This window comes from Triticum urartu, chromosome 4A (assembly GCF_056163025.1).
Source record: "Triticum urartu cultivar PI428250 chromosome 4A, HENAU_Tu73, whole genome shotgun sequence".
Taxonomy (NCBI): domain Eukaryota; kingdom Viridiplantae; phylum Streptophyta; class Magnoliopsida; order Poales; family Poaceae; genus Triticum; species Triticum urartu.
This window is the reverse complement of record NC_141876.1, coordinates 130,572,250-130,644,338: the sequence shown is the minus strand read 5'-3', so window position 1 is coordinate 130,644,338 and position 72,089 is coordinate 130,572,250. Positions and strand designations below refer to the sequence as shown.

Below are 72,089 nucleotides of genomic sequence, written 5' to 3'. Positions count from 1 at the left end.
GGTTTTGTCGAGAAGTTCGTCAAGAACGGACCTGTATCCCAAAAAGGGTTTGTTTTTCTTGCCGACGGGCTTATGATCGGATGCCTCGTAAGGGTGTACCCGTTTTGCCCGGGCAGTGTACCGCTTAAAGGCAGCAGGTTCCAATTGGATTTTTGGGCCTTCCATGTGCTTTCCATCACGCAGTACTTCCATATGGCATGCGATAGTTCCGTGAAACTCTGTATGCGACGGCGGTCGGGGGCATTCCGAATTCCCTCATCGGTACAATTGTGATGAAAGACCGAGATTGCATCATCATCGCAACAATCTTTAATCTTGTTTTTGACAAGTAGGAACTTGGCCCCAAAGTGATGGACCATTTCCTGAGGTTGTTGCCATACATACATCAGGTCATATATGTCTGGAGGGCCTGAATTACTTGGAGAGTATTAGTTGTGGTGGGTGAGTGTGCTAAAACTTGAATCCCGACCCAAAATTGTGTCTGGAGCTTGTAAAATCTCCGAGGTCACTCGTTCGGGTCCGGGGGGATCCAAACGTACCTCGAAACCTAAGCCCGACCCTGAGTTCGAGGGAGGCAGAGTCTCATTCAAAGGAAGAGTATCCGGTTCAATGGGTTTGGAGATCCGAACGTAGCAGGTTTTTAACTAAGGGGAAGAAGAGTTTTCGGCTCGTTCCTCGATGACCGCCACCAGGTGAGTGATCGGCGGGGAATTGATTTCCCTCTGGTCAGGTTTAAGCCCGATCTGATCATAGTCCGTTGAAAGCCCAAGTGCGGCGATGCGATCTAGCAGCTCGTTTAAGGATGAGATGTCCGTCGGATCCATCTTTTAGGAGTGTTCGAGACCAATGCGAAGGTGATGTTTGGCGATCGCGGGGGGCGCCGTCGGCTTGATGGTAGTGCGGGCACCCATGGTGAAACCGCGGAGCTGGAGGACCTGTCCTGAAGTTAGGCTCCTTCCAGAGGTGATATTGTTGTTGATGACAAGGCGGGCCATAGATCACTTTTTATGACGACATGACAGAGCTCTCAATGAAAGCACCAATTTTGGTGTCAAAACCGTTAGATCTCGGGTAGGGGGGCCCAAGCCGTGAGTCTAAGGATCAATGGTAACAGGGAACAATAGAGACACGATGTTTACCCAGGTTCGGGCCCTCTTAAAGGAGTTAAAACCCTACATCCTGCTTGATTGTATTCGATGAGTATAGGGGTTACAAGAGATGATCTACCTCGAGACCGTAATGGCTAAACCCAAGCTGTCTAGCCTATGATTATTCTAATAGTCTCTACAGACTAAACCCCACGATTTATATACACACCGGAGGGGCCTATGGTTGTACAGAGTTGGTTTGTAGAAGAAGTAAATAATACATCCGGACACCAAACTTGCCGTCCACGCATACAGGAGTCACACCCGTACACGGGTGATAGTCTTCTATTTATCTTCATGGTCCATGAGTCCGGCCCATATCGAATAGGCCGGACACCTGAGGACCCCCAGATCTAGGACTCCCGCAGCCCCTACCTTGTGGGCCCCTCGTGACCCCCCTGACCTAGTTCTTCCTTCTATATATTCACATATATTCCCGAACCTCCAGAAGCACCCACAAAAACACTTTTCCACTGCCGCAACCTTCTGTTCCCGCGAGATCCCATCTTGGGGCCTTTTCTGGCATCTTGTCGGAGGGGGATTCGATCATGGAGGGCATCTACATCAACTCTATTGCCCTTCTGATGAAGCGTGAGTAGTTTACCTCAGACCTACAGGTCCATAGCTAGTAGCTAGATGACTTCTTCTCTCTCTTTGATTCTCAATACCATGTTCTCCTTGATGTTCTTGGAGATCTATCCGATGTAATCTTCTTTTGCGATGTGTTTGTCGAGATTCGATTAATTATGGATTTATGATTAGATTATCTATGAATATTATTTGAATATTCTCTGAATTATTATATGCATGATTTGATATCTTTGTAATTCTCTTTGAACTATCGATTTAGTTTGTCCAACTAGATTGGTTTTTCTTGCAACGGGATAAGTGCTTAGCTTTGGGTTCAATTTTGCGGTGTCCTCACCGAGTGACAAAGTAGGGGTAGCGAGGCATGTATTGTGTTGCTGCCATCGAGGATAAAAAGATGGGGTTTACATCATATTGCTTGAGTTTATTCATCTACATCATGTCATCTTACTTAAAGCGTTACTCTGTTCTTCATGAACTTAATACTCTAGATGTAGGGAGGAGTCGATCGAGGTGTGGAGTAATAGTAGTAGATGCAGGCAGGAGTCGGTCTACTTGACACGGACGTGATGCCTATATTACATAATCATTGCCTTGGATATAATCATAACTTTGCGCTTTTCTATCAATTGCTCGACAGTAATTTGTTCACCCATGATACGTCTCCAACGTATCTATAATTTTTGATTGTTCCATGCTATTATATTATCAACCTTGGACGTTTTATATGCATTTATATGCTATTTTATATGATTTTTGGGACTAACCTATTAACCCAGAGCCCAGTGCCAGTTTCTGTTTTTTCCTTGTTTTAGAATATCGCAAAAAAGGAAAATCAAACAGAGTCCAATTGACCTGAAACTTCACGGAACTTCTTTTTGGATCAGAAGAAGCCCAGAAGACTTGGAGTGCACGTCAGGGGATCAACGAGGAAGCCATGAGGCAGGGGCGCGCCCACCCCCCTGAGCGTGCCCTCCACCCTCGTGGGCCCCTCGTGGCCCCCCTGACACACTTCTTCCGCCTATATATCTCCATATACCCTAAAACGATCAGGGAGCACAATAGATCGGGAGTTCCGCCGCCAGAAGCCTCCGTAGCCACCGAAAGCCAATCTAAACCCGTTCTGGCACCCTGCCGGAGGGGGCAATCCCTCTCTGGTGGCCATCTTCATCATCCCGGTGCTCTCCATGACGAGGAGGGAGTAGTTCTCCCTCGGGGCTGAGGGTATGTACCCGTAGCTATGTGTTTGATCTCTCTCTCTCTCTCTCGTGTTCTTGATTTGGCACGATCTTGATGTATCGCGAGCTTTGCTATTATAGTTGGATCTTATGTTTCTCCTCCCCCTCTACTCTCTTTTAATGGATTGAGTTTCCCCTTTGAAGTTATCTTATCAGATTGAGTCTTTAAAGATTTGAGAACACTTAATGTATGTCTTGCCGTGCATATCTGTGGTGACAATGGGATATCACGTGATTCACTTGATGTATGTTTTGGTGACCAACTTGCGGGTTCCGCTCATTAACCTATGCATAGGGTTTGGCACACGTTTTCGTCATGATTCTCCGGTAGAAACTTTGCGGCACTCTTTGAGGTTCTATTTGTTGGTTGAATAGATGAATCTGAGATTGTGTGATGCATATCGTATAATCATACCCACAGATACTTGAGGTGACATTGGAGTATCTAGGTGACATTAGGGTTTTGGTTGATTTGTGTCTTAAGGTGTTATTCTAGTATGAACTCTAGGGCTGTTTGTGAAACTTATAGGAATAGCCCAACGGATTGATTGGAAAGAATAACTTTGAGGTGGTTTCGTACCCTACCATAATCTCTTCGTTTGTTCTCCGCTATTAGTGACTTTGGAGTGACTCTTTGTTGCATGTTGAGGGATAGTTATGTGATCCAATTATGTTAGTATTGTTGAGAGGACTTGCACTAGTGAAAGTATGAACCCTAGGCCTTGTTTCAATGCATTGCAATACCGTTTACGCTCACTTTTATCATTACTTACCTTGCTGTTTTTATATTTTCAGATTACAAAAACCTTTATCTACTATCCATATACCACTTGTATCACCATCTCTTCGCCGAACTAGTGCACCTATACAATTTACCATTGTATTGGGTGTGTTGGGGACACAAGAGACTCTTTGTTATTTGGTTGCAGGGTTTCTTGAGAGAGACCATCTTCATCCTACGCCTCCTACGGATTTATAAACCTTAGGTCATCCACTTGAGGGAAATTTGCTACTGTCCTACAAACCTCTGCACTTGGAGGCCCAACAACGTCTACAAGAAGTAGGTTGTGTAGTAGACATCAAGCTCTTTTGTGGCATCGTTGCCGGGGAGGTTAGCGCTTGAAGGTATATCTTTAGATCTTGCAATCGAGTCTTTTAGTTTCTTGTTTTATCACTAGTTTAGTTTATAAAAGAAAATTAAAAAATGGAATTAACTTTGCCTCATACGCTTTATCTTTTTAATATCTATCATGAGAATATGGATTCCGATAATTGTGATCAAGTGCTAGAAGAAGAATGCATTAGAATGTTTGGCACTAAATATTTGAATGATGAGCATGATTGCAATGTTGTTAGTATGAATTCCTTGAATATCCATGATGCTAATGATATGCAAAGCCACAAGCTTGGGGAAGCTATGTTTGATGAAGATGATATTTTTGTCCCCCAAGTCCTGATGAGAAAATTTATTATGAAGAAAGCATGCCTCCTATTTATGATGATTATATTGATGAAAGTGGATTTGGAGAGGTCATGCCTTTATTTTGTGATGAATCCACTATTTCGGAAGAGGTTCCAATTGATTATGAGAACAAAATTGCTATCTATGATGATTATTGTGATGAATTGTATGCTATAAAGAATAATGATAACCATGAAACTTGTCCTCATGATTTTAGTTTTCAATTGGATTATGCCTCACATGATAATTATTTTGTTGAGTTTGCTCCCACTATTATTCATGAGAAGATTTTTGCTTGTGTGGAGAGTAATAAAATTTATATGCTTGTAGATCATGAAAATAATGCTTTAGGTGCTGGTTATATTGTTGAATTAATTCATGATGCTACTGAAAATTATTATGAGGGAGGAATATATGCTTGTAGGGATTGCAATAATATCAAGCTTCCTCTCTATGTGCTTAAAGTTTTGAAGTTCTCCTTGTTTTACCTTCCTATGCAAGTTGATTCTTGTTCCCACAAGTTGTTTGCTCACAAAATCCCTATGAATAGGAAGTGGGTTAGACTTAAATGTATTAGTCATATTCTTCATGATGCTCTCTTTATGTTCCAATTCTTATCCTTTATGTGAGCATCATTGAAATCATCGTGCCTAGCTAGGGGCGTTAAACGATAGCGCTTGTTGGGAGGCAACCCAATTTTATTTTTGTTCCTTGATTTTTGTTCCTGTTTAGTAATAAATAATTCATCTAGCCTCTGTTTAGATGTGGTTTTATGTTTTAATTTGTAACATCCCAAATTTTCAATTTGGAATGTTATACACTAGATCATCATGCATATCATATTTTCATGCATTTTGGTTGATCCTAGAAATTTCACGCAACTCAAGGACCCACGGAGAGAGTTGGAGATTTCGTTATTTTCATATTTGAGTTCTCTCAAATTTTGGAAAAGAGGATCATTTGATTTATTTATTTCATCTTCAATTATTTTTCCAATATATCAAAATATGAGAGAGGGGAATAATATGACTTTCCCAAAATTGAGGAAAAATGAAGATTTAATAAATAGATCAAATTTTGTTTTCCGGTGTTTATTTGCATTTTATTTGGATAGGGAAAAATGCGTGTTTTCAAAAATTGCATTTTAGGCCCGGAGAAAAGTTCATTTTGTTCGACTCATTTTTAGGAGTCGGGGAAAATTTACTTTAGGAATTTTGGAGTTCGTTTAGATTTTCTTTCTTTTGTTTTTCTGCGCGCGTAACCGTTTAAAAAAAAATCTTGCAGCGCCCTGGGCCAAGGCCCAGCCAGCAGCCGGCCGGCCAGGCCATCGCCCGCGCCGCGCGCGCCAGGCGCCAGGAGGCCGCCGCCGCCGCCCCTTTTGGAGTCCTAGTAGGACTTTAGTCCTACTCCGTTTCCTCTTTTTCTTTCCTATTCCTACTCTTTTTCTTGCCCCCTCCCCCAAGAAAACCCCTCCCCCTCCCTACTATAAATACCCAAGCACCCCCCCCCTCTCCTCACATCAAAACCCCAAGCCTCTCTCCTCCTAAGCCGCAGCAAGCAGCAGCGCGCAGCCCCAAGCCGCCGCCTTAGCCGCCGCCGCCGCTGCATAGCCACCGCCACCGCCCTTAGCCGCCACCCGGAGCCCGCCTCCCGAGGTAGCCGCGCCTCTCTTTTTCTTCCCCGGTCCGGTTTTTCCTAAAAGAACCGTTCCGTGTTCTCTCCGATTCTTTTCTTTTTCTTCCGTTTTTTTCGGTTTCTTTTCCGAAAACCCTAGATCGGTTTTCATTCTTCTTTCGGACCGTTCGTCTCAACGAACGTGATCACCGATTTTTCCCGGTTAACGAACATCCGTTCGTTTAACCGTTCTTTGTTTTCTTTCTCGTCGGATTTATTCCGCGTCTTTTCCGCGATCGCGATCTCAGATCCGATCTTCGTTCTAGTCTTTCTTCCCGCTCGTTTATCGGAATTAGGTGATTCAAGCGCCTGGAGTTTCGTTTTGAAACCGCCGTTCCGTCTAATCAACTTAAACAAGTTTTTGCCCCGGTAAAATTTGACCTAGATTCAACTTGCTAGAACCGAGTTGTTTTCTTCCGCCGTTTGTTTTCCGTTTCTTTGTTCGGTTCGTTCTTTCTTTGCAACCGGAGTTCTTAAGTTGAACTATCTGGTTCGTTCTTTTGTTCGAGTTTTACCTGTGCATTAGATGAGTACTTATTGTATGCTTGTTGTTTGTCTATGATAGATCACCCGGATTGCGCCGCTTGTTACTTCGATTCCCTAGGTCTCGCGGATCATCAGCAAGGCAAGTAACACTTTGATCATACCTTTTCTACAACCCATGTTTTATTGCATTAGATCAATCCTCTCACATTGCATGATTAGGATCTAATTAAATTGTGGGATGGGGAGTAGATGAGGTAGTACCTATTACCTGTATTATTATGAAACCTTTGGGAGTTACTTCTACGTTTGCTTATTATGCCATGCTATGCTAGTAGACGTGGATTGGGTGAGAGTTATCCATGACAGATGTGAGTATTGTTAATTAATGGTTTATCTAAGGTGGCAACTTAAACACACATCTGGGTGGATTGAGGCACCTGATGTCTATCAGGACTTGCCTGTTTTATTTTGGACCGCCACCCAGGCTCAAAGGGATCATAAGATCTTTCATGCTAGAAACTTCCGTGTGCAGCCACAAGCCATTATGGGCTCTGGCATAGTTGATTAAGTTGTGCGAACTCTTACAGTGGTGGACTAGCAGATGTAGGGGATGTAGGTGTACCGGTCTACCCGATCGTAAGGTGCTAGCGCCTCTGAAAGACTATGTCTCGGTCATCCGTCTTCTCAAACACCCTGTAGTGCGAGAAACCAAACGGAGGCGATCGAGTCTTGTGGGGAAAAGTGCGCAAACCTCTGCAGAGTGTACAAACTAATCATGATTAGCCGTGTCCCCGGTTATGGACAACTTGAGTATCTAGTACTTGAATATCATGTGAATCTCATCATGTTACTTCTAATTAATATTGTTGGGTTTTAATTGTTCACTTAATTGGGATCGGAATGCTGTCAACCATTCTCGATGTTTCACAACCACCATGATAGTTAAATAAAATTTATTCCTTTGCAGTAGGGAAAATTTGGCTTTACGCAAAACTGTAACCATAGAGCTTTCCACTAGCCATATATGCATATAGTATAGCTGTTTCATTCCATTACTCTCTATGTGTTACATTGCCAGCATATTCCATGTGCTGACCCGTTTTCGGGCTGCAACTTCTCATGTTGCAGACTTTTCAGACGACGAGTAAGGTGTTTTTAGGTCGTGGTTCTATACTCAGTGATGCCGCTGGAGTTGATGGACCCATTTATCTTCCGAGTCTTCCGCTGTTATCATTATTAGATGGCCTTAAGCCATTTTTATTGTAATAAGTTCTCTTTGAGACAACGATGTAATAAGTGTGTGATTGCCACTCTGCTATAAATCCTTCGATGTACTGTGTGGTGTCAGCATTACTGATCCAGGGATGACACCCGAGCACAATAGACTTGATCCATTCGGGTCGGGTCGCCACAGAGATGGTATTAGAGCACACGCTGACTGTAGGACACGACCACTAAGTTAAAGCCATAGGTTACCATTCTCTTCTCATTTTCTAACTCCTCATCTTTTCTACTCTTTTAGGATGACGCACGCGAAGATTAAGTACGCTCAACCGGATGAAGGCACACCATTTGGATTTCACCTGAAGGAAGTCACCAAGTACCTGAACATTGGATTACCAAGCTTCACGGGAACCTTCAACGCCACTCTGCCTGAAGAGGAGCACTGGAAGATTCATGCTCATGTTCCGGGAAGGACATTCGCGCCAATCACGAAGCCTATAGATAGTGTTTTCAATGCACCAACCTGGAGTCTGGGAAGGAGCATGGCAGCTCATATCACCATAGGACGCATTGGAGAAGTTTATCAAGAAAGACCTCAAGGACACTATCTACCAGATTTGCGGACGCCGAGATGAACAATGGGAGTTAGTCAGCACCAAGAAGGATAGATCCATTGCATCATTCATCTAGGAGTTAAACCAGCACATTCGACGCCACGAGAACCAGATGTGCAATGATATGATAGAGTTGAAGAATGCGAAGGCAAGGATCATCGAGCTAGAAGGAGAACTGAAGTCTACACGCAAGGACTACATGGACGAGATCGTAGCTCTAGCAAGGCACAATGGCGATCTTAAGCAGGAGATTGAAGAACTCAAGAGGAAGTTAGCATCCAAAGAGGAAGACGAGTACGTCGCATGTCCGGACAACTACATCATCATCGACGACACCGATTCGGATCCAAGTGAACCCGACTTTGAAGACGAAGCTGGAGCAGATATCATGGAGTCTTCCACCGGTTCAAATTTCTAGATGACCACCAAATAGTAGTAGTAATCCACCATGTAAAAATTATAGTTCGAGCACTTTTGCGATAGTTTTAGATCGTTTGTAAGCCCTTGTTTGATTGAATGAAGTGATTTTTGTGTGCATTTGCTCATGTGCATTGGGGTAGTGTTTTCCCTTTAGACCTCACTCTATTCTCAATTCTCGTCTTTTCTAAACCCTCAGATGCCTCCGAGACGTGACAATGGATTCCCACCGGAGCTCACTCAGTTGATCCAGCAGCAGAATCAATTGATGCAGATGTTAGTCTAGAACCAGCAGAACAACAACAACAACAACCCACCATCACCACCACCTGTTGACCACTTAGCCCGTTTCCTTAGGCTGAATCCGCCGGTATTGTCCAGTAGCACCGAGCCAATAGTAGCAGATGATTGGCTCCGCAAGATAGGAAGGGAGTTGACCACTGCAGGATGCACGGATGGTGAGAAAGTGAAGTTTTCCGCTCACCAGCTTGACGGACCCGCGGCAGCATGGTGGGAGAATTTCACAGCCACTTACCCAGTTGACACTGTCACATGGGATCAGTTTCAGCAAGCTTTCCGCACTGCCCATGTTTCAGCAGGAGCTATGGCCATAAAGAAGCGTGAGTTTCGCAACTTACGCCAAGGAGGAAGGACAGTTGGCCAGTACGTTGACGACTTCAGCAAGTTAGCACGTTATGCCCCAGATGACGTTGCTACGGATGTAGCTAAGCAGGAGAAGTTTCTGGAAGGATTGAATGATGAGCTAAGCATGTAGTTGATGGTAGCAAGTTTCAACAACTACCAGGAGTTGGTAGATCGTGCCATCATGATTGAAGGGAAGCAACAGCAGATTGAGAACCGTAAGAGGAAGTATGGACAGGGGAAGTATAACTCTGGAGCCCAGCAGAAGCCCCGTTTTACCCCTAAACCGGGATTTCAGTTTCAGCACACCCATGGAGGAGGTAGCTCGCACCACCATAATGGCCACAAGAATGGTAACGGGAATGGAGGAAGCAACGGCCAGAACCGGACCACCCCATCCACCCCAGCTAAGAAGGACCTGAGCCACGTCACTTGCTATAAGTGTTCGAAGCCAGGGCATTATGCAAATGAATGTCCTGAAGGCCAGAATGGAAATGGCAATGGAAGCTCTGGGAAGAAGCCGAACCCTTTCAACAGGGGACAGGTGAACCACGTTAATGTGAAGGAGATTGAAGATCAGCCCGATGCAGTAATCGGTAAGTTTTTGGTTAAGTCATTTACTGCACTCGTTCTTTTTGATACTGGTGCATCGCATTCATACATATCAAGGGGATTTGTGGAAAAGTATAGCCTGCCCACTAGGATTCTTAAAACACCTATGCTAGTAAGCTCACCAGGAGCAGAGTACATGGCCAGGCAAGGATGTTTTCAAGTGCCATTAAGTATAGGAAGGCATGTTTTCCCAATGGATTTAATTATTCTGGAATCCCAAGGTTTGGATGTGATTCTTGGTATGGATTGGCTGTCGATGTATGGAGGAAACATCGATTGCGCCAGTAAGACAATTTTGCTTACCACACCAGAAGGAAGAAGGATCAAGTATGTATCCCAGCATGTGCCAAACAGGACACAAGTGAACTGCCTAACAGGAGTTGTGCAGGAGGAAGTACCAGTGGTAAAGGATTTTCCTGATGTATTTCCTGAGGAATTACCAGGCATGCCACCGGATAGAGACATTGAGTTTTTGATTGAGTTATTGCCAGGCACTGGGCCAATATCAAAGAGACCATATAGGATGCCAGCAAAGGATTTGGTGGAGATTAAGAATCAGATTAAGGAGTTATTGGATAAAGGTTACATTCGCCCAAGTTCTTCGCCTTGGGGATCACCCGTACTTCTAGTGGAAAAGAAGGATGGATCATTAAGGATGGTTGTAGATTATCGGGGATTGAATGAAGTAACCATCAAGAACAAGTACCCACTGCCAATGATCAACGATCTGTTTGATCGGTTGCAAGGAGCTAAAGTGTTTTCCAAGATCGATTTGCGATCAGGGTACCATCAATTGAAGATTCGGGAGCAGGACATACCTAAGACAGCATTCACCACAAGATATGGACTGTATGAGTATACCGTTATGTCATTTGGATTGACTAACGCACCTGCCTATTTTATGAACCTGATGAACAAAGTGTTTATGGAGTTTTTGGATAAGTTCGTCGTAGTGTTCATTGATGACATTCTGGTTTATTCAAAGAATGAAGAGGAGCATAAGGAACATTTGCGTTTGGTTTTGGAGAAACTAAGGGAACATCAGTTATACGCCAAATTCAGCAAATGTGAGTTTTGGTTGAAGGAAGTTGGATTTCTCGGACACGTTATATCCGGAGAAGGTATAGCAGTTGACCCCACTAAGGTTGAGACCGTAACCGAATGGGAATCACCAACGACAGTTGGAGAGATCCGAAGTTTTCTTGGACTCGCAGGATACTACCGGAGATTCATTGAGAATTTCTCAAAGATTGCGAAGCCTATGACGGAGTTGTTGAAGAAGGATACTAAGTTCAAATGGACCGAGGAGTGTGAGGCTAGTTTCCAGGAGTTGAAGAAACGTTTGGTTACCTCACCAGTATTGATTTTGCCAGATCAGACCAAGGATTATGAGGTGTATTGCGACGCTTCACGTCGAGGACTTGGAGCAGTGCTTATGCAGGAAGGGAGAGTTGTTTCGTATGCTTCATGGCAACTGAAGCCTCATGAGTTGAATTATGCCACGCGTGATTTGGAGTTAGCAGCCGTAGTGCATGCGTTGAAAACGTGGAGACATTTCCTCATTGGAAATCATTGTGAGGTGTACACGGATCACAAGAGTTTGAAGTATATTTTCACTCAGAAGGAGTTGAACCTCTGACAAAGGAGATGGTTGGAGCTCATCAAGGATTATGACATGAGATTGCATTACCATCCCGGAAAAGCTAATGTAGTAGCTGACACATTGAGCCGTAAGAGCCATGTCAATACCCTAGTGACGGGGAAAATACCCAAGGAGTTAGCAGAAAACCTTCGTGAGCTATGTTTGGAAATAGTTCCGAGAGGCTATGTAGCCGCATTGGAGATTCAGTCAACATTGATGGATAAAATCAGAGAAGCTCAGAAATCTGACAAGGAGATTGCTGCTATCAAAGAGAAATTGAGCGAAGGAAAAGCAAAGGTATTTCGTGAGGATGAGCACGATACCTTATGGTTTGAGGACCGTGTTTATGTGCCAAATGACCCGGAGATCAGGAAGTTGATTTTGCAAGAGGCACATGATTCACCGTATTCGATTCACCCAGGGAATACCAAGATGTATTGGGATTTGAAGGAAACATTCTGGTGGACCGGAATGAAGAAGGATATTGCAGCATATGTAGCAGTTTGTGACGTATGTCAGAGAGTAAAGGCGGAGCATCAGAAGCCAGCAGGATTGTTACAACCATTGCCGATACCCGAATGGAAGTGGGATAAGATAGGCATGGATTTTATCACAGGACTACCCAGGACGAAAGCAGGCTATGACTCGATATGGGTAGTAGTTGATCGTTTGACGAAGGTAGCACATTTTATTCCAGTTAAGACCACTTACACCAGTGCTAAGTTGGCAAAGATATACATGACTAGGATCATTTGTTTGCATGGATTTCCGAGGAGTATCGTATCAGATAGAGGAACCCAGTTTACCTCAAAGTTTTGGAATCAGTTGCATGAAACGTTAGGAACCAGGCTGGAGTTCAGCACAGCTTTCCACCCACAGACGGATGGACAGACCGAGAGAGTCAATCAGATTTTGGAAGATATGCTGAGAGCTTGTGCACTAGATTATGGATCTAGTTGGGATGATAACTTGCCGTATGCGGAGTTTCTTATAACAACAGTTACCAAACTAGTTTGAAGATGGCACCTTTTGAAGCTTTATACGGAAGGAGGTGCAGGACACCGTTGTCATGGGACGAAGTTGGAGACCGTCAATTCTTTGGACCAGATTTGATTAAGGAGTCTGAACGGAAAGTTAAGTTGATTTGCGATAGGCTCAAGGTAGCCCAGTCCAGGCAGAAGAGTTACGTAGACTCAAAACGCAAGGAGACAGTTTACGAAACCGGAGACAGAGTATCTTCTAGTATCCCCACTTCGAGGAGTTAAGCGCTTTGGAGTTAAGGGAAAGTTAGCACCGCGTTTCGTTGGACCGTTTAAGATCTTGAAACATATGGGAGAAGTCGCTTATAAGTTGGAATTACCAGAGGGACTGTCAGGAGTTCATGATGTATTCCATGTTTCTCAGCTGAAGAAATGTCACGCCGAAATGGCGGAGGTACTGCTAAGAGATACAGTACCGCTTGAAGCGATTCAGTTAAAGGATGACCTAACGTATGAGGAGAAGCCAGTCAAGATTCTCGATTATGCCAGCAGGGTTACTCGCAGCAAGGTTATCAAGTTTTGCAAAGTTCAGTGGAACCACCACTCAGAGGATGAAGCCACCTGGGAGAGAGAAGAAGATTTGCTCAAGGACCACCCTCACCTATTTTCTAGCCAACCCGAATCTCGAGGGCGAGATTCATCTTAAGGGGGGTAGGTTTGTAACATCCCAAATTTTCAATTTGGAATGTTATACACTAGATCATCATGCATATCATATTTTCATGCATTTTGGTTGATCCTAGAAATTTCACGCAACTCAAGGACCCACGGAGAGAGTTGGAGATTTCGTTATTTTCATATTTGAGTTCTCTCAAATTTTGGAAAAGAGGATCATTTGATTTATTTATTTCATCTTCAATTATTTTTCCAATATATCAAAATATGAGAGAGGGGAATAATATGACTTTCCCAAAATTGAGGAAAAATGAAGATTTAATAAATAGATCAAATTTTGTTTTTCGGTGTTTATTTGCATTTTATTTGGATAGGGAAAAATGCGTGTTTTCAAAAATTGCATTTTAGGCCCGGAGAAAAGTTCATTTTGTTCGACTCATTTTTAGGAGTCGGGGAAAATTTACTTTAGGAATTTTGGAGTTCGTTTAGATTTTCTTTCTTTTGTTTTTCTGCGCGCGTAACCGTTTAAAAAAAAATCTTGCAGCGCCCTGGGCCAAGGCCCAGCCAGCAGCCGGCCGGCCAGGCCATCGCCCGCGCCGCGCGCGCCAGGCGCCAGGAGGCCGCCGCCGCCGCCCCTTTTGGAGTCCTAGTAGGACTTTAGTCCTACTCCGTTTCCTCTTTTTCTTTCCTATTCCTAATCTTTTTCTTGCCCCCTCCCCCTCCCTAGTATAAATACCCAAGCACCCCCCCCCCCTCTCCTCACATCAAAACCCCAAGCCTCTCTCCTCCTAAGCCGCAGCAAGCAGCAGCGCGCAGCCCCAAGCCGCCGCCTTAGCCGCCGCCGCCCGGAGCCCGCCTCCCGAGGTAGCCGCGCCTCTCTTTTTCTTTCCCGGTCCGGTTTTCCCTAAAAGAGCCGTTCTGTTTTCTCTCCGATTCTTTTCTTTTTCTTCCATTTTTTTCGGTTTCTTTTCCGAAAACCCTAGATCGGTTTTCGTTCTTCTTTCGGACTGTTCGTCTCAACGAACGTGATCACCGATTTTTCCCGGTTAACGAACGTCCGTTTGTTTAACCGTTCTTCGTTTTCTTTCTCGTCGGATTTATTCCGCGTCTTTTCCGCGATCGCGATCTCAGATCCGATCTTCGTTCTAGTCTTTCTTCCCGCTCGTTTATCGGAATCAGGTGATTCAAGCGCCTGGAGTTTCGTTTTGAAACCGCCGTTCCGTCTAATCAACTTAAACAAGTTTTTGCCCCGGTAAAATTTGACCTAGATTCAACTTGCTAGAACCGAGTTGTTTTCTTCCGCCGTTTGTTTTCCGTTTCTTTGTTCGGTTCGTTCTTTCTTTGCAACCGGAGTTCTTAAGTTGAACTATCTGGTTCGTTCTTTTGTTCGAGTTTTACCTGTGCATTAGATTAGTACTTATTGTATGCTTGTTGTTTGTCTATGATAGATCACCCGGATTGCGCCGCTTGTTACTTCGATTCCCTAGGTCTTGCGGATCATCAGCAAGGCAAGTAACACTTTGATCATACCTTTTCTACAACCCATGTTTTATTGCATTAGATCAATCCTCTCACATTGCATGATTAGGATCTAATTAAATTGTGGGATGGGGAGTAGATGAGGTAGTACCTATTACCTGTATTATTATGAAACCTTTGGGAGTTACTTCTACGTTTGCTTATTATGCCATGCTATGCTAGTAGACGTGGATTGGGTGAGAGTTATCCATGACAGATGTGAGTATTGTTAATTAATGGATTATCTAAGGTGGCAACTTAAACACACATCTGGGTGGATTGAGGCACCTGATGTCTATCAGGACTTGCCTGTTTTATTTTGGACCGCCACCCAGGCTCAAAGGGATCATAAGATCTTTCATGCTAGAAACTTCCGTGTGCAGCCACAAGCCATTATGGGCTCTGGCATAGTTGATTAAGTTGTGCGAACTCTTACAGTGGTGGACTAGCAGATGTAGGGGATGTAGGTGTACCGGTCTACCCGATCGTAAGGTGCTAGCGCCTCTGAAAGACTATGTCTCGGTCATCCGTCTTCTCAAACACCCTGTAGTGCGAGAAACCAAACGGAGGCGATCGAGTCTTGTGGGGAAAAGTGCGCAAACCTCTGCAGAGTGTACAAACTAATCATGATTAGCCGTGTCCCCGGTTATGGACAACTTGAGTATCTAGTACTTGAATATCATGTGAATCTCATCATGTTACTTCTAATTAATATTGTTGGGTTTTAATTGTTCACTTAATTGGGATCGGAATGCTGTCAACCATTCTCGATGTTTCACGACCACCATGATAGTTAAATAAAATTTATTCCTTTGCAGTAGGGAAAATTTGGCTTTACGTAAAACTGTAACCATAGAGCTTTCCACCAGCCATATATGCATATAGTATAGCTGTTTCATTCCATTACTCTCTATGTGTTACATTGCCAGCATATTCCATGTGCTGACCCGTTTTCGGGCTGCAACTTCTCATGTTGCAGACTTTTCAGACGACGAGTAAGGTGTTTTTAGGTCGTGGTTCTATACTCAGTGATGCCGCTGGAGTTGATGGACCCATTTATCTTCCGAGTCTTCCGCTGTTATCGTTATTAGATGGCCTTAAGCCATTTTTATTGTAATAAGTTCTCTTTGAGACAACGATGTAATAAGTGTGTGATTGCCACTCTGCTATAAATCCTTCGATGTACTGTGTGGTGTCAGCATTACTGATCCAGGGATGACACCCGAGCACAGTAGACTTGATCCATTCGGGTCGGGTCACCACATAATTAGTGTTTGTGGCAAGTAGAACCTTTGGGAAGACTTGGGTGAAGTCTTTGCGATCATGCTGTAAAAAACAGAAACTTTAGCGCTCACGAGAATTGCTGCCATTTTTATTTGGAGAGTGCTATTTAGTTAATTCTTTTTGCAGATGATTAATAGATAAATTCCTCACGTACAGAAATTTATTTTAGAATTTTTTGGGTTCAAGAAGTTTGCGTTAGTTACAGATTACTACAGACTGTTCTGTTTTTGACAGATTCTGTTTTTCGTGTGTTGTTTGCTTATTTTAATGAATCTATGGCTAGTAAAAGAGTTTATAAACCATAGAGAAGTTGGAATACAGTAGGTTTAACACCAATATAAATAAGGAATGATTTCATTACAGTACCTTGAATTGGTGTTCTGTTTTCTTTCGCTAACGGAACTTTTGAGTTTTCTGTTAAGTTTTGTGTTGTGAAGTTTTCATGTTTTGGGTAAAGATTCGATGGATTATGGAATAAGGAGTGGCAAGAGCCTAAGATTGGGGATTCCCATGGCACCCCAAGGAAATACTCAAGGAGAACCAAGAGCCTAAGCTTGGGGATGCCCCGGAAGGCATCCCCTCTTTCGTCTTCGTTCATCGGTAACTTTACTTGGAGCTATATTTTTATTTACCACATGATATGTGTTTTGCTTGGAGTGTCATTTTATTTTATTTAGTTTTGCTTGCTGTTTGAATAAAATACCAAGATCTGAAATTATTAAATGTTATAGAGTCTTCATATAGTTGCACAATTATTCGACTACTCATTGATCTTCACTTATATCTTTCGGAGTAGTTTGTCATTGCTCTAGTGCTTCACTTATATCTTTTTAGAGCACGGTGGTGGTTTTATTTTGCAGAAATAGATGAACTCTCATGCTTCACTTATATTATTTTGAGAGTCTTTAGAACAGCATGGTAATTTGCTTTGGTTATGAAATTAGTCCTAATATGATGGGCATCCAAGAGGGATATAATAAAAACTTTCATATAGAGTGCATTGAATACTATGAGAAGTTTGATACTTGATGATTGTTTTGAGATATGAGGATGGTAATATTAGAGTCATGCTAGTTGAGTAGTTGTGAATTTGAGAAATACTTGTGTTGAAGTTTGTGATTCCCGTAGCATGCACGTATGGTGAACCGTTATGTGATGAAGTCAGAGCATAGTTTATTTATTGATTGTCTTCCTTATGAGTGGCGGTCGGGGACGAGCGATGGTCTTTTCCTACCAATATATCCCCCTAGGAGCATGCGCGTAGTACTTTGTTTCGATAACTAATAGATTTTTGAAATAAGTATGTGAGTTCTTTATGACTAATGTTGAGTCCATGGATTATACGCACTCTCACCCTTCCACCATTGCCAGCCTCTCTAGTACCGCGCAACTTTCGTCGGTACCTTAAACCCACCATATACCTTCCTCAAAACAGCCACCATACCTACCTATTATGGCATTTCCATAGCCATTCCGAGATATATTGCCATGCAACTTTCCACCGTTCCGTTATTATGACACGCTTCATCATTGTCATATTGCTTTCCATGATCATGTAGTTGACATCGTATTTGTGCCAAAGCCACCATTCATAATTCTTTCATACATGTCACTCATGAGTCATTGCATATCCCGGTACACCGCCGGAGGCATTCATATAGAGTCATATCTTGTTCTAAGTATCGAGTTGTAATTCTTGAGTTGTAAGTAAATAAAAGTGTGATGATCATCATTATTAGAGCATTGTCCCAGTGAGGAAAGGATGATGGAGACTATGATTCCCCCACAAGTCGGGATGAGACTTCGGACGAAAATAAATAAATAAAAGAGGCCAAAGAAGCCCGGATAAAAAAAGAGAAAAGGCCCAAATAAAAAAATAAAAAATGAGAGAAAAAGGAGAAGGGGCAATGCTACCATCCTTTTACCACACTTGTGCTTCAAAGTAGCACCATGATCTTCATGATAGAGAGTCTCCTATGTTGTCACTTTCATATACTAGTGGGAATCTTTCATTATAGAACTTGTCTTGTATATTCCAATGATGGGCTTCCTCATGCCCTAGGTCTTCGTGAGCAAGCGAGTTGGATGCACACCCACTAGTTTCTTTTATTGAGCTTTCATACATTTATAGCTCTAGTGCATCCATTGCATGGCAATCCCTACTCACTCACATTGATATCTATTAATGGGCATCTCCATAGCCCGTAGATACGCCTAGTTGATGTGAGACTATCTTCTCCTTTTTGTCTTCTCCACAACCACCATTCTATTCCACCTATAGTGCTACGTCCATGGCTCACGCTCATGTATTGCGTGAAGATTGAAAAATTTTGAGAACACCAAAAGTATGAAACAATTGCTTGGCTTGTCATCGGGGTTGTGCATGATTTAAATATTTTGTGTGGTGAAGATGGAGCATAGCCAGACTATATGATTTTGTAGGGATAGCTTTCTTTGGCCATGTTATTTTGGGAAGACACGATTGCTTAGTTAGTATGCTTGAAGTATTATTATTTTTATGTCAATATTAAACTTTTGTCTTGAATCTTATGGATCTGAATAATCTTGCCACAATAAAGAGAACTACATGGATAAATATGTTAGGTAGCATTCCACATCAAAAATTCTGTTTTTATCATTTACCTACTCGAGGACGAGCAGGAACTAAGCTTGGGGATGCTGATACATCTCCAACGTATCTATAATTTTTGATTGTTCCATGCTATTATATTATCAACCTTGGACGTTTTATATGCATTTATATGCTATTTTATATGATTTTTGGGACTAACCTATTAACCCAGAGCCCAGTGCCAGTTTCTGTTTTTTCCTTGTTTTTGAATATCGCAGAAAAGGAAAATCAAACAGAGTCCAATTGACCTGAAACTTCACGGAACTTATTTTTGGATCAGAAGAAGCCCAGAAGACTTGGAGTGCACGTCAGGGGATCAACGAGGAAGCCACGAGGCAGGGGGCGCGCCCTCCACCCTCGTGGGCCCCTCGTGCCCCCCCCTGATGCACTTCTTCCGCCTATATATCTCCATATACCCTAAAACGATCGGGGAGCACAATAGATCGGAAGTTCCGTCGCCAGAAGCCTCCGTAGCCACTGAAAGCCAATCTAAACCATTCCGCCACCCTGCCGGAGGGGGCAATCCCTCTCTGGTGGCCATCTTCATCATCCTGGTGCTCTCCATGACGAGGAGGGAGTAGTTCTCCCTCGGGGCTGAGGGTATGTACCAGTAGCTATGTGTTTGATCTCTCTCTCTCGTGTTATTGATTTGGCACGATCTTGATGTATCGCGAGCTTTGCTATTATAGTTGGATCTTATATTTCTCCTCCCCCTCTACTCTCTTGTAATGGATCGAGTTTCCCCTTTGAAGTTATCTTATCGGATTGAGTCTTTAAAGATTTGAGAACACTTGATGTATGTCTTGCCGTGCATATCTATGGTGACAATGGGATATCACGTGATTCACTTGATGTATGTTTTGGTGACCAACTTGCGGGTTCCGCCCATGAACCTATGCATAGGGGTTGGCACACGTTTTCGTCGTGATTCTCCGATAGAAACTTTGGGGCACTCTTTGAGGTTCTATTTGTTGGTTGAATAGATGAATCTGAGATTGTGTGATGCATATCGTATAATCATACCCACGGATACTTGAGGTGACACTAGGGTTTTGGTTGATTTGTGTCTTAAGGTGTTATTCTAGTACGAACTCTAGGGCTGTTTGTGACACTTATAGGAATAGCCCAACGGATTGATTGGAAAGAATAACTTTGAGGTGGTTTCGTACCCTACCATAATCTCTTCGTTTGTTCTCCGCTATTAGTGACTTTGGAGTGACTCTTTGTTGCATTTTGAGGGATAGTTATGTGATCCAATTATGTTAGTATTGTTCAGAGGACTTGCACTAGTGAAAGTATGAACCCTAGGCCTTGTTTCAACGCATTGCAATACCGTTTACGCTCACTTTTATCATTAGTTACCTTGCTGTTTTTATATTTTCAGATTACAAAAACCTTTAACTACTATCCATATACCACCTGTATCACCATCTCTTCGTCGAACTAGTGCACCTATACAATTTACCATTGTATTGGGTGTGTTGGGGACATAAGAGACTCTTTGTTATTTGGTTGCAGGGTTTCTTGAGAGAGACCATCTTCATCCTACGGCTCCTACGGATTGATAAACCTTAGGTCATCCACTTGAGGGAAATTTGCTACTGTCCTACAAACCTCTGCACTTGGAGGCCCAACAACGTCTACAAGAAGAAGGTTGTGTAGTAGACATCAACCCACCATATTATTTGCCTTCCAGAGAGAAGCCTCTAGCGAATCCTATGGACCCCGAGTCTATTTTCCATCATATTAGCTTCCGATCTACTATTTTGCAATCTTTTATTTTCAGATCTATAAACCCAAAAAACCCAAAAATATTGTATCTTTTCTTTAGTTTTAATTATCTATCTCTATCGGATCTCACCTTTTCAAGTTACCGTGAAGGGATTGACAACCCCTTTATCGCGTTGGGTGCAAGTGTTTGTTTGTGCAGGTATTGGTGTTTTGCGCGTTCATCTCCTACCGGATTGACACCTTGGTTCTTAACTGAGGGAAATGCCTATCTCTACTTTGCTGCATCACCCTTTCCTCTTTAAGGGAAAAACCAATGCAAGCTCAAGAAGTAGCAGGAAGAATTTCTGGCACAGTTGTCGGGGATATTTATGCCAAGTCAAGCCTACCAATTACCCATCATAAACTCTCATCTCTTGCATTACATTATTCGCCATTTGCCTCTCGTTTTTCTATCCCCCACTTCTAAAATGATTTTTCAAAATATTTGCCCTTTTTCGTCCTTCTTCCGCTCATCTTTTCACTTGCTTTTCGTTCACTCGTTCGCTAGATCGGTTTGTTGCCACCATGTACGAATCTAGGGAGATTATTGTTGAAAAGGATAGTAGTAATAATGAGGGAAACCTGGATAATTTTGCTAATTTTGATCCTCATGAATAATCTACTATCTTGCACACTAAAAAACTTCGCATAGGTAGCAGTAATATTATTGGAAAAGGAGTTATTCAAGATTTCTTTACTTGTGCCGGTGCGCTACCCATTTTAGGTGGATCTATTCTCCATAAAACTAATAGTCTCGCAGATGCAATAACTTTGCTTGTAATTGAACTTGAAATACAATTTGTTCATATGCACCCTATGCTACCTCTTGAGCACTGCGTTGGTTTTCTCTTGAAGAGGAAATGGTGATGTAGTAAAGCAGCGTAAGTATTTCCCTCAGTTTTTGAGAACCAAGGTATCAATCCAGTAGGAGACCACGCGTGAGTCACCTCGTACCTACACAAACAAATAAAAACCTCGCAACCAATCCGATAAAGGGGTTGTCAATCCCTTCACGGCCACTTGCAAGAGTGAGATCTGATAGAGATGATAATAATACGATAAATATTTTTGGTATTTTTATGATATAGATTGAAAGTAAAGATTGCAATATAAAATAGAGTTAAAACTTGTATGATGGAGAATAGACCCGGGGGCCATAGGTTTCACTAGTGGCTTCTCTCAAGATAGCATAAGTATTACGGCGGATGAACAAATTACTGTCGAGCAATTGATAGAAAAGCGAATAATTATGAGAATATCTAGGTATGATCATGTATATAGGCATCATGTTCGTGACAAGTAGACTGACTCTTGCCCGCATCTACTACTATTACTCCACACATCGACCGCTATCCAGCATGCATCTAGAGTATTAAGTTCATAAGAACAGAGTAATGCCTTAAGCAAGATGACATGATGTAGAGGGATAAACTCATGCAATATGATATAAACCCCATCTTTTTATCCTTGATGCCAACAATACAATATGTGTCGTTTCCCTTTCTGTCACTGGAATCGAGCACCGCAAGATTGAACCCAAAGCTAAGCACTTCTCCCATTGCAAGAAAGATCAATCTAGTAGGCCAAACCAAACTGGTAATTCGAAGAGACTTGCAAAGATAAACCAATCATACATAAAAGAATTCAGAGAAGATTCAAATATTGTTCATAGATAGACTTGATCATAAACCCACAATTCATCGGATCTCGACAAACACACCGCAAAAGAAGATTGCATCGAATAGATCTCCAAGAAGATCGAGGAGAACGTTGTATTGAGATCCAAAGAGAGAGAGAAGAAGACATCTAGCTACTAGCTATGGACCCGAAGGTCTGAGGTAAGCTACTCACACATCATCGGAGGGGCCATGGAGTTGATGTAGAGGCCCTCCGTGATCAATGCCCCCTCCGGCGGAGCTCCGGAAAAGGCCCCAAGATGGGATCTCTTGGGTACAGAAGGTTGCGGTGGTGGAAATAGGGTTTCGTGGTGCTCCTGGATGTTTGCGGGGTATATGTATATATATAGGAGGAAGAAGTAGGTCGGTGGAGCAACGAGGGGCCCATAAGGGTGGAGGGCGCGCCCAGGGGGTAGGCGCGCCCCCTGCCTCGTGGCCTCCTCGATTGTTTCTTGACGTCCACTCCAAGTCCCGTGGATCACGTTTGTTCCAAAAATCACGCTTCCGAAGGTTTCATTCTGTTTGGACTCCGTTTGATATTCCTTTTCTGCGAAACAGTGAAATAGGCAAAAACAGCAATTTGGGCTGGGCCTCCGGTTAATAGGTTAGTCCGAAAAATAATATAAAAGTGTAAAATTAAGCCCATTAACATCCAAAACAGCATATATAATAGCATGGAGCAATCAAAAATTATAGATACGTTGGAGATGTATCACCCTAGCATACAAAGGATTTTCCTAGAGTTCTCTAATATTGAGCATTCTTCTGTTAAATGCGCCACTGCCATATTTGTAGCTCATGAGTTTAGATTCATTATGAAAGAAGCTAATGAAATTTCTGTGCATTATAAAATAGATGGTGGTCGTCCTCCCATAGAGGGAATTCTCTTTTATAAAGAAGAAATAATGCGTTTACAATCTCTCGATCATGTTGCTTATAACAAAAATTTAAGAAAAAGGGCCCCTACCGATGTTTTACTTGAGAGAATTCCTAAACTTAATGATAATTTTGCTATACAAAACAATGGATTAGGTTTCTCTCTAGAAAATAAGCTCATAACTTTTTGCCAAAAGAACGCTTACAATGATGAGTTGATCATACAATACGAGGGGCCAAAGGAGGAGCCAATTCCTCCTGGACTTGATCTTAGGGATCCTTACCCGATTAAATTTAGCCCTTTTGATTACTTTTTCTTAGCACAAAGAAAGCTTGCCGCTGAACGAAGGGAGTATGAGATGAGCATACGTGAGATGCCTTATGATATGTCTCCAACGTATCTATAATTTACGAAGTATTCATGCTATTATATTATATGTTTTAGATGTTTATGGGCTGTGACGCCCCTGATTTGACCGTACACTAATCATACACGCAAACGTGTACGATCAAGATCAGGGACTCACGGGAAGATATCATAACACAACTCTAGACACAAATAAAACAATACAAGCTTTATATTACAAGCCAGGGGCCTTGAGGGCTCGAATACATAAGCTTGAAAACACAAGAGTCAGCGGAAGCAAAAATATCTGAGTACAGACATAAGTTAAACAAGTTTGCCTTAAGAAGGCTAGCACAAATTGGGTTACAGATCGAAAGAGGCGCATACCTCCTACCTGGGATCCTCCTAAACTACTCCTGGTCGTCGTCAGCGGCCTGCACGTAGTAGTAGGCACCTCCAGTGTAGTAGGAGTCATCGTCGACGGCGGCGTCTGGCTCCTGGACTCCGTCGTCTGGTCGCAACAAACGGGTATAGAAAGGGGGAAAAGAGGAAGCAAAGCAACCGTGAGTACTCATCCAAAGTACCCGCAAGCAAGGAGCTACACTACATATGCAATGTATCAAATGAAAGGGGTAATATATGTGGACTGAACTGCAGAATGCCAGAATAAGAGGGGGATAGCTAGTCCTATCAAAGACTACGCTTCTGGCCACCTCCATCTTGCAGCATGTAGTAAGAGAGTAGATGGTAAGTTCACCAAGTAACATCGCATAGCATAATCCTAACCGGTGATACTCCCCTCGCCGCCCTGTGAGAGAGCGATCACCGATTGTATCTGGCACTTGGAAGGGTGTGTTTTATTAAGTATCCGGTTCTAGTTGTCATAAGGTCAAGGTACAACTCCGGGTCATCCTTTTACCGAGGGACACGGCTATTCGAATAGATAAACTTCCATGCAGGGGTGCACCACATTTCCCAGCACGCTCGATCCCCTTTGTTCGGACACACTTTTCTGGGTCATGCCCGGCCTCGGAAGATCAACACGTTGCATCCCTACCTAGGCACAACAGAGAGGTCAGCACGCCGGTCTAAATCCTATGGCGCAGGGGTCTAGGCCCATCGCCCATTGCACACCCGCACGTTGCGTACGCAGCCGGCGAGCAGACCTGGCCTCCCTTATACAAGAGCAGACATTCCAGTCCAACTCGGCACGCGCCGCTCAGTCGCTGACATCAAGAAGGCTTCGCCTGATACCACGACGTTGAGTGCCCATAACTGTTCCCGCGTAGTTGGTTAGTGCGTATATGCCAGTGGCTAGACTCAGATCAAATACCCAGATCTCGTTAAGCATGTTATTTTGAAATAACCACGGACGCCAACCAGGGCCAGGCCCACCTCTCTCCTAGGTGGTCTCAACCTACCCTGTTGCTCCGCCACAAAGGTTCACTCAGAGGGCCTCCGTGAATCACTCGCGGGTACTGTATGAGCCGACCCGACTTTAGTCACCACAAGTATCATATAATATGTATACAAGTATATACCCGTGATCACCTCCCGAGTGATCACGACCCAATAATATAGCATGGCAAACGGACAAAGTTGTAGGGCCACTGATGATAAACTAGCATCCTATACTAAGCATTTAGGATTGCAGGTAAGGTATCAATAACTGGAGCAACAATGACAGGCTATGCATCAGGTTAGGATTAACGGAAAGCAGTAACATGCTACACTACTCTAATGCAAGCAGTAGAGAGAAGAGTAGGCAATATCTGGTGATCAAGGGGGGGGGGCTTGCCTGGTTGCTTTGGCAAGAAGGAGGGGTCGTTGGTGGCGTAGTCGATCACAGCGGCATCATCCGCGGTCTCGGATCTACCGAAGGAGAAGAGTGGGAAGAAACAGTAAATACAAGGCACACAAATGCATGACATGGCGATAAGCGGTGCTAGGGGTGGTCTAATGTAGTGCAACATGATATCGGCGAAGGGGGAAGTCAACCGGGAATGTTTTCCCGGTTTCGGACCTGTGTCAGACAGATGACCGGAGGGGGAATGTTCCATGTTCATCATGCTAGGGGCATGTGGCGGACTAACAGACCGCATATTTGGATTTGTCTCGTCGTTCTGAGCAACTTTCATGTATAAAACTTTTTCATCTGAGTTACGGTTTATTATTTATGAATTTTCAAAGATTTAAACAATAAACTGGAATTAGTAATAATTCAATTATTCCTAAAAAGGCTAAGTGTACCCAGCTGTGTACCCAGTCAATGGCTGACTGGTGGGTCCAGCTCAATGCACAGTCAGTAGTTGACTGTGGGCCGGTCCATGGTGAATAGTGTTGCGGGCCCCATGTGTAAGTGACTCAGGGCTAAATTATTTAACTAAAACGTTTTTTTGCTAAAACTAAATTATGGGGAGATTAGCTCCACTAATCTAGGGGAGGCCCACAGGGCAGTGACCCTGGGCCAGTCACAGCGTGGCTGTGTACGCGCACGCGCGACAGCACGGCGCCGCGGCCAGACCAGAGGACAGCGGCGGGCGCTGTCGGCGAAGGTGGCTGGGCAGGTGCGGCGAGAGGGGGTGGCTACACACGCGGCCGAAGGCAGGCTGGGGCGGCGGTGGCGCTAGGTAGCGGCTGCTGGCCAGGGCGCGTGCGGGCGGGGGCTGCTGGCGAGCGGACTGCGCGGGCGTGAGGCCGCTGCGGGGCGGCGCCGGTGAGGAGTGGCAGCCGGAGGCGGGCATAGAGCAGTTGTAGCGGGCAGCGCAGGGAGCAACAGCAGTAGCAGTAGGGAGAAGTGGCAGCAGCGGGGCGTATTGGCGGTGGCGGCAGTACCCGGCAGTGGCGACACGCAAGTAGTAGCGCAACGAAGCAGAGCATCAACTGCACGCATGTACGCGTACTCCCGAGTTTGGGCACGACGGTGACGGCGCCCTACGCTGTTCAAATCGAAGGGGGAAAAGGAGGATCCGAGGGAGGAGCTCACCGCGAGCTCGGAGGTGCGGTCGCGGAGGCCTGTGCGAAGCGGAGCAGGGCAAATCGACGGAGTTCAGTGGCGGTCGTAGTTGGGGAAGAAGATGCAGACGACGACGTGGTGGCGGTCTCCCAGTTCCGATCCGGAGTTGTAGTCGATGAAGTCGACCCCCACAGAGCTTCTGGGCATGGAGAGGCGGCGAGGGGCTTGCGCTGGCTGCGCGTACGATGGTAGCGCGACCATGAGCACCTCGGGCATGAAGAAAACGAAGGGGCAAGCGAGGGAGGGGAATGGGTGACCTAGGGTTTGGTCGAGGGACACTCTGGGGATGCTCTTATCCTCTCAGAAAGCCGTGGGATCGCCGGCACGTCACCCAGGGGCGCGGCCATGGCGTGGATGCCCGCCACAACCTCCCCTGCTCCTGTAGCGAGATTGAAGGAGAAGTGGAAGTGGGTTGGGCTCCACTTTGCACTAAGGTCTGGCTGCACTGCGGCCTTTTCCTTCTATACTTTCTAACTTATGTTTTACTTTTTCATCAATGTTTTGCATTTAAGTTTCATACCAAATAAATTTAGTTGACTATGAAACTTGTCACATAAATATTCGTTATTATTTTGGAGAGGCACACAAAGTTTCAAGTCAATTGGAACTACATAAACATTTGTTTATTTCGAAATGGTTAATTTTGTTGCTGTCGGACCATTTTATATTTTATTAGGGATTAACTAGTGAGTCAAATGATGTTGGTTTCAACATGACAAATGATCAGGGGAATTTATAGGACAATGTGAACATTTTTGTTTTACTGCTTGAAGAAATAAATATTTGATTTGCATTTTAAATTTGAATTTGAGTTTGATTTGAAACAAAGTGAGGATTAGCAACTTCATTATGATGACATGACATCATCAGGCATGAGATTACTGTAGCATGATACTGGGGGTGTTACAAATCTCCTCCACTACAAGAAATCTCGTACCGAGATTTAAGGGGTGGTGTAAGGGGGAAAGACTCGGGAAGGACGGGGCTCAACACAAGATAGTTACCTGGGGACTATCTCAATGAACGTGGAAAAGAGGCATCACTCGAGTTGAAATTCAAGAAAGTCATCGAGAGCAAGGTAAGAAGGTGCAATAAGAAGCTTCAATCGGGTAGGCAATAGTTCGTTGCCTGAAACAGAGTGTGAAAGGGTTTCCGAGCGACGGGAATAAGTATTTTGTCTGATACCAGAACTGGTGATCTCTCGGAAGGTGGCTCATGAATTACATACGAAACCAAGCATGGGGAAAAACTTTTAGAAACAATGGTATACATGAGAGTCAGGTTTCGATCCTATGGAACTGTGGGTTATGGGCCCACCATGTGGGTTAAAAGTAAGAAGGGCGCTGATAGCAAGGCATGTCAGAGCATAGACTGTCAGTTATGTTGGCAACAACATTGGTACCAAGGGCGAGGGACGAAGAGAATCATTTTCCTGCTTGTTAAACGAGGCGGACCAATAGGCAAAGTTCTCGTCCATCGGTGGTTACCAGAATATCACCCACAATAGTAACAGAGTCTTACTGACCGAGTTGAACACTGAGGCGTTTACATAAGCAGGGAATTATCACTGCTCAGGTATGTCAGATTACCAGAAAGGTTAAACAAAACAAAGGAAAGGAAAATTGATTATCGGATTTAAACAGAATAATGGAAAGGAAAATGAGTATACACGAGTATTAGGTGTATCTCCTTCCCAAAGCAAGCAGAGCGGGAATAATCATGACGGGACTACAAGTAGATAACCATCCAGTGAGGGGGGCGAGGAAACTCATGATGTTACCCATACAACGGTGTTAGGATAAATGATAAAGACAATTTAGCAAATGTTCTTATTGAAAATTGGAGTACCACAGACATGCCTCGAGATAGCATTGACATGGTCATTGGGTAAAGATCGGACTTTGGATTCACAAAGGATCCATCAGGAACAACTTATAGAATAAGTCTTACAATTTCCTCATGGAAGAAATGGCTAAACTTGCTAAAAAGGAAGACTATAACAATGGGTCCTCTGGCCCGGTGTGCTAGGCATGACATCACCTTACTGGTCTATACAAAGTCCAATGCTACGGCTTTTGGAAAATGTTCCATCCATAATATCTGACCGAGATTTAGTTCTGATTGGTGTCAGGATACCTCAGACTCATGATGTCTGAGAAGGAAGGGGTGCAACACAACTTGACGAGACGGAGTTGCAAGATTCTCGGGAAATGAACTATGGAAGCAAGTTCCGAATCATGAGTTCATCATTTAACCAAGGAGAGAATGAGGAGATGGCTGATGGACTCAGCGACAATTCATCGAGAATTCCCAAAAGATGGATTTCCACAATTATGTGAACAAGGAGATAACCTTTGTCAGGTCAATGATTTAATGAGGTATGATCAAGGAAAACATACACAATTAACATTGGTTGAAAGGTGTACCCAAAATATGGGCTTAGGTAGCATGATTAATGTTAATGGCGATTCAATAACCAATAGTCTAGGAATGAACTATCAACCATTAACTTGGAAGCAATAGGGTTGCTAGAAGTTTTGAAGTCGCACCTCATAGTTCAATTGTTGGTTTTTCAGTTAGAAACAACACGGGGACCAAGGAGTGAACGGATATGGCAAGGAGTATCACCTGTATCAAGAATTCTTAAGAGGTGGTGAAATTCTCACGACATTCTTGACATAAAAGATGGTAATACTCCAAGGCAAAGAACAAATGTTGGATAGTAAGGATCTCAAGGTATATCACGAAACACGAACAAGTTTGTGTTGAACGGAAGGCAATAAAGTGGTCGATGATAACACAAATCATTGAGGCAAGGATGGTACTTCTCATCATGAATTCAATTGATATCCTGGAAGGAGTCAAAATGTTGACGATGATCATGACATACTTGTCGAGGGGTTTCATGAGGTTATAATCGATCATCGATGACATCAAGCAAAAGGAAGGGTGGAGCGAAAGTTATAAGAACCATGGGTATGAAAAAAACTCGAAATCAAGTTTGCTATTCAAGGAGAAATGATATGACAAGGAAGATCGACGTAAGGTTAGCTCACTGTCGAAATTTGTGCTCCGTGAAGAAGGACCACGTAGCACAGTTAAAAATTAGCCCAATAATGATATAGCTGATCAGGCTAGGAATGACGTGAAGGATTATTAAACTCAAAAGCAACAAAAATTAATTAGGGTTATCAAACCGGAATGCGTAATCAGTTCACATATCGGTGTTCTTGGTTGACAACCCAGAACCCAAAAAAATTGGAATCGGTGAGAAATAACAATTGATGAAGAACCCATAAGAAGTTATGCAGTTCCATGACATTATCAAGATATCATAGTGTAATACTCGACGGTAGATCAAAGTAAAGGTTGGACAGGTGCAATGATCTGCACAAGACAAGTACTTCATCTTGTGCGATAAATGGTATTAATGAGAAAATATGGTCAGAACCATGATTGCAAAGGACCAAACATAGATACAGGACGAACTTATAACAAGGAGATTATTATCATTTACAAGAAGCTTCGATGATAAGTTCCACATCGGGTCCATGGGCATGAACGCAAAGGCTCAAGGTCGACTCCCACTTCTTCCATGCATAACCTTTCATTTTACTTCTCGCTTTTGATGAAGCTGTAGTGTAGAAATTTTATCTAGCAAAATACCAGAAGAGTATGACTTTTGAAAACTTTCGAGTTCACACATAATAAGGAAGGCATAGGTTCAACACGTCAGGGTATCATGGAAACATATACCACAAACTTCAATAGTAAATTCCACCAGCTCGGAAACAGAGCATGGTTGAGAAAGCAGAGGATACAATTTACCAAAGGCTTTATATATCCGTGGAAAGGCTCACAAGGTTACTTGAATATGAAGGACACTGTCGGATAATAATCCAACAAGAGGTCTGGTGGTCTACAACGGAGCTGATGTGAGTATCGGTACTCTATCAAAGGAAGAAGGAATGCATGTGCATCGGATTATAGAAACAACTGACTGACTCAAAGCTCAAATGCAAAGGAGTTATGAATTCCAAGACAAGGGATCAAAAGCAATGCTCTGATTAGGGATGGATAAGTTGAATAGCCTTAGGGGTACAATCAATGGCAATTTGAGTGGTCGAGATCCAGCTCATGTCCGGAATGGCGTTTGAATCGGAAGGATAAATTCCAGGGAACAACTGATGATTGTGTGCATTCACACACATGTTGAATCAAAAGGATTAGAATTACAATCACAAAGGTTTTAAAAGTAAATTGCTAGACCAATGGAATTAACCGAAATGCAAGTATGCAAGAATTCCAAGAACCACATGCTGTTGAGGATTTTCGAAAGATCAAATAGTATTTTGAAGTCTTTTGCAGAACACAAGAACAACTGGGAATGAGTGGATACTCGATAAGTGTGATGAATTATCTGTAGGGGTATTTCTACGGCAAGGAGCTACAAGGCAGTGGTACGAGGGGTTCTTAAAAGCCGGAGAGTAATTCAATGCATCTTGTAACAACAAGAGAAAGTCAGAGTAATTGTATGAACAACAAGTGTATGTCGTTATCCATATGGATATATCAGTAGTGGGGAATTGAAAAGCAGAGGGCACAAGGGTCTCGGGAATGATCGAGACTATTTTCAAAATCTTCTGGTGCAGTAGGCGATCATCTGTGATAAGAGGCTCTCTGGGAGAAGTAGTTACGAGAACCTAGAGTCAGATTTAGTAAAATCATTTAACCCGAATAGAAGAGAGATCAGAGTCCCAGAGTATAGATCGAGAAGTAAAATATCCTAATACCACCCAAATGGCGACATGGGCCCGTAAGGCACACAACCATGTTAGTAAAAGTTTTGCAATGTCTAGACCCGACTTCGGCCAAGGAGTGTGGAAGGGGGGTTCCTACAGGCGGTTGGCTCTGATACCAACTTGTGACGCCCCCGATTTTACCGTACACTAATCATACATGCAAACATGTACGATCAAGATCATAGACTCACGGGAAGATATCATAACACAACTCTAGACACAAATAAAATAATATAAGCTTTATATTACAAGCCATGTTGACTCTACTAAAATCATGTCATGTGTATTCTTATTGTTGGGGTCAAAAATGCTCTGGCGCTCTGGCATCCTCAGTGGCGACGCCCCCTCGCTGCTGCCTTTCGCCGACCCCGCCGCCGCTCCGTCCGCCGGTGTCCTCTCGGTGTCCGAGCTCCTCGACTCCTCTCTGGCCCCGTGCGTCGCGCCCATCCCTCCCCCTTCCCCGCCCGCTCCAGCCCCGGCCCCCGCCCCCTGGGTGCGCTGGGCGGATCTCACCGACGATGAGCAGCGCCCCTCTCTCCGGTCTGCCACCCCCTGTCGCTCTGGCGTGCCAAGCCAGGCCGATGACTTAGCCCCCCAGGTGTGGGGTTCGGTCGCCTGCTCGCGGCCGCCGCGGTCGTTGACACTGCCCTCGAGCTCGCCTCGAGCGGGTGGGTGGCAAAACGCAACCTTGCGCGCGGGAGGGGCGCGCCACCACCGGCCGCGGGCCTGGGGGGTCCTCGGGCGCTCAGATAGGGGCCACGCCGGATCGTCATGGCATTGCTCGGAGGTCTATGACAGCCCGCCATCGCCGGCCCCGCCGGCGGCTCGCCGCGCCGCGCCCCCCGCCGCCCCGTTCATCCACGCAACGCCTTTCTGGCCGTTCATCGCCTCGTTCGGATCCCCTGCATTGTGCTTCCGTGCCTCCTCCCCCGCTCGTCACCTGCAAGTGCTCCCCACGGCTGGGTCGCCGGCGGCTAGCCCGGCGAATCGAGGGGAAACCCTACGATCCACGATTGCCCCTCGCCTGTCGGGTCGTGATAACCCACAAGTATAGAGGATCGCAACAGCTTTCGAGGGTAGAGTATTCAACCCAAATTTATTGATTCGACACAAGGGGAGCCAAAGAATATTCTCAAGTGTTAGCAGCTGAGTTGTCAATTCAACCACACCTGGAAACTTAGTATCTGCAACAAAGTGTTTAGTAGCACAGTAAATATGATAGTGGTGGTAGCAGCAACAAAAGTAAAGACAGTAAAAGTAATGTTTTTGGTATTTTGTAGTGATTGTAACAGTGGCAACGGGAAAGTAAATAAGCGAGAACCAGTATATGGAAAACTCGTAGGCACCAGATCAGTGATGGATAATTATGCCGGATGCGGTTCATCATGTAACAGTCATAACATAGGGTGATACAGAACTAGCTCCAATTCATCAATGTAATGTAGGCGTGTATTCCGTATATAGTCATATGTGCTTATGGAAAAGAACTTGCATGACATCTTTTGTCCTACCCTCCCGTGGCAGCGGGGTCCTATTGGAAACTAAGGGATATTAAGGCCTCCTTTTAATAGAGAACCGGAACAAAGCATTAGCACATAATGAATAGATGAACTCCTCAAACTATTTTCATCACCGGGAGTGGTCCCGATTATTGTCACTTCGGGGTTGCCGGATCATAACACATAGTAGGTGACTATAGACTTGCAAGATAGGATCAAGAACTCACATATATTCATGAAAACATAATAGGTTCAGATCTGAAATCATGGCACTCGGGCCCTAGTGACAAGCATTAGGCATGGCAAAGTCATAGCAACATCAATCTCAGAACATAGTGGATACTAGGGATCAAACCCTAACAAAACTAACTTGATTACATGATAAATCTCATCCAACCCATCACCGTCCAGCAAGCCTACGATAGAATTACTCACGCACGGCGGTGAGCATCATGAAATTGGTGATGGAGGATTGTTGATGGTGACGACGGCGACGAATCCCCCTCTCCGAAGCCCCGAACGGACTCCAGATCAGCCCTCCCGAGAGGTTTTAGGGCTTAGCGACAGCTTTATATCGTAAAACGCGATGATTTCTTCTCTCTTATCTTTTTCTCTCCGAAAGCAAATATATAGAGTTGGAGTTGGCGTCGGAGGGCATCCAGGGGGCCCACGAGGTAGGGGGCGCGCCCTAGAGGGGGGCGCGCCCCCCACCCTCGTGGACAGCGTGTGGGCCCCCTAGTCTTCATCTTTGGCGAGGATTTATTATTATTTTTTCTAAGATGTTCCGTGGAGTTTCAGGTCATTCCTAGAATATTTGTTTTCTGCACATAAAACAACACCATGGCAATTCTGCTGAAAACAGCGTTAGTCCGGGTTAGTTCCATTCAAATCATACAAGTTAGAGTCCAAAACAAGGGCAAAAGTGTTTGGAAAAGTAGATACGACGGAGATGTATCAACTCCCCCAAGCTTAAACCCTTGCTTGTCCTCAAGCAATTCAGTTGACAAACTGAAAAAAAGAAAGAACAACTTTTACAAACTCTGTTTGCTCTTGTTGTTGTAACTATGTAAAGCCAGCATTCAAGTTTTCAGCATAGATCATAACTAACCACATTTGCAATAATTTTGAGGTCTCATAATTACTCATATCAATAGCATAATCAACTAGCAAGTCAAAATAATAAATCTCAGATGACAACACTTTCTCAAAACAATCATAATATGATATAACAAGATGGTATCTCGCTAGCCCTTTCTGAGACCGCAAAACATAAATGCAGAGCACCTTTAAAGATCAAGGACTGACTAGACATTGTAATTCATGGTAAAAGAGATCCAATCATAGTCACACCCAATATAAATTAATAGTGATGAATGTAAATGACAGTTGTGCTCTCCAGCTAGTGCTTTTTAATAAGAGGGTGATGACTCAACATAAAAGTAAATGGATAGGCCCTTCGCAGAGGGAAGCAGGGATTTGTAGAGGTGCCAGAGCTCGGTTTTGAAATAGAGATAAATTGCATTTTGAGAGGTATACTTTCATTGTCAACGTAACAACTAAGAGATGGCGATATCTTCCATGCTAAACACATTATAGGCGGTTCCCAGACAGAATGGTAAAGTTTATACTCCCCCTCCACCAACAAGCATCAATCCATGGCTTGCTCGAAACAACGAGTGCCTCCAACATACATCAGGTCCCAGGGGGAGTTTTTTTGCAATTAATTTTGATTTAGTTTGCATAAAGCATGGGACTTGGCATCCCGGTGACCAGCCATTTTCTCGTGAGTGAGGAGCGGAGTCCACTCTTGAGAACAACCCGCCTAACACGGAAGATAAGGACATCCTTGGTTGATACATGAGCTATTCGAGCATACAAAACAGAATGTTTATTTGAAGGTTTAGAGTTTGGCACATACAAATTTACTTGGAACGGTAGGTAGATACCACATATAGGAAGGTATGGTGGACTCATCTAGAATAACTTTGGGGTTTAAGGGATTGGATGCACAAGTAGTATTCCCGCTTAGTACAGGTGAAGGCTAGCAAAAGACTGGGAAGCGACCAACTAGAGAGCGACAACAGCCATGTACATGCATTAAAATTAATAAACATTGGATGCAAGCATGAGTAGGATATAATCCACCATGAACATAAATATCGTGAAGGCTATGTTGATTTGTTTCAACTACATGCGTGAACATGTGCCAAGTCAAGTCACTTAAATCATTCAGAGGAGGATACCACCCTATCATACCACATCATAACCATTTTAATAGCATGTTGGCACGCAAGGTAAACCATTATAACTCATAGCTAATCAAGCATGGCACAGGCAACTATGATCTCTAATTGTCATTGCAAACATGTTTATTCATAATAAGCTGAATCAAGAACGAGGGACTCATCATATTTACAAAAATAAAAGAGGTCGAGTTCATACCAGTTTTTCTCATCTCAGTCGGTCCATCATATATCATCATAATTGCCTTTCACTTGCACGACCGAACGGTGTGAATAATAATAAGAGTGTACGTGCATTGGACTAAGCTAGAATTTGCGAGCATTCAATAAATAGGAGAAGACAAGGCAATATGGGCTCTTGGTTAAATCAACAAATGCATATAAGAGCCACTTCAACAATTTAATTATGGTCTTCTCCTACTGACCCCCAAAGAAAAGAAAAGAAATAAAACTATTTACACGGGAAAGCTCCCAACAAGCAAAAGAAGAACAGGAAATATTTTTGGGTTTTCTTTTTAATTATTACTACTACAACAGAAAAAATAAACTACTACTATTTTTTTTGGTTTTTCTTAAGGTTTAACAAACACACAAGAAGAAAGTAGGAAAAAGAAAATAAACTAGCATGGATATTATAGTGAAAGAGTATGAGCATCGACATCTAGCAATGAGTGTGTGTTAGCATAAATGTAATGTCAGTGAGAAATACGTACTCCCCTAAGCTTAAGCTTTTGGCCTAAGTTGGTCTATTGCCAGGGATAGCCTGGTGGATACCCGTAAGTGTAGCTGGGGTCGTACTGCGACGAAGAATAGTTGGGATCATACTATGATGAAGAAGAAGACTCTGACTGCCACTGGCTGACAGTCATCTCTGGATCCCAAGAATAAACAGATTGTCGTGGAGGCTCATCTTGTGGTTCCTGTTCCGGGGCTGGTGCAGGATTCTTGTAAGCTTGGATGGCAGCCCACGTAACGAGGTAGGGTCCTACAAAATTAAACAAAGAAGGAGCAGGCAACGTAACAGTTTCAGGATAATGTTTATCAAAGTATAACTTATAGTTGAGCTCTCCATTCCTGTCCTTAACAAGAAAATCATGGGCTATCATGCTCTTATAGTCTAGATAAGCATTAGGCAGCAATTTTTCTTCTTTCTCATAATGCCTAATAGCTATGTTAAAGTGTGCAGCAAGGCGAGAAGTATAAATGCCTCCAAAGATGGGGCCTTTAGTACGGTTCAGACTCAACCGCCTAGCAATAATTCCGCCCATACTGACAGTGTTGTCGCGGTATAAACCATGGAACAGAATAATAATATCAGGAGCACTAAGGTTCCCATAGTTCCCATGACCAATCAACCATCGACTAGCAAATAAAGCAAAATAGCGTAACACAGGAAAATGTATGCTAGTGATTCTTGCATCAGAAACATTCCTGGTTTCTCCCACAGAGATAAGGTTAATAAATGATTCCAACTCTTTACGAGGTGGTTCCTCTAAGATACCATCAGGAGGTATGTTGCAGACTGCGCAAAATTCAGACAATGGCATTTTCTTCACAACGCCATATAAATGAAACTCTACTGAAGGAGGTGACTCTTTAGGGAAAAAGTAGAAGTTTTGCACAAAAGTATTTGTGAGTAAGAGATACTGTGGACGTTGGTCGCGGACGAAGTCGGTGAGGCCAGCATTCTTAATCAATGAATATAAATCCTCATAAATCCCGTCCTCTCTCAAGAAATTATCAGAAGGCCATTCACACGGCCGGATCTCTGCAGTACGAGGCAAATTATATTTGGGCCTCTGAGCTTCTTCATTTTGTTTATCCTTTGAGCTTCGGCTCGATGAACCCCTCAAAAATCTCATTATTTTTCTGAAATAATCTGAAATTTTTAGTAACTTCAAACAAAAGTGAACCAACTTCAATAAAACTGATAGCAACTACTCCTACAAGTGCCTAGAGCCTAAATCAAGCATTAGAACTACTTGGAACCATATAAATTTGACATGCAAGCTCAAGAACATGGTCACCTATGCAGCACAAATTTGAAAAGAATAAAGCACTAGAACAAAAACTAATTGGACCAATGAAGGAGTCACATACCAAGGAACAATCTCCCCAAGCAGTTTTGCGAGAGGGGCTTTGAGCAAGGAGATCGAAAATCACAGCAAAAGTGGCTGGAACTCGTGCTTGAGTTGTTTTTTCAGGTTTGTGTGAGACAGAGGAAGAAGATGGGTGCCGGGATAAGTGGAGGAGGGCCACCGTGGGCCCACGAGGCAGGGGGCGCACCCACCACCCTCGTGGCCAGGTGGCAGCTCCTCCCGCGGTAATTTTTGCACAGTAAATCCTCAAATATTCCCGAAAAAATCATATTAAAATGGCATGGCATTCTGAGGACTTTTATTTTCAGGATATTTTTATATTGCACGGATAAGCCAGGAAACAGACAGAAAAATACTATTTTTACTTTATTTCTACTAATTAACAGAAAATATAGAGAGGGTACAGAAGTTTGTGCTTCTAGTTTCATCCATCTCATGCTTATCCAAAAGAATCCACTAACAAGGTTGATCAAGTCTTGTTAACAAACTCATTCTGATAATCATGAAACCGGAGAAATTTCGAATAACACTAAGTTACCTCAACGAGGATATGCATATCCCCTATAATAAGTATATCATATTTCTTCTTGACAGTAGGGAGAGGAAATTCAAAACTTCCAATTATAATCGATGGAATTTTTCCAATGGAGTTGATACTATGAACTTGAGGTTGTTTCCTCGGGAAGTGTACCGTATGCTCATTACCATTAACATGAAAAGTGACATTGCCTTTGTTGCAATCAATAACAGCCCCTGCAGTATTAAGAAAAGGTCTTCCAAGAATAATAGACACACTATCATCCTCGGGAATATCAAGAATAACAAAGTCCGTTAAAATAGTAACGTTTGCAACCACAACAGGCACATCCTCACAAATACCGACATGTATAACAATTGATTTATCAGCCATTTGCAAAGATATTTCGGTAGGTGTCAGCTTATTCAAGTCAAGTCTACGATATAAAGAGAGAGGCATAACACTAACACCGGCTCCAAGATCACATAAAGCAGTTTTAATATGATTTCTTTTAATGGAGCAAGGTATAGTAGGTACTCCGGGGTCTCCAAGTTTCTTTGGTATTCCACCCTTAAAAGTATAATTAGCAATCATGGTGGAAATCTCAGCTTCCGGTATCTTTCTTTTATTAGTAATGATATCCTTCATATATTTAGCATAAGGGTTTGTTTTGAGCACATCAGTTAATCGCATACGCAAAAAGATAGGCCTAATCATTTCAGCAAAGCGCTCAAAATCCTCATCATCCTTTTTCTTGGATGGTTTTGGAGGAAAAGGCATGGGTTTCTGAACCCAAGGTTCCCTTTCTTTACCATGTTTCCTAGCAACAAAGTCTCTTTTATCATAACGTTGATTCTTTGGTTGTGGGTTATCAAGATCAACAGCAGGTTCAATTTCTACATCATTGTCATTACTAGGTTGAGCATCATCATGAACATCATCATTAATATTTTCACTAGGTTCATGTTCATTACCGGATTGTGTTTCAGCATCAGACATAGATATATCATTTGGATTATCAGGTGGTTCAGCAATAGGTTCACTAGAAGTTTGCACAGTTCTACCATTTTTCTTCTTCTTCTTTTTAGAAGAACTAGGAACATCAATATTATTTCTTTGAGAATCTTGCTCGATTCTCTTAGGGTGGCCTTCAGGATACAAAGGTTCCCGAGTCATTCTACCAGTTCTAGTAGCCACTCTAACAGCATAATCATTTTTCTTACTATTCATTTCATCAAGCACTTCTTTTTGAGCCTTAAGTACTTGTTCTACTTGAGTGGTAACCATAGAAGCATGTTTGCTAACAAGTTTAAGTTCACCTTTAATATTAGCCATATAATCACCCAAGCGTCTAATCATATAAGCATTTTCTTTTAATTGTCTACCAAAATAAGCATTGAAGTCGTCTTGCTTAAACATAAAGTTATCAAACTCATCCAAGCACCGACTAGCAATTTTAGCAGGAGGGACTTCAGCTTTATCATATCTATAGAGAGAATTTTCCTTTACTACCTGTGTCGGGATATCAGGATCAGGAGGTTCTTCAATAAATAAAGAATTGAGATCATATGTTTCTTCAACAGACGATATATTAAGACCATGTACTTCTTCAATAGGGGGTAAATTATTAACATCTTCAGCTTTAATACCTTTTTATTTCATAGATTTCTTTGCCTCGTGCATATCTTCGGGACTAAAAAATAGAACACCTCTCTTCTTCGGAGTTGGTTTAGGAATAGGCTCAGTAATTGGAGCAGGAGCTGGCTCAGGAGGTGCCCAATTATTTTCATTTGTCAACATATTATTCAATAGAGTTTCAGCTTCATCCGGTGTTCTTTCCCTGAAAAGAGAACCAGCACAACTATCCAGGTAATCTCTGGAAGCATCGGTTAGTCCATCATAAAAGATATCAAGTATTTCAGGTTTCTTAAGAGGATGATCAGGCAAAGCATTAAGTAACTTGAGAAGCCTCCCCCAAGCTTGTGGGAGACTCTCTTCTTTAATTTGCACAAAGTTGTATATTTTCCTCAAAGCAGCTTGTTTCTTATGAGCAGGAAAATATTTAGCAGAGAAGTAATAAATCATATCCTGGGGACTATGCACACAACCAGGATCAAGAGAATTAAACCATATCTTAGCATCACCCTTTAATGAGAACGGAAATATTTTGAGTATATAAAAGTAACGCAATCTCTCATCATTAGTAAACAGGGCGGCTATATCATTTAACTTAGTAAGATGTGCCACAACAGTTTCAGATTCATAGCCATAAAACAGATCAGATTCAACCAAAGTAATTATATCAGGATCAACAGAGAATTCATAATCCTTATCAGGAACACAAATAGGTGAAGTAGCAAAAGCAGGGTCGGGTTTCATTTTATCTCTAAGTGATTCTTTGTTCCATTTAACTAATAACCTTTTGAGTTCATATCTATCTTTGCAAGCTAAAATAGCTAAAGAAGCTTCTTGATCAAATAGATAACCCTCAGGAATAACAAGTGATTCTTCATCATCACTTTCATCTTCATAATCAGATTCAATATTTTCAATCTCTCTAGCCCTAGCAAGTCGTTCCTCGAGAAATTCACTAAGTGGCATAGTAGTATCGGGCATAGAGGTAGTTTCATCATAAGTATCATGTATAGCAGAAGTAGCATCATCAATAACATGCGACATATCAGAGCGAATAACAGAACCAGGTTTAGGTGTCGCTAGCTTACTCATAACAGAAGGTGAATCAAGTGCAGAGCTAGATGGCAGTTCCTTACCTTCCCTCGTAGTTGAGGGATAAATTGTTGTCTTAGCGTCTTTCATCTTCTTCATAGTGTCCAGCAGATATAAATCCCAAGTGACTCAAAGAATAGTGCTATGCTCCCCAGCAACGGCGCCAGAAATTGGTCTTGATAACCCACAAGTATAGGGGATCGCAACATCTTTCGAGGGTAGAGTATTCAACCCAAATTTATTGATTCAACACAAGGGGAGCCAAAGAATATTCTCAAGTATTAGCAGCTGAGTTGTCAATTTAACCACACCTGGAAACTTAGTATCTGCAACAAAGTTTTTAGTAGCACAGTAATATGATAGTGGTGGTAGCAGCAACAAAAGTCAAGACAGCAAAAGTAATGTTTTTGGTATTTTGTAGTGATTGTAACAGTAGCAGCGGGAAAGTAAATAAGCGAGAACCAGTATATGGAAAACTCGTAGGCACCGGATCAGTGATGGATAATTATGCCGGATGCGGTTCATCATGTAATAGTCATAACATAGGGTGATACAGAACTAGCTCCAATTCATCAATGTAATGTAGGCATGTATTCCGTATATAGTCATACGTGCTTATGGAAAAGAACTTGCATGACATATTTTGTCCTACCCTCCCGTCGCAGCGGGGTCCTATTGGAAACTAAGGGATATTAAGGCCTCCTTTTAATAGAGAACCGGAACAAAGCATTAGCACATAGTGAATACATGAACTCCTCAAACTATGGTCATCACCGGGAGTGGTCCCGATTATTGTCACTTCGGGGTTGCCGGATCATAACACATAGTAGGTGACTATAGACTTGCAAGATAGGATCAAGAACTCACATATATTCATGAAAACATAATAGGTTCAGATCTGAAATCATGGCACTCGGGCCCTAGTGAGAAGCATTAGGCATAGCAAAGTCATAGCAACATCAATCTCAGAACATAGTGGATACTAGGGATCAAAGCCTAACAAAACTAACTTGATTACATGATAAATCTCATCCAACCCACCACCGTCTAGCAAGCCTACGATGGAATTACTCACACACGGCGGTGAGCATCATGAAATTGGTGATGGAGGATGGTTGATGGTGACGACGGCGACGAATCCCCCTCTCCGGAGCCCCGAACGGACTCCAGATCAGCCCTCCCAAGAGGTTTTAGGGCTTGGCAGCGGCTTCGTATCGTAAAACGCGATGATTTCTTCTCTCTTATTTTTTTCTCTCCGAAAGCAAATATATAGAGTTGGAGTTGGCGTCGGAGGGCATCCAGGGGGCCCACGAGGTAGGGGGCGCGCCCTAGAGGGGGGGGGGCGCCCCCACCCTCGTGGACAGGGTGTGGGCCCCCTGGTCTTCAGCTTTGGCGAGGATTTTTTATTATTTTTTCTAAGATGTTCCGTGGAGTTTCAGGTCATTCCGAGAATATTTGTTTTCTGCACATAAAACAACACCATGGCAATTCTGCTGAAAACAGCGTCACTCCGGGTTAGTTCCATTCAAATCATACAAGTTAGAGTCCAAAACAAGGGCAAAAGTGTTTGGAAAAGTAGATACGACGGAGACGTATCAGGCCGCTCCCCGCCCGCCCCGTGCCGCCTGGGCCTCGCGTTGGCTGCAGTGGGCCGGCTCGGCCGCGCCCCAGCCCATCGGCTGCTTCCAGCTACTGGGCCCTTGCCCCGGCTGCTGGGTTGTCCTGCCAACCCTAGGCCGGCCGGCGTTGTGCCCTAGGCCCAGGTCCATCAGGACCTCTATCTGGATCCCCTTCGCTCCAACTCGCCCCCCCCCCCCGCTGCCACCCCTGATCCAGCTCGCCTCTCCCTCCCCCCTCGCCCAGCCACCGCCTCCGACGGCCCTCCTGCCGCGTTCGTTGTCCCCCGCCCTCCTCTCCCGTCTCGTCGTGCCCGCCCATGACGCGCGATTGGGACGATGGGGCCGCTCGCCCCAAGCGCCGTGAGGCCGACCGGAGCGAGGCTTCCCGCCCCTCCCCTGACGCCCTGCGCCGGGAGGAGGAGCTTCGGCGGGAGCTGCGTGCGCTCTGGGACGGCCGCCGCGATGAGCGCCGCTCTCCGGCCCACCACGATTCCCGGGGCCGGTCCCTCTCCCCTCGGCTGGAGTCCTTGGGTGACCGGCGCGCGAGGCGGTGCTCGCCTTCCCCTGCCCCACGGCGCGGCCGGAGCCCCTCCCCGGCACGGGCCCTGCGCCCCCCGTCCCCCCGTTCCCAAGCCCCGCCTCCAGCCCCCGCTATGAAGTGGTACATGCTGCCCCACGCCACCGGGTCCTCGGCTCCTTCCGTGACTACCGCTCCGGGCGGTGGCCCCCCTCGCGTCCGCCAAGGTCCTGCCAAGAAGAAACACCGCGGTCAAGGCCGAGGCAACCTGGCCCCCCTGCCACCCCTGGTCCCGGGCTCCTCCGCCGTCCCGGACTCCGTCTCCAACCATTCCCGCCCCCCTTGTTTCAATTGCGGGGTGGCGGGCCACTCGCAAGTCAACTGCGCCAACCCTCCGTGCTGCTACATTTGCAAGGATCCTGAGCACCCCGCGCTTCTGTGCCCTGACCGCCCGGTGACGTCAGAGCTCATGATGTACGGCCACGGCATCGAGGGGCTGGGCTTCTTTCACCTGGAGGTTCCTGACCTTCCGCCGGCCACCCCCTCCCTTCAGGCGATCGTCACCGTGGTCGATGGGGTTTCCTCCCCAGAGATGATCGAGGCTGAGCTCAACCACCTCTACCGTCAGCAATGGGACTGGGCGGTCACCCCGACCGCCGGTCACATCTTCACTGTGGTCTTTCCCGACTCCGTTAGCCACGGCTACGCCACGCGGAGTGGCCGGATCACCCTCGCCCTCCACCAGCTCGTCGTCGACATCACCGAGCTAGTCCTGGACGCCCAGGTCGTGGCCGTCCTAGATACTGCTTGGCTGCTTGTGGGCGGCCTCCCCGACATCGCCCGGTCTAAGCTCGTCATCCGCCAGATGTCTAAGATTCTGGGCACGGTGGTGGTGGTTGACGAGCTCTCTCTCCGCAAGGAGGAGGAGGTCCGGGTCAAGGTCAAGTGTTTAGACTCCACCAAGCTTCACGTCACCGTTCGTGTGTTCTTCAACGACGAGGGGTATGACCTACGGATCGCTCCCAAGCCTCCCAACCATGTCGGTCGCCCCGCTTCACCAACGATGGTCCCCCCGGTGACAACCCGGGGACCAACGACGGCTACCACGGCCGCCACCGGCCCCGCTCTCGCCGGTCGGACGACGAGGAGGGATCGGAGGACCTACTCCCGGTCTCAGTCTCGCTCTCCCTCACCTCCGGCCGCCGGGGGGCATGGGCGTCAGGTTGCTCCAGGTCTGCTCCTTGAGGATCCGCTCGGCTCGATGCCCGAGTCCCCTGAGGCCAGTGATGCCTCCAGCGTGGGCTTGGTCGCCTGCCCCGGGACCTCTCCTCGTTCCCCCGTTCTAGTCGGCTCGTCGCACCCCAGCTCCCCCACGCCGCCGCCGAGTTCACCATCCCCGACCGCCGGCGTGTTGGTCCCTGTTGTGGCCTCCGCCCCCCCCCCCCCCCCCCGCTGACCCCCGCGACGTCCCGCCTCTGCCGACGGGCTCTAGTGCGGTCGGGGGGCCCCGGTTGTTTCGCCGGTGCTCGCCGAGGGGGAGGTGACATTCCCAGCTTCCCCTCTTGGCGCGGTGATCGTCGCCGCTCCGTCGGGCTTGATGATGGCCCTCGGTGGGGTTGTGGTGGCTTTGGCTATCACCAGCCCACCCACTGACCCCCCCCCGTGGCCGCCTCGCCTCCTCCGGTCGCGGATCCTCCCAGCTCGCGGCTCCTCTCGCCGACCCGGCCCCGACCGTCGCCTCCCCTGCGCCTCCCCTGCCGAGCCTGACCCCGACTCCGGCGCCCCCTGGCTGCGTGCTCCCTCCTGCGACGGCTCTTGGCACAGACGTGGAGACTCAGGTGACCACTCCCGTGGCCGCCCCGCCTCCCCCTCCGTGAGCCGTGGCCTACTCTCGCCGCGGCCGGTCGTCCTCCTCTCCGGTGACTGCCTCCCGCCAGAGCGCGCGGATTGACGCGGCGCACCCCGAGGGAGGCCCGACGCTGCACATCCACGAGCGGGCAGAGCTCCGGGCGGCTTCCCGGAACCTGGAGCCAGGCACGCCGGTAGTCCCCCCTCAGCATCTACTTGCTCATTCTCTGCTTTGGAGTCGGTTCCGCTCGGCCACCTTGCGAAGGTCGCGTCAGATTCTGCGATCCTGTTCAGGGGGGAGGTTGGTCCCCCCTTGGTCCAGATTGAGGCCATTAGGGCCCGTGAGATCCTTGACGGTCGCCTCGTGGAGGCCCGAGCGGTTCTGCTCGCGCCTCCCCCCCCCCCCCCCCGCCGATCGTGTCAGAGGATGTCGCTCCGCCCCTCCTCAGCGGGCTGGTGGCATTCCCCCCTGTCCATGGCGGAGCTGCTGGGCCGAACCCGTTCTCGCACCGCCGCTCTCCGCGCCCAAAGCGCATCTCGTTTCTTGGAGTCAAGCAGCCCCCTATGGATGCTTGATGCATGCTCTCTTCTGGAACATTCGCGGCTTCGGCCATGATGGCCGCCGCTGCCAACTCATCGAGTACATGCGTGAGGAACACATTGACATTGTCGCCATCCAAGAAACCATGCGCACGGAATTCTCCCTCCCGGAGCTCGACCGCCTCAGCCCCCACCTCTTCGTCTGGCATTGGCTCCCTTCTAGTGGGAGCGCGGGCCACTCGGGTGGCATCTTGTTAGGCATCAAGGATGCCACCTTTGAGGTCGGTAGTATGGACCGGGGACAATTTTTTGTCAGCATGGAACTTTATGAACGCGCCATCAACTTCAAGTGGGAGGTTATTATTGTCTACGGCCCCGCCGACCATAGCCGGTCCTCCTCCTTCCTTGAGGAGCTCCATCGGAAGATCTCGGCTGCTTCGCATCCAGTGGTGGTCGGGGGCGATTTTAACCTCCTCCGCTTCGCGGAGGACAAGAGCAATTCACATGTAAACTTTGCACGGATGCAAATGTTCAATGACTGCATTGCTGACCTTGGTCTCCGCGAATTAGATATGGTTGGTGCCAGGTTCACCTGGACCAACCGTCAGGCTACTCCGACCCAGTCCATCCTGGACCGGGTCCTAGTTTCCCCGGAATGGGACCTCTGGTGCCCCCTTGCTTCCCTTCGGGCCATCACTCGGATTGGTTCTGACCACGTCCCCCTCCTCCTCTCCTCCACCGACGAGCGTCCCCTGATCCCTCCCCGATTTCAGTTTGAGACATTTTGGTTGTCCCAAGCTGGCTTCATCGAGGCCGTGACCGCTCGTTGGGTGGAGGCTCGCGCCCTCTCCCAGTCCTTGTCTCGCCCCCCATCCGCCATCAACGCGTGGCATTTCTGTGCCAAGCGTGGCCGACAGTTCATGAAGGGCTGGGGTGCCAACTGATGGGTTTCGTAGTAATTTCAAAAAATTTCCTACGCTCACGCAAGATCATGGTGATGCATAGCAACGAGAGGGGAGAGTATGGTCTACGTACCCTTGTAGATCGACAACGTAAGCGTTTGGTTGATGTAGTCGTACATCTCCACGGCCCGACCGATCAAGCACCGAAACTACGGCACCTCCGAGTTCTAGCACACGTTCAGCTCGATGACGATCCCCGGACTCCGATCCAGCAAAGTGTCGGGGAAGAGTTCCGTCAGCACGACGGCGTGGTGACGATCTTGATGAACTACTGCAGTAGGGCTTCGCCTAAGCACCGCTACAATATTATCAAGGACTATGGTGGAAGGGGGCACCGCACACGGCTAAGAATACGATCACGTGGATCAAGTTGTGTTTCTCTGGGGTGCCCCTGCCTCCGTATATAAAGGCTCAAGGGGGGGTGCGGCCGGCCTAGGAGAGGCGCGCCAGGAGGAGTCCTACTCCCTCTGGGAGTAGGATCCCCCCCCCCAATCCTAGTTGGAATAGGATTCGCGGAGGGGGGGAAAGAGAGAGGGGGGCCGGTCCCCTCTCCTTGTCCTATTCGGACCAAGGGAGGGGAGGGGCGCACGGCCCATCTTGGGCTGCCCCTTCTCTTTTCCACTAAGGCCCACTTAGGCCCATATAGCTCCCGGGGGGTTCCGGTAACCTCCCGGTACTCCGGTAAAATCCCGATTTCACCCGGAACACTTCCGATATCCAAACATAGGCTTCCAATGTATCAATCTTTATGTCTCGACCATTTCGAGACTCCTCGTCATGTCCGTGATCACATCCGGGACTCCGAACAACCTTCGGTACATCAAAATGTATAAACTCATAATATAACTGTCATCGTAACCTTAAGCGTGCGGACCCTACGGGTTCGAGAACAATGTAGACATGACCGAGACACGTCTCCGGTCAATAACCAATAGCGGAACCTGGATGCTCATATTGGCTCCTACATATTCTACGAAGATCTTTTATCGGTCAGACCGCATAACAACATACGTTGTTCCCTTTGTCATCGGTATGTTACTTGCCCGAGATTCGATCGTCGGTATCCCATAACTAGTTCAATCTCGTTACCTGCAAGTCTCTTTACTCGTTCTGTAATACATCATCCCGCAATTAACTCATTAGTTGCACTGCTTGCAAGGCTTAAGTGATGTGCATTACCGAGAGGGCCCAGAGATACCTCTCCGACAATCGGAGTGACAAATCCTAATCTCGAAATTCGCCAACCCAACATGTACCTTTGGAGACACCTGTAGAGCTCCTTTATAATCACCCAGTTACATTGTGACGTTTGGTAGCACACAAAGTGTTCCTCTGGCAAACGGGAGTTGCATAATCTCATAGTCATAGGAACATGTATAAGTCATGAAGAAAGCAATAGCAACATACTAAACGATCGGGTGCTAAGCTAATGGAATGGGTCATGTCAATTAGATCATTCAACTAATGATGTGATCCTGTTAATCAAATGACAACTCTTTTTCCATGGTTAGGAAACATAACCATCTTTGATTAACAAGCTAGTCTAGTAGAGGCATACTAGTGACACTCTGTTTGTCTATGTATTCACACATGTATTATGTTTCCAGTTAATACAATTCTAGCATGAATAATAAACATTTATCATGATATAAGGAAATAAATAATAACTTTATTATTGCCTCTAGGGCATATTTCCTTCAGTCTCCCACTTGCACTAGAGTCAATAATCTAGATCACATCGCCATGTGATTTAACATCAATAGTTCACATCTTTATGTGATTGGTTCACATCTCCATGTGACTAACACCCAAAGGGTTTACTAGATTCAATAATCTAGTTCACATCGCTATGTGATTAAGACTCAAAAAGTGATCATGTTTTGCTTGTGAGAGAAGTTTAGTCAACGGGTCTGCCACATTCAGATCTGCATGTATTTTGCAAATTTCTATGTCAACAATGCTCTGCATGGAGCTACTCTAGCTAATTGCTCCCACTTTCAATATGTATCCAGATTGAGACTTAGAGTCATCTGGATCAGTGTCAAAGCTTGCATCGACGTAACCCTTTACGATGAACCTTTTGTCACCTCCGTAATCGAGAAACATATCCTTATTCCAGTAAGGATAATTTTGACCGCTGTCCATTGATCTACTCTTAGATCACTATTGTACTCCCTCTCTTAACACAGTGTATGGTATACAATAGATCTGGTACACAACATGGCATACTTTATAGAACCTATGACTGAGGCATAGGGAATGACTTTCATTCTCTTTCTATCTTCTGCCGTGGTCGGGCTTTGAGTCTTACTCAACTTCACACCTTGTAACACAGGCAAGAAACTTTTTCTTTGACTGTTCCATTTTGAACTACTTCAAAATCTTGTCAAGGTATGTACTCATTGAAAAACTTATCAAGCGTCTTGATCTATCTCTATAGATCTTGATACTCAATATGTAAGCAGCTTTACCGAGGTCTTTCTTTGAAAAACTCCTTTCAAACACTCCTTTATGCTTTGCATAATAATTCTACATTATTTCCGATCAACAATATGTCATACACATATACTTATCAGAAATGATGTAGTGCTCCCACTCACTTTCTTGTAAATACAGGCTTCACCGCAAGTCTGTATAAAACTATATGCTTTGATCAACTTATCAAAGCGTATATTCCAACTACGAGATTCTTGCACCAGTCCATAGATGGATCGCTGGAGCTTGCATATTTAGTTAACACCTTTAGGATCGACAAAACCTTCTAGTTGCATCGTATACAACTCTTCTTTAGTAAATCCATTAAGGAATGCAGTTTTGTTTATCCATTTGCCAGATTTCATAAAATGCGGCAATTGCTAACATGATTCGGACAGACTTAAGCATAGATACGAGTGAGAAAATCTCATCGTAGTCAACACCTTGAACTTGTCGAAAACCTTTTGCGACAATTCTAGCTTTGTAGATAGTAACACTACTATCAGCGTCCGTCTTCCTCTTGAAGATCCATTTATTTTCTATGGCTTGCCGATCATCAGGCAAATCCATCAAAGTCCATACTTTGTTCTCATACATGGATCATATCTCAGATTTCATGGCCTCAAACCATTTCGCGGAATCTGGGCTCATCATCGCTTCCTCATAGTTCGCAAGTTCGTCATGGTCTAGTAACATGACTTCCAGAACAGGATTATCGTACCACTCTGGTGCGGATCTCACTCTGGTTTACCTACGAGATTTGGTAGTAACTTGATCTGAAGTTACATGATCATCATCATTAGCTTCCTCACTAATTGGTGTAGTAGTCACAGGAACAGATTTCTGTGATGAACTACTTTCCAATAAGGGAGCAGTTACAGTTACCTCATCAAGTTCTACTTTCCTCCCACTCACTTCTTTCGAGAGAAACTCCTTCTCTAGAAAAACTCCGAATTTAGCAACGAATGTCTTGCCTTCGGATCTGTGATAAAAGGTGTATCCAATAGTCTCCTTTGGGTATCCTATGAAGACATATTTCTCTGATTTGGGTTTGAGCTTATCAGGATGAAACTTTTTCATATAAGCATCATAATCCCAAACTTTAAGAAACGACAACTTTGGTTTCTTGCCAAACCACAGTTCAGATTGTGTCGTCTCAACGGACTTAGATGGTGCCCTATTTAACGTGAATGCAGCTGTCTCTAATGCATAACCCCAAAACGATAGTGGTAGATCGGTAAGAGACATCATAGATCGCACCATATCTAATAAAGTACGGTTATGACATTCGGACACATCATTATGCTGTGGTGTTCCAGGTGGCATGAGTTTGTGAAACTATTCCACATTGTTTTAATTGAAGACCAAACTCGTAACTCAAATATTTTACTTCTGTGATCATATCGTAGAAACTTCCATTTTTGTTACGATGATTCTCCACTTCACTCTGAAATTCTTTGAACTTTTCAAATGTTTCAGACCTTTGTTTCATCAAGTAGATATACTCATATCTGCTCAAATCATCTGTGAAGATCAGAAAATAATGATACCTATCGCGAGCCTCAATATTCATCGGACCACATACATCAGTATGTATGATTTCCAACAAATCTGTTGCTCGCTCCATTGTTCCGAAGAACAGAGTCTTAGTCATCTTGCCCATGAGGCATGGTTCGCAAGCATCAACTGATTCATAATCAAGTGATTCCAAAAGCCCATCAGCATGGAGTTTCTTCATGCGCTTTACACCAATATGACCTAAACGGCAGTGCTACAAATAAGTTGCACTATCATTATTAACTTTGCATCTTTTGGTTTCAATATTATGATTATGTGTATCACTACGATCGAGATCCAACGAACTATTTTCATTGGGTGTGTAACCATATAAGGTTTTATTCATGTAAACAGAACAACAATTTATTCTCTTACTTAAATGAATAACCGTATTATAATAAACATGATCAAATCATATTCATGCTCAACGCAAACACCAAATAACACTTATTTAGGTTCAATACTAATCCCAAAAGTATAGGGAGTGTGCGATGATGATCATATCAATCTTGGAACCACTTCCAACACACATCGTCACTTCACCCTTAACTAGTCTCTGTTTATTCTGCAACTCCCGTTTCGAGTTACTAATCTTAGCAACTGAACTAGTATCAAATACTGAGGGGTTGCTATAAACACTAGTAAAGTACACATCAATAACATGTATATCAAATATACTTATGTTCACTTTGCCATCCTTCTTATCTGCCAATCACTTGGGGTAGTTCCGCTTCCAGTGACCAGTCCCTTTGCAGTAGAAGCACTTAGTCTCAGGCTTAGGATCAGACTTGGGCTTCTTCACTTGAGCAGCAACTTGCTTGCTGTTCTTTTTGAAGTTCCCCTTCTTCCCTCTGCCCTTTTCTTGAAACTAGTGGTCTTGTCTACCATCAACACTTGATGTTTTTCTCGATTTCTACCTTCATCAATTTCCGCATTACGAAGAGCTTGGGAATCGTTTCCGTTATCCCTTGCATATTATAGTTCATCACGAAGTTCTACTAACTTGGTGATGGTGACTAGAGAATTCTGTCAATCACTATCTTATCTGGAAGATTAACTCCCACTTGATTCAAGCGATTGTAGTACTCAGACAATCTGGGCACATGCTCACTAGTTGAGCGATTCTCCTCCATCTTTTAGCTATAGAACTTGTTGGAGACTTCATATTTCTCAACTCGGGTATTTGCTTGAAATATTAACTTCAACTCCTGGAACATCTCATATGGTCCATGACGTTCAAAACGTCTTTGAAGTCCCGATTCTAAGCCATTAAGCATGGTGCACTAAACTATCAAGTAGTCATCATATTGAGCTAGCCAAATGTTCATAATGTCTGCATCTGCTCCTGCAATAGGTCTGTCACCTAGCGGTGCATCAAGGACATAATTCTTCTGTGCAGCAATGAGGATAAACCTCAGATCACGGATCCAATCCGCATCTTTGCTACTAACATCTTTCAACACAATTTTCTCTAGGAACATATCAAAATAAACACAGGGAAGCTACAACATGATTTGTTGATCTACAACATGATTTGCAAAATACTACCAGGACTAAGTTCATGATAAATTTAAGTTCAATTTAATCATATTACTTAAGAACTCCCACTTAGATAGACATCCCTCTAATCCTCTAAGTGATCACGTGATCCAAATCAACTAAACCATGTCCGATCATCACGTGAGATGGAGTAGTTTCATTGGTGAACATCACTATGTTGATCATATCTACTATATGATTCACGCTCGACCTTTCGGTCTCCGTGTTCCGAGGCCATATCTGTATATGCTTGGCTCGTCTAGTATAACCTGAGTATTCCGCGTGTGCAACTGTTTTGCACCCGTTGTATTTGAACGTAGAGCCTATCACACCCGATCATCACGTGGTGTCTCAGCACGAAGAACTTTCGCAACGGTGCATACTCAGGGAGAACACTTCTTGATAATTTAGTGAGAGATCATCTTATAATGCTACCGTCAATCAAAGCAAGATAAGATGCATAAAAGATAAACATCACATGCAATCAATATAAGCGATATGATATGGCCATCATCATCTTGTGCTTGTGATCTCCATCTCCGAAGCACCGTCATGATCACCATCGTCACCGGCGCGACACCTTGATCTCCATCGTAGCATCGTTGTCGTCTCGCCAATCTTATGCTTCCACGACTATCGCTACCGCTTAGTGATAAAGTAAAGCATTACAACGCGATTGCATTGCATACAATAAAGCGACAACCATATGGCTCCTGCCAGTTGCCGATAACTCGGTTACAAAACATGATCATCTCAAACAATAAAATTTAGCATCATGTCTTGACCATATCACATCACAACATGCCCTGCAAAAACAAGTTAGACGTCCTCTACTTTGTTGTTGCATGTTTTACGTGGCTGCTACGGGCTTAAGCAAGAACCAATCTTACCTACGCATCAAAAACCACAACGATAGTTTGTCAAGTTGGTGCTATTTTAACCTTCGCAAGGACCGGGCGTAGCCACACTCAGTTCAACTAAAGTTGGAGAAACTGTCACCCGCAAGCCACCTATGTGCAAAGCACGTCGGGAGAACCGGTCTCGCGTAAACGTACGCGTAATGTCGGTCCGGGCCGCTTCATCCAACAATACCGCCGAACCAAAGTATGACATGCTGGTAAGCAGTATGACTTATATCGCCCACAACTCACTTGTGTTCTACTCGTGCATATAACATCAACATATAAAACCTAGGCTCGGATGCCACTGTTGGGTTTCGTAGTAATTTCAAAAAAATTCCTACGCTCACGCAAGATCATGGTGATGCATAGCAACAAAAGGGGAGAGTATGATCTACGTACCCTTGTAGATCGACAACGGAAGCGTTTTGTTGATGTAGTCGTACGTCTCCACGGCCCGACCAATCAAGCACCGAAACTACGGCACCTCCGAGTTCTAGCACACGTTCAGCTCGATGACGATCCCCGGACTCCGATCCAGCAAAGTGTCGGGGAAGAGTTCCGTCAGCACGACGGCGTGGTGACGATCTTGATGAACTACTGCAGCAGGGCTTCGCCTAAGCACCGCTACAATATTATCGAGGACTATGGTGGAAGGGGGCACCGCACACGGCTAAGAATACGATCACGTGGATCAACTTGTGTTTCTCTGGGGTGCCCCTGCCTCCGTATATAAAGGCTCAAGGGGGGGGTGCGTCCGGCCTAGGAGAGGCACGCCAGGAGGAGTCCTACTCCCTCTGGGAGTAGGATTCCCCCCCCCCCAATCCTAGTTGGAATAGGATTCACGGAGGGGGGAAAAGAGAGAGGGGGCCGACCCCCTCTCCTTGTCCTATTCGGACCAAGGGAGGGGAGGGGCGCGCGGCCCATCTTGGGCTGCCCCTTCTCTTTTCCACTAAGGCCCACTTAGGCCCATATAGCTCCCGGGGGGTTCCGGTAACCTCCCGGTACTCCGGTAAAATCCCGATTTCACCCGGAACACTTCCGATATCCAAACATAGGCTTCCAATATATCAATCTTTATGTCTCGACCATTTTGAGACTCCTCATCATGTCCGTGATCACATCCGGGACTCCGAACAACCTTCGGTACATCAAAATGTATAAACTCATAATATAACTGTCATCGTAACCTTAAGCGTGCGGACCCTACGGGTTCGAGAACAATGTAGACATGACCGAGACACGTCTCCGGTCAATAACCAATAGCGGAACCTGGATGCTCATATTGGCTCCTACATATTCTACGAAGATCTTTTATCGGTCAGACCGCATAACAACATACGTTGTTCCCTTTGTCATCGGTATGTTACTTGCCCGAGATTCGATCGTCGGTATCCCATAACTAGTTCAATCTCGTTACCTGCAAGTCTCTTTACTCGTTCTGTAATACATCATCCCGCAACTAACTCATTAGTTGCACTGCTTGCAAGGCTTAAGTGATGTGCATTACCGAGAGGGCCCAGAGATACCTCTCCGACAATCGGAGTGACAAATCCTAATCTCGAAATACGCCAACCCAACATGTACCTTTGGAGACACCTGTAGAGCTCCTTTATAATCACCCAGTTACGTTGTGACGTTTGGTAGCACACAAAGTGTTCCTCTGGAAAACGGGAGTTGTATAATCTCATAGTCATAGGAACATGTATAAGTCATGAAGAAAGCAATAGCAACATACTCAACGATCGGGTGCTAAGCTAATGGAATGGGTCATGTCAATCAGATCATTCAACTAATGATGTGATCCTGTTAATCAAATGACAACTCTTTGTCCATGGTTAGGAAACATAACCATCTTTGATTAACAAGCTAGTCTAGTAGAGGCATACTAGTGACACTCTGTTTGTCTATGTATTCACACATGTATTATGTTTCCGGTTAATACAATTCTAGCATGAATAATAAAAATTTATCATGATGTAAGGAAATAAATAATAACTTTATTATTGCCTCTAGGGCATATTTCCTTCACCAACTTGGGTCAAGACCTCTGTGAGCACAAGAAGGCCCTTCTGTCTGCTATTCAAGCCCTTGACTTGCGCGCGGACTCTTGCGTCTCCCCTGAGGAGTGGCTTTCCCGGTACGACCTGGAAGACCAACTCTTGATTATCTACTCCGACAAAGAGGCCTACTGGCGTTTGCGCGGGGTTCAAAAATGGGTATTGAAGGGTGATGCGAACACGGCGTATTTTCAGGCCATCGCGAATGGTCGCCGTAGACGCAACACCATCCCCCTCCTTTGGGATGGGTCTTCTCTATTACAGTCCCCGCTGGACATAAGGTCCCATGTGGACGGTTTCTATAGATCTCTGTTCGCTGTCATTCCTCGGAGCGGCCTATCCTTGGCCCCGGACTGTTGGTCCGGCCGCCAGCTTGTCACGGATGAGGGGAACGCGGCCCTCACGGCCCCCTTCTCCGAGGGCGAGGTCTGGGCCGCCATCAAGGGCATGAACCCTACCTCTGCCCCAGGCCCGGATGGCCTGCCGGTTAAGTTCTTCCAAACCTTCTGGAATGTGCTCAAACCGGAGGTCATGGCCATCTTCGATGAGTTCTATGTTGGGTCCATTGATCTCGGGCGCCTTAAATACGACACGATCTCGCTTATCCCCAAGGTGCCTGGGGCGTCTGACATTCGTCAGTTTCGCCCGATCACGGTGATAAACGTGATCTTCCATATTCTGGCGAAAGGGTACGCCAATAGGGTGACCCTGCTCGCAGACCACATTACCCACCCCAACCAATCGGCCTTCATCCAAGGTCGATATATTCTGGATGGGGTGCTAGTCCTCCACGAGGTTCTCCATGAGGTCCGCTCCAAACACCTCAAGGCGGTCTTCCTGAAGATCGATTCCCATAAGGCCTATGACACCGTTAACTGGCCCTTCATTCGGGAAGTTCTTCTACGGAAAGGCTTCGATGACCGCTGGATCTCCAGGGTGATGCAGATGGTCTCCTGTGGTCGCACTGCCGTGAACATCAATGGGGAAATTCTCCCCTACTTCCCCACTCTTTGTGGGGTGAGGCAAGGCGATCCCTTTTCCCCGTTCCTGTTCAACATGGTGGTGGATGCACTGGCGGCCATCCTGGACAAGGCTAAGACGGCAGGACATATCCGTGGGCTCGCTCCCCACTTGGCCGGCGGCGTCGGCATCTCCCTACTCCAGTACGCTGACGACACCATCATCATGGTCGAAGGCTCGGACGCGGACACCGCCAACCTTAAGTTCCTCCTCCTTTGCTTCCAACAAATGTCTGGCCTCAAGATCAACTTCGATAAGAGTGATGTGATGGTGATGGGCTACTCTCCGGCCGAGGCCCGCGACATCGCCAACCGCCTGAATTGCCGCCTGGGCACCTTCCCCACCACCTACCTGGGGACGCCCATTAGTGACTCTCGGCTTACGGTGGCTGATCTGCGACCGACGGTGTCCAAGTTGCAGACGCACATTGAGCCATGGCAGGGCCGATGGCTGGCAAAGGTGGCCCGGACGATCCTCATCAACTCCTCGCTCTCCAGTCTCCTCCTGTTCCTCATGAGCTTCTACAGCCTCCACGAGACGCTCCACCATGAGATTGCGAAGGTCCAATCCCGCTTCTATTGGGCCGGGGACAATAACAAACAGAAATACCATATGGTTAGTTTGCCTGACATCTGTAAGCCTCGGGAGCAGGGCAGCCTCGGTATCATGTGTTCAAAACACATGAATATCGCTCTCCTCTCCCGATGGCTGTGGCGCACCTCGCAAGGGCATGGTGGGCTGTGGCTAGACATCATCCGGAACAAGTACCTGCGTGGCGAACCTTTGGCCTTCTGTCAACGGTCTGGTGGATCCCAATTTTGGCAGTCTATGATCCAATTGCTCCCCGTTCTCCGTATTGGGACCTCCATTTCGGTGGGATCGGGTTCAGCGACCCTGTTCTGGTTCGACCGATGGGCGGGTGACTCGCCCTTCGTAGCCCGGTTTCCCGAGCTCTTCTCCATCGCTGTCGCCCCGTCGATCTCAATTGAACGGGCCCTTATTGACTTAGGGCGCCTTGCTTTCCGGAGGCCATTTGGGCCTCCGGAAACTGCTGCTTGGGAGGAGCTTCTTGATTGCATTGCCCTCTACGAGCCGGACGTCGACGCTGGCCCGGACCAAGTTCGGTGGCGCCTTGACCCTTCGGGCCAATTCTCCACCAAGTCCCTCTACTCGGCCATCGCCCCCTCCTCCGCTCCGTCCCCCTCCTGGCGGTATGGCCCATCCGCCTGCCTCTGAAAATACGGATCTTCATGTGGCAATGGATCCGCGGCCGGCTCCCTTATGGAGTGGAGGTCCGCAAGCGCAATGGTCCGGGCTTCGGTCTTTGCCCGCTTTGTGGTATCCCCGAGGACTCGAATCACATCTCTTTCGCCTGCGTATCTGCCCAGTTCGTCTGGAGCTGTTTTAGAGAGGCGGGGGGGGGGGATTGGTGCCACACCAATTTCCCCGACCTATTCGCTGAACTCCATAACTCCCCCTGCCCACTCGCCACATTAGGTGGCTTGAGATGGGCGTTCTTGCGTGGACCCTCTGGACGATTCGCAACAAACTTGTGATTCAGCGCACTCCGCTTCGCCGGGCTACTGACGCTCTTTTCAAACTATCTGATTACTTACAGCTTTGGCGGCCGCTTAGCCGCCCTCGAGACCGGGACGCCATCTCCGCCTTCATCGCCGACCTTCGATCGATGGCAGTCCGCCTATCACCGCCGCCCCCTCCGCCTCCTCCAGAGCCTGATTAGATGCTTGGTGTTCCTCCTCGGCTTTGGCTCCGGCCTCGGCCATGCCGTTTTCTTTGTTGTTTTTTAGGGCTTGTTGAGCTGTGCCCTCAGCAAAACCCTTTGGATCTCTTGTGGTGTTTTGCGGGTGCGTTTGTCCTGGACTAGTTCTTGTATGTGTGCTCTTGGCGGTTTGCTCTATCAATAAAGCGGGGCGAAAGCCTTTTTCGGTATTACAAGCCAGGGGCCTCGAGGGCTCGAATACATAAGCTCAAAAACACAAGAGTCAGCGGAAGCAAAAATATCTGAGTACAGACATAAGTTAAACAAGTTTGCCTTAAGAAGGCTAGCACAAATTGGGTTACAGATCGAAAGAGGCGCAGACCTCCTGCCTGGGATCCTCCTAAACTACTCCTGGTCGTCGTTAGCGGCCTGCACGTAGTAGTAGGCACCTCCAGTGTAGTAGGAGTCGTCGTCGTCGACGGCGATGTCTGGCTCCTGGACTCCGTCGTCTGGTCGCAACACACGAGTACAGAAAGGGGGAAAAGAGGAAGCAAAGCAACCGTGAGTACTCATCCAAAGTACTCGCAAGCAAGGAGCTACACTACATATGCAATGTATCAAATGAAAAGGGTAATATATGTGGACTGAACTGCAGAATGCCAGAATAAGAGGGGGATAGCTAGTCCTATCGAAGACTACGCTTCTAGCAACCTCCATCTTGCAGCATGTAGTAAGAGAGTAGATGGTAAGTTCACCAAGTAACATCGCATCGCATAATCCTAACCGGTGATACTCCCCTCGTCGCCCTGTGAGAGAGCTATCACCGATTGTATCTGACACTTGGAAGGGTGTGTTTTATTAAGTACCCAGTTCTAGTTGTCATACGGTCAAGGTACAACTCCGGGTCGTCCTTTTACCGAGGGACACGGCTATTCAAATAGATAAAATTCCCTGCAGCGGTGCACCACATTTACCAACACGCTCGATCCCCTTTGTCCGGACACACTTTTCTAGGTCATGCCCGGCCTCGGAAGATCAACACGTCGCAGCCCTACCTAGGCACAACAGAGAGGTCAGCACGCCAGTCTAAATCCTATGGTGCAGGGGTCTGGGCCCATCGCCCATTGCACACCTGCACGTTGCGTACGTGGCCGGCGAGCAGACCTAGCCTCCCTTATACAAGAGCAGGCATTCCAGTCCAACCCGGCGCGCGCCGCTCAGTCGCTGACGTCAAGAAGGCTTCGGCTGATACCACGACGTTGAGTGCCCATAATTGTTCCGCGTAGTTGGTTAGTGTGTATAGGCCAGTGGCCAGACTCGGATCAAATACCCAGATCTCGTTAAGCGTGTTATTTTGAAATAACCACGGACGCCGACCAGGGCCAGGCCCACCTCTCTCCTAGGTGGTCTCAACCTACCCTATCGCTTCGCCATAAAGGTTCACTCAGAGGGTCGTCAAGACAAACGTCCTTTCGGACCCAATCCGTGAATCACTCGCGAGTACTCTATGAGCCGACCCGACTTTAGTCACCACAAGTATCATATAATATGTATACAAGTATATACCCGTGATCACCTCCCGAGTGATCACGGCCTGGTAATATAGCATGGCAGACGGACAAGGATGTAGGGCCACTGATGATAAACTAGTGTCCTATACTAAGTATTTAGGATTCCAGGTAAGGTATCAATAACTGGAGCAACAATGACAGGCTATGCATCAGGTTAGGATTAACGGAAAGCAGTAACATGCTACACTACTCTAATGCAAGCAGTAGAGAGAAGAGTAGGCGATATCTGGTGATCAAGGGGGGGCTTGCCTGGTTGCTTTGGCAAGAAGGAGGGGTCGTTGTTGGCGTAGTCGATCACAGCGACATTATTAGCGGTATCGGGGTCTACCGAAGGAGAAGAGGGGGGAGAAACAGTAAATACAAGGCACACAAATGCATGACATGGTGATAAGCGGTGCTAGGGGTGTTCTAATGTAGTGCAACACGATACCGGCGAAGGGGGAAGTCAACCGGGAATGTTTTCCCAGTTCCGGACCTGTGTCAGACAGATGACCGAAGGGGAATGTTCCATGTTCAGCATGCTAGGGGCATGTGCGGACTAACAGACCGCATATTCGGATTCGTCTCGTCGTTATGAGCAACTTTCATGTATAAAACTTTTTCATCTGAGTTACGGTTTATTATTTATGAATTTTCAAAGATTTAAACAATAAACTGGAATTAGTAATAATTCAATTATTCCTAAAAAGGCTAAGTGTACCCAGCTGTGTACCCAGTCAATGGCTGACTGGTGGGTCCAGGTCAATGCATAGTCAGCAGTTGACTATGGACCCAGTCAATGGCTGACTGGTGGGTCCAGGTCAATGCATAGTCAGCAGTTGACTATGGGCCGGTCCATGGTGAATAGTGTTGTGGGTCCCATGTGTAAGTGACCCAGGGCTAAATTACTTAACTAAAACGTTTTTTTTGCTATAACTAAATTATGGGGAGATTAGCTCCACTAATCTAGGGGAGGCCCACAGGGCAGTGTCCCTGGGCCAGCCACATCGTGGCTGTGTACGCGCACGCGCACGCGCGACAGCACGGTGCGCGGACAGACCAGAGGACAGCGGCGGGCACTGCCGGCGAAGGTGGCTGGGCAGGTGCGGCAAGAGGGGGCGGCTACACGCGTGGCCGAAGGAAGGCTGGGGCGGCGGCGGCGCTAGGCAGCGGCGGCTGGCCGGGGCGTGGGCGGGCGGCGGCTGCCGGCGAGCGGACTGCGCGGGCACGAGGCCGCTGCGGGGCGGCGCCGGCGAGGAGTGGCTGCCGGAGGCGGGCATAGAGCAGTTGCAGCGGGCAGCGCAGGGAGCAACAGCAGTAGTAGTAGGGAGAAGCGGCAGCAGCGGGGCGTATTGGCGGTGGCGGCGGCACGCAAGTAGTAGCGCAACGAAGTAGAGCATCAACTGCACGCATGTACGCGTACTCTCGAGTTCGGGCACGACGGTGACGGCGCCCTACGCTGTTCAAATCGAAGGGGGAAAAGGAGGATCCGAGGGAGGAGCTCACCGCAAGCTCGGAGGTGCGGTCGGGGAGGCCCGGGACGAGGCGGAGCATGGCACATCGACGGAGTTCAGTGGCGGTCGTAGTTGGGGAAGAAGATGCAGACGACAACGTGGTGGCGGTCTCCCAGTTCCGATCCGGAGTTGTAGTCGATGAAGTCGACCCCCACAGAGCTTCTGGGCATGGAGAGGTGGCGAGGGGCGTGCGGTGGCTGCGTGTACGACGGCGGCGCGGCCATGAGCGCCTCGGGCATGAAGAAAACGAAGGGGGCAAGTGAGGGAGGGGAATGGGTGACCTAGGGTTTGGTCGAGGGACGCTCTGGGGATTCTCTTATCCTCTCAGAAAGCCGTGGGATCGCCGGCACGTCACCCAGGGGCGTGGCCATGGGGTGAATGCCCGCCACAACCTCCCCTGCTCCTATAGCGAGATTGAAGGAGAGGTGGAAGTGGGTTGGGCTCCACTTTGCACTAATGTCTGGCTGCACTGCGGCCTTTTCCTTTTATACTTTCTAACTTCTGTTTTACTTTTTCATCAATGTTTTGCATTTAAATTCCATACCAAATAAATTTAGTTGACTATGAAACTTGTCACATAAATATTCGTTATTATTTTGGAGAGGCACACAAAGTTTCAAGTCAATTGGAACTACATAAACATTTGTTTATTTCGAAATGGTTAATTTTGTTACTATCGAACCACTTTATATTTTATTAGGAATTAATTGGTGAGTCAAATAATGTTGGTTTCAACATGATAAATGATCAGGGGAATTTATAGGACAATGTGAACATTTTTGTTTTACTGCTTGAAGAAATAAATATTTGATTTGCATTTTAAATTTGAATTTGAGTTTGGTTTGAAACAAAGTGAGGATTAGCAACTTCATTATGATGACATGAAATCATCAGGCATGAGATTACTGTAGCATGATACTGGGGGTGTTACATGGGCTTTACTAAACACTTTTATATTATTTTTAGGACTAACCTATTAACCGGAGGCCCAAACCAAATTGTTGTTTTCTTGCCTATTTCAGTGTTTCGAAGAAAAGGAATATCAATCGGAGTCCAAACGAAATGAAACCTTCGGGATAGTTATTTTTGGAATGGAAGCAATCCAGGAGACTCGGAGTAGACGTCATGGAAGCTTCGAGGAAGCCACGAGGTAGGGAGGCGCGCCCCCACCCTTGTGGGCCCCTCGTGGCTCCCCTGACTGACTTCTTTCGCCTATATATGTCCATATACCCTAAAAACATCGGGGAACAGAATAGATTGGGAGTTCCGCCGCCAGAAGCCTCCGTAGGCACCAAAAACCAATCTAGTGTAGCGACCAGACCTCAAACAGTCTGATCTCTGTGCTCTGGTTGTTGGGTTTCGTAGTAATTTCAAAAAAATTCCTACGCTCACGCAAGATCATGGTGATGCATAGCAACAAAAGGGGAGAGTATGAGCTACGTACCCTTGTAGATCGACAACGAAAGCGTTTGGTTGATGTAGTCGTACGTCTCCACGGCCCAACCGATCAAGCACCGAAACTACGGCACCTCTGAGTTCTAGCACACGTTCAGCCCGATGACGATCCCCAGACTCCGATCCAGCAAAGTGTCGGGGAAGAGTTCCGTCAGCACGACGGCGTGGTGACGATCTTGATGTACTACTGCAGTAGGGCTTCGCCTAGGCACCGCTACAATATTATCGAGGACTATGGTGGAAGGGGGCACCGCACACGGCTAAGAATATGATCACGTGGATCAACTTGTGTTTCTCTGGGGTGCCCCTGCCTCCGTATATAAAGGCTCAAGGGGGGGGGGTGCGGCCGGCCTAGGAGAGGCGCGCCAGGAGGAGTCCTACTCCCTCTGGGAGTAGGATCCCCCCCAATCCTAGTTGGAATAGGATTCGCGGAGGGGGGAAAAGAGAGAGGGGGCCCGGCCCCCTCTCCTTGTCCTATTCGGACCAAGGGAGGGGAGGGGCGCGCGACCCATCTTGGGCTGCTCCTTATCTTTTCCACTAAGGCCCACTTAGGCCCATATAGCTCCCGGGGGGTTCCGGTAACCTCCCGGTACTCCGGTAAAATCCCGATTTCACCCGGAACACTTCCGATATCCAAACATAGGCTTCCAATATATCAATCTTTATGTCTCGACCATTTCGAGACTCCTCATCATGTCCGTGATCACATCCGGGACTCCGAACAACCTTCGGTACATCAAAATGTATAAACTCATAATATAACTGTCATCGTAACCTTAAGCGTGCGGACCCTACGGGTTCGAGAACAATGTAGACATGACCGAGACACGTCTCCGGTCAATAACCAATAGCGGAACCTAGATGCTCATATTGGCTCCTACATATTCTAAGAAGATCTTTTATCGGTCAGACCGCATAACAACATACGTTGTTCCGTTTGTCATCGGTATGTTACTTGCCCGAGATTCGATCGTCGGTATCCCATACCTAGTTCAATCTCGTTACCTGCAAGTCTCTTTACTCGTTCTGTAATACATCATCCCGCAACTAACTCATTAGTTGCAATGCTTGCAAGGCTTAAGTGATGTGCATTATTGAGAGGGCCCAGAGATACCTCTCCGACAATCGGAGTGACAAATCCTAATCTCGAAATACGCCAACCCAACATGTACCTTTGGAGACACCTGTAGAGCTCCTTTATAATCACCCAGTTACATTGTGATGTTTGGTAGCACACAAAGTGTTCCTCTGGCAAACGGGAGTTGCATAATCTCATAGTCATAGGAACATGTATAAGTCATGAAGAAAGCAATAGCAACATACTAAACGATCGGGTCCTAAGCTAATGGAATGGGTCATGTCAATCAAATCATTCAACTAATGATATGATCCTGTTAATCAAATGACAACTCTTTGTCCATGGTTAGGAAACATAACCATCTTTGATTAACAAGCTAGTCTAGTAGAGGCATACTAGTGACACTCTGTTTGTCTATGTATTCACACATGTAGTATGTTTCCGGTTAATACAATTCTAGCATGAATAATAAACATTTATCATGATATAAGGAAATAAATAATAACTTTATTATTGCCTCTAGGGCATATTTCCTTCAGTCTCCCACTTGCACTAGAGTCAATAATCTAGATCACATCGCCATGTGATTTAACATCAATAGTTCACATCTTTATGTGATTGGTTCACATCTCCATGTGACTAACACCCAAAGGGTTTACTAGATTCAATAATCTAGTTCACATCGCTATGTGATTAAGACCCAAAAAGTGATCATGTTTTGCTTGTGAGAGAAGTTTAGTCAACGGGTCTGCCACATTCAGATCCGCATGTATTTTGCAAATTTCTATGTCAACAATGCTCTGCATGGAGCTACTCTAGCTAATTGCTTCCACTTTCAATATGTATCCAGATTGAGACTTAGAGTCATCTGGATCAGTGTCAAAGCTTGCATCGACGTATCCCTTTACGATGAACCTTTTGTCACCTCCGTAATCAAGAAACATATCCTTATTCCAGTAAGGATAATTTTGACCGCTGTCCATTGATCTACTCTTAGATCACTATTGTACTCCCTCTCTTAACACAGTGTATGGTATACAATAGATCTGGTACACAGCATGGCATACTTTATAGAACCTATGACTGAGGCATAGGGAATGACTTTCATTCTCTTTCTATCTTCTGCCATGGTCGGGCTTTGAGTCTTACTCAACTTCACACCTTGTAACACAGGCAATAAACTTTTTCTTTGACTGTTCCATTTTGAACTACTTCAAAATCTTGTCAAGGTATGTACTCATTGAAAAACTTATCAAGCGTCTTGATCTATCTCTATAGATCTTGATACTCAATATGTAAGCAGCTTTACCGAGGTCTTTCTTTGAAAAACTCCTTTCAAACACTCCTTTATGCTTTGCATAATAATTCTACATTATTTCCGATCAACAATATGTCATACACATATACTTATCAGAAATGATGTAGTGCTCCCACTCACTTTCTTGTAAATACAGGCTTCACCGCAAGTCTGTATAAAACTATATGCTTTGATCAACTTATCAAAGCGTATATTCCAACTCCGAGATTCTTGCACCAGTCCATAGATGGATCGTTGGAGCTTGCATATTTAGTTAACACCTTTAGGATCGACAAAACCTTCTAGTTGCATCATATACAACTCTTCTTTAGTAAATCCATTAAGGAATGCAGTTTTGTTTATCCATTTGCCAGATTTCATAAAATGTGGCAATTGCTAACATGATTCGGACAGACTTAAGCATAGATACGAGTGAGAAAATCTCATCGTAGTCAACACCTTGAACTTGTCGAAAACCTTTTGCGACAATTCTAGCTTTGTAGATAGTAACACTACTATCAGCGTCCGTCTTCCTCTTGAAGATCCATTTATTTTCTATTGCTTGCCGATCATCGGGCAAATCCATCAAAGTCCATACTTTGTTCTCATACATGGATCATATCTCAGATTTCATGGCCTCAAACCATTTCGCGGAATCTGGGCTCATCATCGCTTCCTCATAGTTCGCAAGTTCGTCATGGTCTAGTAACATGACTTCCAAAACAGGATTACCGTACTACTCTAGTGCGGATCTTACTCTGGTTTACCTACGAGATTCGGTAGTAACTTGATCTGAAGTTACATGATCATCATCATTATCTTCCTCACTAATTGGTGCAGGAGTCACAGGAACAGATTTCTGTGATGAACTACTTTCCAATTATGGAGCAGGTACAGTTACCTCATCAAGTTCTACTTTCCTCCCACTCACTTCTTTCGAGAGAAACTCCTTCTCTGGAAAGGATCCATTCTTAGCAACGAATGTCTTGCCTTCGGATCTGTGATAGAAGGTGTACCCAATAGTCTCCTTTGGGTATCCTATGAAGACATATTTCTCCGATTTGGGTTTGAGCTTATCAGGATGAAACTTTTTCATATAAGCATCACAATCCCAAACTTTAATAAACGACAACTTTGGTTTCTTGCCAAACCACAGTTCAGATTGTGTCGTCTCAACGGACTTAGATGGTGCCCTATTTAACGTGAATGCAGCTGTCTCTAATGCATAACCCCAAAACGATAGTGGTAGATCGGTAAGAGACATCATAGATCGCACCATATCTAATAAAGTACGGTTATGACATTTGGACACACCATTATGTTGTGGTGTTCCAGGTGGCATGAGTTTGTGAAACTATTCCACATTGTTTTAATTGAAGACCAAACTCGTAACTCAAATATTTTACTTCTGCGATCATATCGTAGAAACTTTCATTTTTGTTACGATGATTCTCCACTTCACTCTGAAATTCTTTGAACTTTTCAAATGTTTCAGACCTTTGTTTCATCAAGTAGATATACTCATATCTGCTCAAATCATCTGTGAAGATCAGAAAATAATGATACCTATCGCGAGCCTCAATATTCATCGGACCACATACATCAGTATGTATGATTTCCAACAAATCTGTTGCTCGCTCCATTGTTCCGAAGAACAGAGTCTTAGTCATCTTGCCCATGAGGCATGGTTCGCAAGCATCAACTGATTCATAATCAAGTGATTCCAAAAGCCCATCAGCATGGAGTTTCTTCATGCGCTTTACACCAATATGACCTAAATGGCAGTGCTACAAATAAGTTGCACTATCATTATTAACTTTGCATCTTTTGGTTTCAATATTATGATTATGTGTATCACTACGATCGAGATCCAACGAACTATTTTCATTGGGTGTGTAACCATATAAGGTTTTATTCATGTAAACAGAACAACAATTTATTCTCTTACTTAAATGAATAACCGTATTACAATAAACATGATCAAATCATATTCATGCTCAACGCAAACACCAAATAACACTTATTTAGGTTCAAAACTAATCCCAAAAGTATAGGGAGTGTGCGATGATGATCATATCAATCTTGGAACCACTTCCAACACACATCGTCACTTCACCCTTAACTAGTCTCTGTTTATTCTGCAACTCCCGTTTCGAGTTACTAATCTTAGCAACTGAACTAGTATCAAATACTGAGGGGTTGCTATAAACACTAGTAAAGTACACATCAATAACATGTATATCAAATATACTTATGTTCACTTTGCCATCCTTCTTATCTGCCAATCACTTGGGGTAGTTCCGCTTCCAGTGACCAGTCCCTTTGCAGTAGAAGCACTTAGTCTCAGGCTTAGGATCAGACTTGGGCTTCTTCACTTGAGCAGCAACTTGCTTGCTGTTCTTTTTGAAGTTCCCCTTCTTCCCTCTGCCCTTTTCTTGAAACTAGTGGTCTTGTCTACCATCAACACTTGATGTTTTTCTCGATTTCTACCTTCATCAATTTCCGCATTACGAAGAGCTTGGGAATCGTTTCCGTTATCCCTTGCATATTATAGTTCATCACGAAGTTCTACTAACTTGGTGATGGTGACTAGAGAATTCTGTCAATCACTATCTTATCTGGAAGATTAACTCCCACTTGATTCAAGCGATTGTAGTACTCAGACAATCTGGGCACATGCTCACTAGTTGAGCGATTCTCCTCCATCTTTTAGCTATAGAACTTGTTGGAGACTTCATATTTCTCAACTCGGGTATTTGCTTGAAATATTAACTTCAACTCCTGGAACATCTCATATGGTCCATGACGTTCAAAACGTCTTTGAAGTCCCGATTCTAAGCCATTAAGCATGGTGCACTAAACTATCAAGTAGTCATCATATTGAGCTAGCCAAATGTTCATAATGTCTGCATCTGCTCCTGCAATAGGTCTGTCACCTAGCGGTGCATCAAGGACATAATTCTTCTGTGCAGCAATGAGGATAAACCTCAGATCACGGATCCAATCCGCATCTTTGCTACTAACATCTTTCAACACAATTTTCTCTAGGAACATATCAAAATAAACACAGGGAAGCTACAACATGATTTGTTGATCTACAACATGATTTGCAAAATACTACCAGGACTAAGTTCATGATAAATTTAAGTTCAATTTAATCATATTACTTAAGAACTCCCACTTAGATAGACATCCCTCTAATCCTCTAAGTGATCACGTGATCCAAATCAACTAAACCATGTCCGATCATCACGTGAGATGGAGTAGTTTCATTGGTGAACATCACTATGTTGATCATATCTACTATATGATTCACGCTCGACCTTTCGGTCTCCGTGTTCCGAGGCCATATCTGTATATGCTTGGCTCGTCAAGTATAACCTGAGTATTCCGCGTGTGCAACTGTTTTGCACCTGTTGTATTTGAACGTAGAGCCTATCACACCCGATCATCACGTGGTGTCTCAGCACGAAGAACTTTCGCAACGGTGCATACTCAGGGAGAACACTTCTTGATAATTTGTGAGAGATCATCTTAAAATGCTACCGTCAAACTAAGCAAAATAAGATATATAAAAGATAAACATCATATGCAATCAAAATATGTGACATGATATGGCCATCATCATCTTGCGCCTTTGATCTCCATCTCCAAAGTACTGTCATGATCTCTATCATCACCGGCATGACACCATGATCTCCATCATCTTGATCTATATCAATGTGTCGTCACATGGTCGTCTCGCCAACTATTGCTCTTGCAACTATTGCTATCGCATAGCGAGAAAGTAAAGCAATTATTTGGCGCTTGCATCTTATGCAATAAAGAGACAACCATAAGGCTTTTGCCAGTTGCCGATAACTTTAACAAAACATGATCATCTCATACAACAACTTATATCTCATCACGTTTTGACCATATCACATCACAACAAGTTAGACGTCCTCTACTTTGTTGTTACAAGTTTTACGTGGCTGCTACGGGCTTAAGCAAGAACCAATCTTACCTATGCATCAAAACCACAACGATAGTTTGTCAAGTTGGTGCTGTTTTAACCTTCGCAAGGACCGGGCGTAGCCACACTCAGTTCAACTAAAGTTGGAGAAACTGTCACCCGCTAGCCACCTTTGTGCAAAGCACGCCGGGAGAACCGGTCTCGCGTAAGCGTACGCGTAATGTCGGTCCGGGCCGCTTCATCCAACAATACCGCCGAACCAAAGTATGACATGCTAGTAAGCAGTATGACTTATATCGCCCACAACTCACTTGTGTTCTACTCGTGCATATAACATCAACACATAAAACCTAGGCTCGGATGCCACTGTTGGGTTTCGTAGTAATTTCAAAAAAATTCCTACGCTCACGCAAGATCATGGTGATGCATAGCAACGAGAGGGGAGAGTATGATCTACGTACCCTTGTAGATCGACAACGGAAGCGTTTGGTTGATGTAGTCGTACGTCTCCACGGTCCGACCGATCAAGCACCGAAACTACGGCACCTCCGAGTTCTAGCACACGTTCAGCCCGATGACGATCCCCGGACTCCGATCCAGCAAAGTGTCAGGGAAGAGTTCCGTCAGCACGACGGCGTGGTGACGATCTTGATGTACTACTGCAGCAGGGCTTCGCCTAGGCACCGCTACAATATTATCGAGGACTATGGTGGAAGGGGGCACCGCACACGGCTAAGAATATGATCACGTGGATCAACTTGTGTTTCTCTGGGGTGCCCCTGCCTCCGTATATAAAGGCTCAAGGGGGGGGGTGCGGCCGGCCTAGGAGAGGCGCGCCAGGAGGAGTCCTACTCCCTCTGGGAGTAGGATTCCCCCCCCCCCCAATCCTAGTTGGAATAGGATTCGCGGAGGGGGGAAAAGAGAGAGGGGGGCCGGCCCCCTCTCCTTGTCCTATTCGGACCAAGGGAGGGGAGGGGCGCGCGGCCCATCTTGGGCTGCCCCTTCTCTTTTCCACTAAGGCCCACTTAGGCCCATATAGCTCCCGGGGGGTTCCGGTAACCTCCCGATACTCCGGTAAAATCCCGATTTCACCCGGAACACTTCCGATATCCAAACATAGGCTTCCAATATATCAATCTTTATGTCCCGACCATTTCGAGACTCCTCGTCATGTCCGTGATCACATCCGGGACTCCGAACAACCTTCGGTACATCAAAATGTATAAACTCATAATATAACTGTCATCGTAACCTTAAGCGTGCGGACCCTACGGGTTCGAGGACAATGTAGACATGACCGAGACACGTCTCCGGTCAATAACCAATAGCGGAACCTGGATGCTCATATTGGCTCCTACATATTCTACGAAGATCTTTTATCGGTCAGACCACATAACAACATACGTTGTTCCCTTTGTCATCGGTATGTTACTTGCCCGAGATTCGATCGTCGGTATCCCATACCTAGTTCAATCTCGTTACCGGCAAGTCTCTTTACTCATTTTGTAATACATCAGCCCGCAACTAACTCATTAGTTGCAATGCTTGCAAGGCTTAAGTGATGTGCATTACCGAGAGGGCCCAGAGATACCTCTCCGACAATCGGAGTGACAAATCCTAATCTCGAAATACGCCAACCCAACATGTACCTTTGGAGACACCTGTAGAGCTCCTTTATAATCACCCAGTTACGTTGTGACGTTTGGTAGCACACAAAGTGTTCCTCTGGCAAACGGGAGTTGCATAATCTCATAGTCATAGGAACATGTATAAGTCATGAAGAAAGCAATAGCAACATACTAAACGATCGGGTGCTAAGCTAATGGAATGGGTCATGTCAATCAGATCATTCAACTAATGATGTGATCCTGTTAATCAAATGACAACTCTTTGTCCATGGTTAGGAAACATAACCATCTTTGATTAACAAGCTTGTCTAGTAGAGGCATACTAGTGACACTCTGTTTGTCTATGTATTCACACATGTATTATGTTTCCGGTTAATACAATTCTAGCATGAATAATAAACATTTATCATGATATAAGGAAATAAATAATAACTTTATTATTGCCTCTAGGGCATATTTCCTTCACTGGTGTCATCCCTGGATCAGTAATGCTGACACCACACAGTACTCGGAGGATTTATAGCAGAGTAGCAATCACACACTTATTACATCGAGTGTCTCCATAAAGAACTTATTACAATGAATATGGCTTAAGGCCATCTAATAACGATAACAGCAGAAGGCTTGGAAGATAAGTGAGTCCATCAACTCCAACGGCATCACTGAGTATAGAACCACGACCTAAAAACTCCTTAATCGTCGTCTAAAAAGTATGCAACATTAACATTGCAGCCCGAAACGGGTCAGCACATGGAATATGCTGGCAATGTAACACATAGAGAGTAATGGAATGAAACAGCTATACTATATGCATATTTGGCTGGTGGAAAGCTCTATGGTTACAGTTTTGCGTAAAGCCAATTTTTCCCTACTTCAAAGGAATAAATTTTATTTAACTATCATGGTAGTTGTTAAACATTGAGAATGGTTGACAGCATTCTCAATCCCAATTAAGCATCATCTTTAAACATAACCCATCAAAATTAATTTAGAGTAACATGTTGAGATTCACATGATAATCCAAGTACTATATACTCAGGATGTCCATAACCGGGGACACGGCTAACCATGATTAGTTTATTACACTCTGCAAAGGTTTGCGCACTTTTCCCCACAAGACCCGATCGCCTCCGTTTGGTTTCTCGCACTACATGGTGTTTGAGAAGACGGATGACCGAGACATAGTCTTTCAGAAGCGCTAGCACCTTACGATCGGGTAGACCGTACCACCTACATCCACTACATCTGCTAGTCTACCACTATAAGAGTTCGCATAACTTAGTCAACTATGCTAGAGCCCATAATAGCTTGTGGCTGCACACGGAAGTTTCTAGTATGAATAGTCTCATGATCCCTTTGAGCCTGGGTGGCAGTCCAAAAGAAAACAGGCAAGTCCTGGAATATCCAGGTGCCTCAATCCACCCAGATGTGTGTTTAAGTTGCCACCTTAGATAAACCATTAATTAATCAAACTCACATCTGTCATGGATTTCACTCACCCAATCCACGTCTACTGGCATAGCATGGCATAATAAGCAAACGTAGAAGTAACTCCCAAAGGTTTGATACTAAACAGGTAATAGGTACTACCTCATCTACTTCTCATCCCACAATTTAATTAGATCCTAATCATGCAATGTGTGAGGATTTGATCTAATGCAATAAAACTGGGTAGTAGAAAAGTATGATCAAAGCGTTACTTGCCTTGCTGATGATCCGCGAAACCTAACGATTCGAAGTAACAGGCGGCGCACTCCGAGTATTCTATCGCAGACAAACAAACAAGCATACAATAAGTACTCATCTAATGCACAGGTAAAACTCAAATAAGAGATCTAACCAGAAGGTTCAACTTAAGAACTCCGGTTGGCAAAAAGAATCAAATCGAACAAAGCAACGAAAGTCAAACGGCGAAAGAAAACAACTTCGTTCTAGTAATCTGGATCTAGGGAAAATTTTACAGTAGCAAAATCTAGTTTAAGTTAGTTAAACGGATAGAGGGTTTCGAGACGAAACTCTAGGCGCTTGAATCGCCTGATTCCGATAAACGAGCGAAAAGTTATACTAAAACGAAAATCGGATCAGGAATCGCGATCAGAAAAATCGTGGATTTAATCCGAGAAAAAGAAAAACGACGAACGCTTGCTAGAATGAACGAACGGACGAATGCTCGCTATTTAAATAAACCGGAAAAACCGATCTATTTAAAAAAACCGAATCTAAAAAACCGACAAAAAAACCGATCTATAATTTTTTTTTAAAAACCGATGGCACGGACAACGAGGCGGCGGCGAACCTCGTCGGTGGCGTCCGGCGGCGGCGGCGGGCAGCGGCGGCGACTGGCAGCGGCGGCGGCGCGGGGCGGCGGCGGCGGCGGTGGCGGCGGCGGGCAGCGGCGGCGACTGGCAGCGGCGGCGGCGGCGCGTGGGCGGGGCGGCTCGGGCTAGCG

At 45.4% G+C, this 72,089-nt stretch overlaps 1 long non-coding RNA gene and 1 pseudogene across 1 annotated transcript; one reads left to right on the top strand and one right to left on the bottom strand.

The window, feature by feature from the left end:
* The first annotated feature begins 42,343 nt into the window (after window positions 1-42,343).
* LOC147975110 (uncharacterized) lies at window positions 42,344-45,007 on the top strand (annotated as a pseudogene).
* Window positions 45,008-57,371: 12,364 nt separating this feature from the next.
* Window positions 57,372-60,641, bottom strand: LOC147975109 (uncharacterized). Its single transcript, XR_015600513.1, has 2 exons — window positions 60,220-60,641; window positions 57,372-57,672 (listed from the first exon to the last, which is right to left on the bottom strand). It is a non-coding gene; the product is annotated as an uncharacterized LOC147975109 (long non-coding RNA).
* Between the last annotated feature and the right edge of the window lie 11,448 nt (window positions 60,642-72,089).